Here is a 60,948-nt window from a genome sequence, read left to right as displayed (position 1 = left end):
GTAACACTCGGCTTACCTCAGTTCAAGTGGGTCATACATAGGAAGCGGAATCAGCCGAGCAAGCCCGATGTTTTTTCAGTTGACCGGACTACCGTCTAGACAATGTTCTTAGCGCATAGTTATCCGCGCATACTAACAGGGGTACCAGTTAACCTACTTCAGGTGCCCAAAATGTTACTGGTTGTTAGGAATGTACGATACAACAAGCCACAAGCTCCTCGCATCGACAGATCGCCTTTATGCCTTCTAAGTAAGAACATAGCGAAATCGTTAAGCGTTGTGAGAGAGTTTGGCCAAATAGTTTGATAGTTAGTTGCAACTGAGAGAACATTTTAACGTTCATGTGCCCTCCTCTTCAATATAATTGAATATACACCTACACCGGGAATATATAACAACGAGAAGACAAAGTATGTATGGCTTGATTGGCTTATGTGTCATTTTCAATGAGGGGAAGGGTATGAACCTACTTAATCAGTTGAGTTTTCGGTGTCCAAAAAAACGTCAACTTCAGACAGTCACAGTCTGGCAAACATTCAAAATCATTTAATCCAGTAATCGGGCGTCCAAACGTCTCACTTTCTCTAAACATGTCATTGTTTCTAGAATCTATGACTAGTAGCAATATTGTATTTATCGTGATCGACATGTATCGATTATTTATCTATTTTTTTTAAGAAACGGAAATCACACAAAAAATTTGAAATGTGGCAACCATGGCGACTAGATTTTTTTATAGTGTGATGTTCAGTTGTGATCATGGTGATAGGCCATAGACTGATATTGTTTGCAATGAGATTGTTCATTCAATGATTGCCCATCAACGATTAACTGCCACTATCTAACAGTTTTTTGTGTGATTGTGAATAATTCATCGAAACAAGAACAAGTATGTATAGAATGAAGTAAGGATTTATCTTCCTTTGCTAATGAAGCAAACAACGGGTCTTGGGCTATTCGCCTACATAGCTACTCTCAATATTTCAGATGAGTGCCAGTTTGTCTGACATCAGCGAGAACACCAAGATGGGGCGAGAGAGTGCGTTGCTCGGCAACTATGAAACCTCCCTGGTGTACTATCAGGGTGTCATCCAGCAGATACAGCGCCTGGTACAGACTATTAAGGATTCAGTGCGAAAAGAGAAATGGCAACAGGTATTGCAACAGCAAAGAGTAAACCGATAAAATATGTCTTCTGTCTGAACATATATATGGGATTTAGTTATTTCTATGTCAATGTTTATTTGAAATAGTCAAAACCAAATTTATGAATTTATGAGTAGTCAAGCTTAAAGTTTGTTTAACTTGTTTAGACTTGTGACCATTATTATGATTAAGTATATCGAGCTAACGCTCAAACTAAGCTGTAATTTTGAATGTGTATCTAATAGCAAAATTCCTATGAGGAGCATTTTGATTCATGAGTAAGAGAAATTCTGCACAATGCAGGGATTACCAGAAACAAAATCCTTCATTCTGTAAGCATAAAAACATAAGAAATAACAATACAGAGTGCATCCATGGGGACACCAAAAATTTGATAATTCAATAGTACAATACAAACTTGATTGCTTCACAATTTTTTAGTTAGTGCTGTCAATTATAGTTCCATTTCAGTTGCGGAATTCCATATCTATTTGTAACTGCAATGTAACAGGTATCCATCGGTCTCAGGTGTGTGCTTCAAACTTTAAAGCATGGCAAGACATCAAGATTTACAAAAGGTTTTCAACAGGGGAAGTTTGAGTGCATCTTCAAGTGAAATTTCAGCAAACAAACATGAGTAAAAGTAAAAATAAATGATATTACATAGTCAATATATAAATAAGATAAAAACACGGAAGGAAGCTGTATTATTGGAAATAACATTGTTGTCCTAATTGTTTTACATTTCTCTGGAACCCCAATTTTACACTGGAATAGTCAAGGATGTCACCATGGTAACAAAAGTATTGTCAGTTAAATTACTATTGGGGACATATTAAGTAAATATGTCCCCAATAGTTGCTCCAGTTATGATCTAGGTGATCTGTACGTGTTCATTGATGCTTTCGTGATAAGCTTCTGGTTTGGCTGCTGAAGACTTGGTTGTATTCTGTATGTGATATTGTTATGTTGTGGCTATCAGCCTGTTGTAACATGTTGTAATTGTCCATGCTGTGATGGTACTGAGCATGACCACTCACTCACTCACTCACTCACTCACTACCCCCCAACAGGTTCGTCAGGAGATCGCCCAGGAGTACGAACAAGTCAAAGACATCAGTAGTACATTGTCAAGTTTTAAGACTGAAAATTCCAACTTTAATGCAAATTATGGAGAATTTTCTCCCCATGATTATCCGAGACATGAAGAACCAACAAGAGATCCTGATGTGTGGCCGCCACCAACTCCAGTTGAACACAGGTTAGCATCAATTAGCTTTCGTTTATTTAAGGCAAAAACACCCCTTTAAAACTTGTGTTTCCAGTAACCAACCGACCCATCAGTTCACTTTCAACCCTGAAATTATCACATCTGTCACATGAATAGTCGACCTGTGACGATCTGGGGTAGAATAGGTCTTCAGCACCCCATGCTTGCCATAAGAGGCGACTAACAGGATTTGGTGGTCAGGCTCTCTGACTTGGTTGATGCATACAGACCACCATCATCTAGCATCTAACAAACAAACATGAATAGTCAATACAGTCATCAGTAGAATGTTAAGTCAAGAAAATTAAGAAATTGTTTTACCTACTGACCAATCTGTGTCATGGTTTTGTTTCCTGAATCAAATATTTTGAATGTTGATGCTTATTTTGGGACTTACCACTGACACTTTAAATTGTTTGTCATTAAGCATAATAAGTATTGCAGATTTATGTTTTCTGAACCTAAACAGTGTATTACGTAGAGTAAAGATAAGCAGTAAAGAATATTGATTCCATGGATGTTCTCATTGTGCAGACCAACGCCTCAAATAAGAGGTCGTGAAAAGGCTGCGCCGAGGAGAGCTGAGCCAAGTCGAGGTCGAGCTGCCCCATCCAGACCGAGTTCAGACCGGCGGAAAGGCCCTTCGTATGGAGGTGTTGACAAGGGGAAGGATCCAGTTAAAGACAAGGGAAGAGAGAAGAAAAACAAGGTAGGCAGAAAGTTCTGGGTTAACAAAACTGTACAAAAACTGTGGGGATAAAGGTCTGTCAAATTTGGAGATGCTTGTGTTTTTGAATTAATGATTTCCACTGATTGATGTGGATGAAAATCCAAGCCCTTGATTTGTTGATGCAAGTAATCTCGGCACCTGAGTACTTTGAGATCAGCTGAATGATATTGCAGTCTTCCTAGCTTGATCAGCTAATACCATGGATACCCATAGAGCAGCATCTGTCTACCTTGGGAAAGATGGACCAAAGTTTTCCCATGACCGTAATCAAAGACAGATCAGTGTGTTGAAAAGCCAGTCATTTAGTGAATGATGAGATAGGGCTGACCTCACACTGAAAGTGAAAACTGTTGTTGGGCTTCTTTTCTGAAGATAAACTCAAATATAAAATTACTTTAATTAATTCAATTTCTATCTCAACAATTCATTTGTCAGCTGTCATTAGTGGTAATTGAGGCTGTACAGAAACTTTCTCAGCAAATGCTCAGTGACAAACTCAAGCGAGGTTTTATGTTTATTTATTTATTTTTCAGCGCGATGAAGAATCTGAAAAGAAATTTGACTCAAGTGGATATGATAAGGATTTGGTGGAGCATCTTGAGAGAGATATTCTACAGAAAAATCCAAATGTCCATTGGTAATACATTTATTGTTCTTTGTAAAAATGGTTCATGGTTTTATGGATTCTGCAGTGTTTAATTGACCCAAAAAGAATTACAGGAATTTGGATATTTGTGATGTTACCATACTTTTTCAGACACAACATATTGCGATTTCCTTCTTCGCTTTCAACATATAACAAAGAACCCCAAATGTACCTCTTACACATCAAAGGCACCTGCCCTTGGTTACCAGTCAGATTTATCAGAACAACCTTTCATCTGACCAATCAAAGCATTGCATACCAGTCCGGGAAAGTGACAGTCGGAATGTGTTTTCTAACCATGCAACCTTGCAAAAGTTAACACAGGGTATTCCGAATGACAGTTATCAGCTGTATGACTCATAATCGTCTGTCTCTTGCTTCAAAGGGATAAACATTTGATTCGGAAGAGACTTTCCATAGCCAGTAGGAAGTACTGCCTTCCTCGGTCGTCTATTAGACATTCAGCAATTTTCTTTTGTTTAATTTTCAAATTTATAATAAATGTTTTTGAAATTGTAGTCTGAAATATAAGTCGCCCACTTTGAAACTAGTGCCGTAAAGCTTTAGAAAGCTTCTTTCTGATTGGCTGATGTTGAGTTCCTGCTAGTCCTTTCATTGCTCGATCAAGTCCTTGAAAGGTTCTAACATGTCCCCAGATGTTTGTTTAATAAGTTTGAGACCGCCTCTGTGGTCTAGTGGTAGAGCGTCCTCTCGAAGAGCGGAAAGTCCGGGGTTCGATCCCCGGACACGTCATTCAAAAAAATGTTAAATGATCATACTTGTTGTTACCCTGCCTGGTGTTCGACAGTTGGTGGCTAAAACAAGGACTGTTCAGCTCGGAGTCAGTATAAATAAATACTGTTCAGTCACACACACACACACACACACACACACACACACACACACACACACACACACACACACACACACACACACACACACACACACATCGCTATAAAAGTTCAATAATCTTGGTCGCTCAGTAAACCTTATTTCACCTCCCCTTGATGAGATTGAGTAAGTGGTTTGCCTGGTTCACAGTCAATGACAGGCCGTCATCATTCAACTGAATATTTGCTGATTAGGTTCAACAAAGAAACAATAGGCTCTGAGTGTGCAGTTATTACCAGTGATTTAGTGGTTGGCATTATTATACAAGGTTTCTGACTTCTGTTTACAGGGGCGACATCGCAGACTTGGTTGAGGCGAAGAAGTTGCTTGAAGAAGCAGTTGTTTTGCCTCTGATTGTGCCTGATTTCTTCAAGGGGATTCGGAGGCCATGGAAGGTATTAGTTAGAGATACACTCTGCATGTGGTGACAGTGTGGCACTTTAGTAGGTTGGACTGGGTGCTTTATACGTTTCTGCATGGAACTCTGTAGCACTTTGTTGTGGGACAATGGTTGTCATGGTATGCCAACCTCATGTTATAGTTAGTGGTGTAATGATCCCGTGTAGTCTGTCATACAGACCTTGAAAGTCAATAATGTTTGGCAAGTCTAGATTACTGTAGTATCAGTATCTGAAAATGAAGAAAGCCTCTGGGCTCCTTTTTGTTATTTTTTATAACTATAATTTAACAATTGCCACTAAGGTATTGTGATACTTAAGTTTTTCTAAGGTGGAGGGAGCAGATACCCTTTTGCCTGCCAGAAACCCTGAATCCCTGTTTGCCCCAATTGTCAGCACCATACATGTGCTTGTGGGTTTCACCAAAGTCTTCAGGACCTTGTGGAAATGCATTATGGTGAAGTCAATTTTGTTGTAATTTGTTCCAAGTGAAACCTTATTTTGCCATAACCACATGTAACAATGTATCGAGTATAGTGAAGTAGGCCCTCAGTGTTTTGTGTGGTGGTGTTTCCCTTGGTGTTGTGGTCATGTGACCAGCCTCTCATCCAATGGAAAAGCTGTATTTTGTGTAACTCTCACATTAACAATATGATAATGCCATTAACCCTGGTCTGCCGGTAACATATCCTACTGCAGCATTAGACAATATTTTCTCACTATTTCAACTAAATTGTTGCCCATCAACTCTTATCTGCAGGGTGTATTAATGGTGGGCCCTCCAGGCACAGGGAAGACGATGTTAGCAAAGGCAGTCGCGACTGAGTGTGGCACTACTTTCTTTAATGTATCCACCTCCAGCCTCACGTCAAAGTACCGAGGTGAATCAGAGAAGCTAGTCAGGCTGCTGTTTGAGATGGTAAGAAGACTATTGTAACTCATTGTGCATGCCTTTTTCTTTTCTCCTTGCTGCCAGGGCGTTCTGATGGTTGGCCCGCCTGGTACTGGGAAAACTATGCTAGCTAAAGCAGTGGCCAGTGAATGTGGGACTACATTCTTTAATGTTTCATCATCAAGTCTTACCTCCAAGTATCATGGAGAGTCTGAAAAGTTAGTGCGACTACTTTTCGAAATGGTAGGTATTATGATTGTGTGATTGCACTGAGTTATCTCCCCTGGTCAGATGCCTGCATGCTGAGTGTTTGAGTGCAGTGTTCACCAGAGGTCAAAAGGACTTGTGGTCTCCTAATTTGCCCAAAACACTTTGTCCTCAAGGGTAAATATTTCGATTATTAGCCGATTGTGTTTCCGTATCTTTGGCTAGCGTCAAACTATTTTCATTCCTAATATATGATAATAATGATATGGAGACACACAAGGGTGATACTCTCTTTACTATATAATGTCAATCTTGAAAAAATCGGCATATTTTCAGTCAATGAAATAACTGTGGTAACTTAAGAAACGCCCATTTGTCATGTAGTGCCAAATGATATTTGTCTATGTTTGTCTATTGAAACACCCAAATCAGGAAACCCCTATCCAAACGTATTGGGAACGTCAGTCAATAATTTATCGATCAGATAATGCATTAAACTCTCCTATCCAGAGTTTGGCACTCAATGATAAACAGTGTACTAAATCGCAGTTCCTAAAGTTACTTCATCGACTAATTAGTCAGATCACAATTCACCTGGTGATAATCACCGATATTACCATTCAACTGGTGATAAGCACTGATGTCACCATTCAACTGGTGATAATCACTGACATCACCACTGTTGTTTCAAAAACTGCATGATGCATAACCCCTGGGCATGTCAGTATCATATGACCTGTTGCCTTGAACAGACGCTGCTCTGTCAAGTAGCTTTACATTTACATGTAATAAGAAGTTCAGGATTACAGGCCCCACAAAACGGCCTTGAATTTGTCAGTTCAGCTTTGAAAAGGCAGTACAATTTCAAAATTTGCCTTGAAAGGGCCTTGAATTTTGCAACCATGGTTAACTTTGTTTGAAGTGAATAATTTGTGAATATGTTCCAATTAGTTTTGTCTCTTATGATGTATGATGTGTCTGCAACTCAAATGATATATAATATCGAAACTGGAGTAAGGACTTGAATATTTTTATTTTGTATTTTATTTGCCTTGACACAGCCTTGAATTTTGCAGTTGAGTATGGACTGTTTATGGTATGAAATGGTACAGGAACAGAAACAAAAGAAATCTTATGTTTACACTGCTGTATGGCCCATGACCATTTTCTCAGCAACAGTTCCCCTGATCAGTTGCTAACACCCAAAACTTAGTAAAGTATTGAACACATGAAATAATAAATTCATGTTGTACCATATTATACCTGTGAAGATCCGGGTTAGAATAGGTCTTCAGCAACCTATGCTTGTAGTAAACGGCGCCATCATATAGCTGGAATATTGCTGAGTGAGGTGTTAAACAAAAAATAAACATGTAACGAATGTTACTTGGGATAACACTTCCTTAGTAAAGTACCTCCTCATACCTTTTTGGGTTGAGTCCCATCCGTGATTCAGACCCACACTGCCAGAGTGAGGCACTTAATCACCAGCACACAAAGTAAACGATCTGACCTACTCAGCTACCGAGGCTTCCGCAAAAGATAAAAGTCTATCAACTGGTGTTGTGCTGGCGATTAGGTGCCTCACTCTGGCAGTGTGGATTTGAGTCACGGATGGAACTCAACCCACAAAGTACGAGAATCTGTACTTTACTAAGAAAGTGTTATCCCAAATATAACATTTGTTACATTTGACCACTTACTAAATGGCTTTGTGTGTTCATAACAAATGGGTTTTTTTAAACCATGTGTTGATCTTCCACTGGTTGATGAATATTGTTTGCATCATTGGAAGTATTTCCAACTGCACAATGCAAACAGTGTATCATCTAGGTTATCTCAGTACCAGGCAGGTTATATCAGTGTACAAGCTAGGTTATCTCAGTGTACCAGGCAGGTAATCTTAGTGTACCAGCTAGGTTATCTCAGTGTACAAGGCAGGTTATCTCAGTGTACCAGGCAGGTTATCTCAGTTTACCAGCTAAGTTATCTCAGTGTACCAGGCAGGTTATCTCAGTTTACCAGCTAAGTTATCTCAGTGTACCAGGCAGGTTATCCGTTTATTCTCTACTGTCACAGGCTCGGTTCTATGCTCCAAGTACCATCTTCATTGATGAAATTGATTCAATCTGCTCCAAACGAGGCTCTGACTCTGAGCATGAAGCTAGTCGGAGAGTCAAGTCAGAACTGTTGGTGCAGATGGATGGTGAGTAAAGTCATAATGGGTGGTGAGACAGGTTACAATTGATATTCTGACAGATGAGAATGGATGGTGAGACAGGTGAGAATGGATTCATTGGATTGTGAAACAGTTGAAAATGGATGGGTAGACAGGTGAGAATGAATGGTGAAAACTGAAAAAAGAGTGTGAGACAGGTGAGAACATATGTGAGACAGGTGATAATGGATTGTGCGAAGGTGAGAATGGATTGTGAGATGGGTGAGAATGGATTGTGAGAGGGTGGGAATGGATTGTGAGAGGGTGAGAATGGATTGTGAGAGGGTGGGAATGGATTGTGAGATTGGTGAGAATGGATTGTGAGACAGGTCAGGTTAAAAGGCGAAAATAGTTTGTAATCCTGGTTATTATACCCTCGACAAAATGTCAAACGACCATCCGAAAACTTTGTCCGCACGATTTCTCTTAAACTATTCAGTGGATTCATCTCAAACTCAGTACATATAATCTGTGTCATATGGAGGGGTGCAGTCAAAAGAAAAAAATTGTTTTTATTAATTTTCCATTTTTTTATGAATTTTTCAAACCCTAACCTTATCCTAGCTATCTAATTTGTAACTACTGACACACTAGGCGGGTCGGGGGTATTAGTGAGCCACGCTCACTTTTGCACTTGTTTATCATACTGTGTAGTTTGATAGTTGGAATTGAATTTGGTGATTAAATGTTTAGTGAAAACAAACTTCAGTTTGTGAGTGTACAACTTGTCATGAAGGACATGTGCCAAAGTTGTGTCACTTGCTAGTGCCAGATTCAATTTGCTCTGCTTATCATTGAAACAATGCCAATGCAAGGTTTACTTTGAACTCGTCAGCACCATACCTATGTATGGGGGTTGTCAGCTCCATACTTGTGCGTGTGGGTTTCGCCATACCTCTGTATTCTCACACATAAAACTGACACATTGTGATATAACTGAGGTACTCCCCAGCCCCACTCACTTGCTCACTGAATTGTACTTTCTCAGGTGTTGGTGGTGTTTGTGGTGAGGATCCCTCCAAGACGGTGATGGTACTAGCCGCAACCAACTTCCCCTGGGACCTGGACGAAGCATTGAGGAGGAGGCTGGAGAAGAGGATATACATTCCACTTCCTACAGGTCAGTCCACCATTTCCTCACAGTATCACATGCTCTGCAACTTTAATACCATGGGCGTGAAGAACCAGGTTGGAATAGGTCTTCAGCAACCCATGTTTGCCGTAAATGGCGACTATGCTTGTCATAAGAGGCGACTAACAGGATCGGGTAGTCAGGCTTGCTGACTTGGATGATGCATGTCATCGTGTCCCAATTGCGTAGATCGATGCTCATAGTGTCAATCACTGGATTGTCTGGTCCAGGCTCGATTATTTACAGATCGCCGTCATGTTGCTGGAATATTGGTGAGTACGGCATTAAACAACAAACAAACAAAACCATGGGCATGTGTCTTCCAGAACCTATCAGTGTAGAATATTAGTGACAGTTTCAGGATATCAGTATTCTGTATCCACAGGTAACTTCACATTAGGCACTAAACAGTAGGCACGACTGATTTGTCAGTGATTATTGCAGACTCTTATTGTCCAGTGATTCTGTGTCATTGATGTACTGATGTGAATGTTGGGTGATGTTTGCAGCTGAAGGTCGTGTCGAGCTGTTGAAGATTAACCTGAGGGAGGTAGAGGTGGCTGAGGATGCTAATTTGCCCGGCGTAGCTGCAAAACTGGACGGCTACTCTGGTGCTGACATTACGAATGTGTGCAGGTAATTAAATTCACTGTATGGAATACAAGGCAACTGGCGTGTTGTTAGAGCCAGATAGAATGGGGTTGGTGGCCACTGGCTTGTGAGAGCCAGATAGAATGGGGGTTGGTGGCCGCTGGCTTGTGAGAGCCAGATAGAATGGGGTTGTTGGCCGCTGGCGTGTTGTTAGAGCCAGATAGAATGGGGTTGGTGGCCGCTGGCTTGTTGTTAGAGCCAGATAGAATGGGGGTTGGTGGCCGCTGGCTTGTTGTTAAAACCAGATAGAATGGGGTTGGTGGCGGCTGGCTTGTTGTGAGAGCCAGATAGAATGGGGTTGGTGGCCGCTGGCTTGTTGTTAGAGCCAGATAGAATGGGGATTGGTGGCGGCTGGCTTGTTAAAGCAAGATAGAATGGGGTAGGTGGCCACTGGCTTGTTGTGAGAGCCAAATAGAATGGGGGTTGGTGGCCACTGGCTTGTTGTGAGAGCCAGATAGAATGGGGGTTGGTGGCCGCTGGCTTGTTGTGAGAGCCAGATAGAATTGGGTTGGTGGCCGCTGGCTTGTTGTGAGAGCCAGATAGAATGGGGTTGGTGGCCGCTGGCTTGTTGTTAGAGCCAGATAGAATGGGGTTGGTGACCGCTGGCTTGTTGTTAGAGCCAGAGAGAATAGGGGTAGTGGCTGTTGTTAGAGCCAGAGAGAATAGGGGTAGTGGCTGTTGTTAGAGCCATGTTTGTGATGGTTTAATTGCTATGTCAGTAAGATTGTCCCAAGGTGAGTTTGTGAATATCAGTCTCCATGTTAGCCACAGATACGTCTCTTCATCGATCTTACGCTGTACAGTCAGTGTTCAAAATTAACCAAAGTCCACTAGTCTGAGAATAGTGAAAGTCAGGAGAGACTAGTGGCATTTCCTTCAGGACTACAACATTTACCATCAGGTAGTTGGTATCTCTGCACCTCATCTTTCTTGTGGATTGGTGAAAACATTCATTGCTAACCTTGACAATGCAAAACAATATACGTTTTGATAATTATTACTTGATTTTGTCAATTTAGAGATGCTGCGATGATGTCATTCCGAAGAAGAATTGATGGACTGCGACCAGAACAGATTCGAAACATTCCGAAAGATGAGCTGATCCAGCCGACTACAATGGAAGACTTCGAGAACGCAATTCTGAGAGTCAACAAGAGTGTTTCTAAAGAAGACCTGGAGCGATACGAAAAGTGGATGAAAGAATTTGGATCTGTGTAAAATAGAAGTCTTCAGTGGTTGACTGTCTTAAGGCTGTATCAACAACAACCACTGTTTACTTGTATACTCACCATCAAAAGAAACGCAAACTGTAGGAACTTGTGGAGAAGTATGTGAGTTAAGAAGAGATGTTTCCAACGTGTACCAATTATTGACAGAAATAACAGTCAGTCAAATGTTACCAGAGAGTGTCGGTATTCTTATCACAATATGCTGCTTGTGATTTCCAGACTTTACAAGCTCATGCTGCACGAGACAAATGATGCATATTGGACGCATGGATGTATGACGTCATATGTGCTGTGTTTATGAGCATCAGTTCACACAACAGACAGTTTGTTTGTGCATCGAAACAATCTAATAAGTCTTGAATATGAGTAATTTTTCATATATTAACCAACATGTCTGGTATTGGTGTTTCTTTTGGTAGTGAGTATAGGTACCATGTAAAATAATATGGAAACAGATATATGTGTTATTTTTGTGTTAATGGTAAAAGTGTCTGCTGGCACACTGAAGATTGATGTTTGACTTCACATACTGTACAGTTTTTGAAGCAGACACTAGTGTACCTCTATAGAAGTGCATTAAGACACAAGTGTCAAATGTACATTCCCAGTCAAGATCTGTCACACAGGAGTTTTGGTCATGACACATTCTTGTGATCTGCCATGTTTGTAATCTTGCAATGCTCAAAGGTTTGTGTCTGTTTATTGATACCTACATATAATATGGTATCTTCGTATCATTCATCATTCACACAAAATGGGTTTTACTTTGAAAAGTCAAGCAACATCCATTCTTTCTTTAAGAAATGATATTCATTAAGGAGACAATTGATGATGGAGATGTTTGAATTCATTGGCATGAAGCAAGAGCATGCTTTCAGTCGGTTGTATAGTTTGTTCCATAGTTTCTGGTTATGGATTTGGTTCAGGGTGAACATGGTGTAAAACCCTATCCACAATTATTCAGTTTATTATGATAATAGGAATCCATTTGATTGTGATACATACCGGGGACCAGTTTCCAATCAAACCTTGATTCCTGTGACATGATACACTCATGAGGGAGACAAATTCTTTTCTCATTGAAAAGAGATGGAGATGGTTACATCTTTTCAAAAACACAACTTCTTTTATGAATGGGTCCAGAGTATTCATCATAATAACATGGAGTGTTTGTTTGTTGTTTAATGCCTCACTCACCAATATTCCAGGTATATGATGGTGTTCTGTAAACAATCGAGTCTGGAACAGACAATCCAGTGATTGATAAAATTAGCACATCAATCAAGTCAGCACACCTGAACACCCGATACCATTAGAATGCTTCTTACAGCAAGCATGGGTTGCTGAAGACTTAATTCTAACCCGGATCTATATGTATAGGCTGTGTGATTGAGCTTGACAAGTCTGATCACACAGGTCACATTTCAGGTATTTCTAGCAGAAGTACAGTGCTTCAAAGAAAGCATGTTGCTATATGTCTTAGCCCCTAAGCCATGGTGAGCATATGGCCCTTGGTCTGTCGGCACCTGTGCTTGCCGGTTTCATCAAAGCTGTAAATGTCTACCACGTGTGTACTTACACATGTAGCTGACACACTTTGCTACTTCTGAAATATTGATCAAAGCAGCCTTAAACCCAATTACTCACCATAGGAATGCCTTATCTGTTTATGCACAAAATTACGCCAATATATATTTGAAGACGAAGAAATGGCAGTTGTGAAATTACTCTTTTGTGAGAATGCTTGATGTAAATATTGTTAAATCTTTCTGGATACTTTCAGCAGATATGGCATTAAAACCTTGTCTTGATGACAAAACAAGACATGTTTATATGAAATATATTATATTTGTATATTGGCTAGTTTCTTTATGAATCCTCACAAATATTATGGTCATTGACTGATAATACTGCTGTATCTGATAAAATAAACACTGTCACAGAACCTAGAATTCTCATGTTGTACTGTTGCCGTTTGAGGGAGATTATAAAGTTTTTCAGCTACAGCTACAGAACCAGATATTTGTTTTATTTAAAACTATGAGCCTAGTTTACGAAGGAGGTTAAGTGAGGGAGTGCCAAGTACCCGGAGGATGGGTTTACGAAGGAGGTTTAGTGAGGGAGTGCCAAGTACCCGGAGGATGGGTTTACGAAGGAGGTTTAGTGAGGGAGTGCCAAGTACCTGGAGGATGGGTTTACGGGGGAGGTTTAGTGAGGGAGTGCCGAGTACCCAGAGGATGGGTTTACGGGGGAGGTTTAGTGAGGGAGTGCCAAGTACCTGGAGGATGGGTTTACGGGGGAGGTTTAGTGAGGGAGTGCCAAGTACCCGGAGGATGGGTTTACGGGGGAGGTTTAGTGAGGGAGTGCCGAGTACCTGGAGAATGGGTTTACGGGGGAGGTTTAGTGAGGGAGTGCCAAGTACCCGGAGGATGGGTTTACGGGGGAGGTTTAGTGAGGGAGTGCCAAGTACCTGGAGGATGGGTTTACGAAGGAGGTTAAGTGAGGGAGTGCCGAGTACCCAGAGGATGGGTTTACGAAGGAGGTTTAGTGAGGGAGTGCCAAGTACCCAGAGGATGGGTTTACGATGGAGGTTAAGTGAGGGAGTGCCGAGTACCTGGAGAATGGGTTTACGAAGGAGGTTTAGTGAGGGAGTGCCAAGTACCCAGAGGATGGGTTTACGAAGGAGGTTAAGTGAGGGAGTGCCGAGTACCCGGAGGATGGGTTTACGAGGGAGGTTAAGTGAGGGAGTGCCGAGTACCTGGAGAGTGGGTTTACGAAGGAGGTTAAGTGAGGGAGTGCCATGTACCCGGAGGATGGGTTTACGGGGGAGGTTAAGTGAGGGAGTGCCGAGTACCTGGAGGATTGGTTTATGAGGGAGGTTAAGTGAGGGAGTGCCAAGTACCCGGAGGATGGGTTTACGGGGGAGGTTAAGTGAGGGAGTGCCAAGTACCTGGAGGATTGGTTTACGAGGGAGGTTAAGTGAGGGAGTGCCGAGTACCTGGAGGATGGGTTTACGGGGGAGGTTAAGTGAGGGAGATCCGAGTACCTGGAGAATGGGTTTACGAAGGAGGTTAAGTGAGGGAGTGCCAAGTACCCGGAGGATGGGTTTACGGGGGAGGTTAAGTGAGGGAGTGCCGAGTACCTGGAGGATTGGTTTACGAGGGAGGTTAAGTGAGGGAGTGCCGAGTACCTGGAGGATTGGTTTACGAGGGAGGTTAAGTGAGGGAGGTTAAGTGAGGGAGTGCCGAGTACCTGGAGGATTGGTTTACGAGGGAGGTTAAGTGAGGGAGTGCCGAGTACCCGGAGGATGGGTTTACGGGGGAGGTTAAGTGAGGGAGTGCCGAGTACCTGGAGAATGGGTTTACGAAGGAGGTTAAGTGAGGGAGTGCCAAGTACCCGGAGGATGGGTTTATGAGGGAGGTTAAGTGAGGGAGTGCCGAGTACCCGGAGGATGGGTTTACGGGGGAGGTTAAGTGAGGGAGTGCCGAGTACCTGGAGGATTGGTTTACGAGGGAGGTTAAGTGAGGGAGTGCCGAGTACCTGGAGAATGGGTTTACGAAGGAGGTTAAGTGAGGGAGTGCCGAGTACCTGGAGGATGGGTTTACGGGGGAGGTTAAGTGAGGGAGTGCCAAGTACCCGGAGGATGGGTTTATGAGGGAGGTTAAGTGAGGGAGTGCCGAGTACCCGGAGGATGGGTTTACGGGGGAGGTTAAGTGAGGGAGTGCCGAGTACCTGGAGGATGGGTTTACGGGGGAGGTTAAGTGAGGGAGTGCCGAGTACCTGGAGAATGGGTTTACGGGGGAGGTTAAGTGAGGGAGTGCCGAGTACCTGGAGGATTGGTTTACGAGGGAGGTTAAGTGAGGGAGTGCCGAGTACCTGGAGGATTGGTTTACGAGGGAGGTTAAGTGAGGGAGTGCCGAGTACCCCGGAGGATTGGTTTATGAAGGAGGTTAAGTGAAGGAGCGTCGAGTACCCGGAGGATTGGTTTACGAAGGAGGGACTGCCGAGTACCCAGAAAATTGGTTTACGAAGGAGGTTAAGTGAGGGAGTGCCGAGTACCACTGCTTAATACTATGTAATTCGGTACTCACTCTCCCATGCTGTAATAGGACATCTCATCTCTCTGTCTCAACAGAATGCGCTCTTCTTGCTTGAAAACCTCCAGCTTCGTGTTGTTTCACAGACTTACACTCCGGTTTAGGCAACCGGGTGTGTGTGTCCAGCTGTTCTAACTTTACATCATGTTAGTTGTACACTCATGGACTATGACTATTAAGTAACTAGATCCTCACCCGGGAACAACAGAGACCCAAGTATGGAACATGGCGGTTTAGTTTGCCCTACTCTGACCACTATTAGTTGTTTGTTGTTAACGCCGCACTCAACATTATTCCAGCTATATGACGCCGGGCAGTAAATTAATCGAGTCTGGACCAGACAATCCAGTGAGTAACATCATGAGCATGCATCCAGGCAATAGGGATGGGATGACAAGTCAAGTCATCGAGCCTGACAACCCGATCCCGTTAGTCGCCTTATACGGCAAGCATGGGTTGGTGAAGACTAATTCTAACGGGGATCTTCACTGTGCGAACCAGAATTAGAACATACTGTACGAACCAAACATAGCACACAATTAGGATCTTCAAGCCACAGGATTTAACAAATATAATGTGGAGGATGCGTTGTGGGTTCCCTCCTTTCAGAGAAAGATTGTATGTCTTGGAGCATGACTGGAAAATAATAAGTCGAGAAAGGTTGGTTGGTTGGTGTGTTGTTTAACGCTGCACTCGGCAATATTCCAGCTATATGACCGCAGTTGGTAAATAATCGAGCCTGGACCAGACAATTCAGTGATTGACATCATGAACATCGATCCACGCAATTGGGAACGATGAAGACCTATAATCTACCCCGGATCTTCACGGGTCAAGTCGAGAAAGGCTTTATAGACCAGTAGAAATTGAAACAGACTCAAATCTTTGTTCACCCTCCCCAGAAGGGTGTTACTGGTCACCAAGAAAAAAACAAAGAAAATCAAGGTTGGGGGAATATATTTTACTTGCATGATATTTGGGGTGAGGTCAGTTGTTTCACACAAATGTCAGCAGGATGTAGCCACATATAGTACATGTAAAAATAGTTTATCTTCATTTCTTCGTCTCTATTTTCATTTCTCGGAAAACCTACCTTGATCATTATTTATTAGGAAAGAGTTAGTGATGGTGATACAAAGTTGTGATTGATATTAATTATGATCTTTATAGTGTTAGTACATGTATCAATATCATCTCAATGGTATTAATGTCTCTTTCTTGTTGACCGCCTCCTTGTTCAACTGGTAGAGCGTCCTCCCGGAGATCCCCGGCCACATCATACCAAGAGGCGTTAAAAGATGGTACTTGTTGTTACCCTGACTGGCGCTCTACCCTGAGATGGCATTATAAATAGGCATCAGTCCGGACTAGTACAAACAGCCATACCCGCACGTGCATGCACGTCGCTATATAAGTGCATTAATCTTAGACACCACGTTAAACCCAATTTCACCTCACCACTTCATTCTTGTTGAGAGGGGGCAGGGGTGGCCAAGTCGTCTAAGGCTGTGCAGAGTTGCGTCCCTTGGGTACGCCAGAAACCTATGATTGTGGATTCGAATCCCGGTTTGCCCCGATTATGTTTCTAGGTTTGTCAGCACCATACCCGTGCTCGTGGGTTTCACCAAAGTGGTAAATGTCTGAGACCTGCATCACTTCGGGCTTTCCTCCCACATTAAGCTGACACGCCGCGATATAACTGGAATACTGTTAAAAGCGGCGTTAAACCAAACTCACTCACTCACTTGTTAATAGCGTCAGGATTAACGCGTAACGTCTGTGACCTGCATCACTTGGGGCTTTCCTCCCTCATCAAGCTGACACATCGTGTTTTAACTGAAATACTTCTCAAAGCGGCCTTAAAACCAACTTACTCACCCTCTCATTTGTCTGAACGTGTCACTGAAACTGACTGATTGTTGTTTCCGACATGGTCTCTAACTCAGTACATGTATCTGTATAACAAATATGTACGTGAATGACTAATTGCTTGATTTTTAATCTGTTGTGATTCTTTTCTCAACAGAGATTATAGAAGGCTCTGTTCAAAAGGTTTAAGTACCATAAAATGATTGCCCCACTGTAAACTTTCTATAATAATCGATGTAACTATCATCAACTAGTGTTTTAAGCCAACTCATTGCTGAGCATTTTTAATATCGGCTGGTATGGGGCAACCACTGGTAACTAAAGTGATGACGTGAATCCTGCTGGGATGTCGTGCAGGAAGCTGAAGCACCTAAGTCCACACGATCACCAGCGAGGTGACCCAGCTTTGGTTACTGGTGGTTTAAATATTCCGTGTTTTAAACAGTTGTACAAAATATTGTTCTAAATATAATTTTGTATTCATGACTCACTTAAATTTATGTTCTCGTCGCTAGATGCCTGAAATAATGCCGATGCGACGTTAAATTTTAACTCACTCACTTTCGCTCGGTTGAATGTCAATTTCATGTTCAGCTTATTATTGATGTTCGCTACAAACAACTTAATAGGCAAGCTGTTACCATGCATAGTATTAAACGCCCAAGCTGTTACTGAATGTTTTGCTTGCGTACTGTGAGTTCCTAGAGCACGTACTCACAGCATAGAAGCAACAGACACGAGATAGCGTGAGTACCCCCTCCCGTGTTTGACACTGTTCAAGTCTTATCACGACAGGGGTCCCCTAGAAAGGGTTTCACCAGAGACCATAAAATATTATATGGTCTCTGGTTTCACATAGTAATTTTTCCCATGTTGGCATTACAGCCCTGTGTGGGCCAAAGCTTTATCTACCTGGTTTCCAGAACTCGAGAAATAACAGTACTGTCAGTATTGAAACATTCGTCACCATTCGTCCCTTTCCGTAACCTCTGCGATTTCGTCCCCACTCGCCCCTTTCCGTTACCTGCAAGATTTCCGGCTGATCCTGGTTGGTGGCGAAAGAAGGTGAGAATCACGTGAAGTTGCAGATTCGGCCACACAGCGTTCGCTGGTTCCCGGCGCAAGCCTGATTACACGCAAGCCCATGGCCGGAAGCAGCAACTTTTAGTCCGTTTGTTGCAATATCGTGCCGATGAAATGCAAAATAGATATAAATACCAAAGCAACTCGTCACAATAATTTCAGATATTATGAAGTAGAGAAAAAGTTGTTTAGCCAACTCTCATGTACTTGATGGTGTATTGTTACAAGGGGATCTGCACTGTAAACTGAACAGCCCAACATTCGCACGTGAATCATGCGAGTGGTGATTGCGGCCGGTTGCAACGCCGAGTTCCCTTCTTAGGCGAGGTTAGCATATCCTCGTACCTCTATGACAGTCTCAGCAGCATTTTGGTAAGGGAATCCATACAGCAGGAATGTTTGCTGGGATTTACTGCTACTGTATTGGTTCAAGTGCGGACCACGAGCATCGATCCAGGCAATTGCGACCGATGACATGTTTCAACAATGTCAGCGAGCCTGACCACCCGATCCGTTTGTCGCCTCTTACCACGAGCATTGTCGCCTTTGGGTAGCCAAGTCGTCTAAGGCGCCGCGATTCGCTGTGCAGAGTTGCGTCCCTTGGGCAAGCCAGAAACCTATGATTGTGGGTTCAAATCCCGGTTCGCCCCGATTATGTTTCAAGGTTAGTCAGCACCATACCCGTGCTCGTGGGTTTCACCAAAGTGGTAAACGTCTGAGACCTGCATCACTTCGGGCTTTCCACCCACATTAAGCTGACACGCCATGATATCAATGGAATACTGTTAAAAGCGGCGTTATGCCCAACTCACTCACTCACTTCTACGGCAAGCATGGGTTGCTGAAGACCTATTCTACCCCGGATCTTCACGAGTCAATGTACATTGAACGTCACTCAATATTCTTTCTTAATGTACTACAGATATCGTCTCAATCTTATCTTACTTATATTTCCTTAACTCTTATTTTATACTTCAGTTGTTAATTCAAATCAGATATTCACTGACAAAACACTTTGAAATATTGCGGAGGTGAAAATTAACGTACACGGGTATATCATAATTCATACTCAGCGCGTTTCGCTGCCTATTCCAATGGTTACATTTGTAGACTAAACAACTAACATACTGATGTGTTAGAAGGTACACATTTCCTGATATAATGCGACAGGATATTTTAAGGAACTGAAGGTATTCAAAATAATGTTTTTAAACTAATATCCCATATGTGTGCTGATATATGTACAGAACTAATCGTCCCGTGAAGATCCGGGGAAGCATAGGTCTCCAGATACCCATGCTTGCCGTAACAGGCGACTAACAGGTGGTCAGACTCGGTGACTTTGTTGATGCATGTCATCGTGTCCCAAAATTGCATGTATATAATCGGGCTGGACCAGAAAATGCAGTGATTAATATCATGAGCATTGATCAACGTAATTTGGATACGATGACATGCATCACCTAAGTCAGTAACATTCGTGACTAGACCCCTGAAGATCCGGGATAGAATAGGTCTTCAGCAATCCATGCTTGCCGTAAAAGGTGACTTTGCTTGTCGTAAGATGCGACTAACAGGATCGGGTGGTCAGGCTCGCTGACTTGGTTGATGCATGTCATCGATCCCAATTGCTTGGATCGATGCTCATGATGTCAGTCACTGGATTGTCTGTTCCAGACTCGATAATTTACAGACCGCCGTCATAAAGCTGGAATATTGCTGAGAGCGGCGTTAAACATCAAACAAACAAACAAACATTCGTGACCAACTCGTCCCATTCCGAGACAAGCCAAATGAAGTTTGTTGTAGTTACCGGAAACATGCGATTTGTGACATGCGAGTGGTGACGATTGAGTCAGCGAGCCTGACCACCCGAATCCGTTTGTCACCTTTTGCGACCTGCATGGGTTGCTGTAGGCCATTTCTAACACTGATCTTCAGGGGTCTGATTTTAATGAGTGAGTGAGTGAGTATTGTTTTACGCCGCTTTTAGCAATATTCCAGCAATATCACGGCGGGGGACACCAGAAATGGGCTTCACACGTTGTACCCATGTCGGGAATCGAACCCGGGTTTTTCGGCGTAACGAGCGAACGCTTTAAACACTAGGCTACCCGACCGCCCTGATTTTAATGAGATTGCGTTCTACTGACATATTTTGTTTTGTATAGACGACAACAATGGATGACGGCGTGATTGTTCGACGTGCATCAATGGAGGACTACAATGCTGTTATGGACATAAACAAACATGTCTACTCCGGCCTGGACTACATACCGTCTCAGTATCTGGACATGGCACAGGACCCAGACTTCGTCCTGTATGTGTGTGAGCAGGAAGGCAAAGTGGTGAGTAGGTTTTGATAATTTCAGACATGGGTGGCCCACAACTCGCTTTGTAGAGTTGCGTCCCTTAGGGTTACCAACCACTTGTGATTGTTGGATCGAATTCCAGATTTGCACTGATCATGTTTCTAGGCTTGACAGCTCAACCCATAAAACAAGGACAGGTCGGCTCGGAATCAGTATACTGTGTCTGAGGGGTATTCATGTTGAACTGCGGCATGCTATTTCAGTGAGCTTGCACTATAAATCGTCATATAGCTGGAATATTGCTCAGTGCAGTGTTAAACAACAAACAAACAAACAATCTTCTACACAACCATTACCAGTGACGTGAACACATGCACTTGTTTTGATAATTCAATATACAGATGTCGAGAGACAATATTTGCTTTTAAACATAATCATATTATTACTCGACGATGGAAACCACACTACTCATGTCCATGTATTCTTCACCCCAGATAGCGTTTGAGGCCGTTTGTGAGGTCAACGGAGGTCACACGCTGATGATGAGGTCAGCTCGTGTGCACAAGGACTATCAAGGTCGAGGCCTTCTTTTGAAATTGCGGAAGCAAATTGAAATGGACTTCTCAAGAAATCCATTGGTTCACAGCATTGCCTCCAGTTTAGCAGCAACCGTCAAATACAGGGAGAATGCCTCTTTTCTGGCCAAGAACACACTTATGTTTGAACGGGTAAGAACATATGCTACTATACTTAGAGTTGCAAAGTAATCCCCCATACACATTTCACAGATTTTATGAATGAAAAAATTTATAATGTCAATGCCAGAGAATATCCACTCTCGATAATCCACCGAAACAGATTCCATAGGGTGTGAAAGGCAAAATAGCGGTGGAAATTATATGAATGGATCACTGAAATTCAGTAATCACACCAGGTGGTCACGGAAAAAGTAAGCATTTCCTGCCCAATCGTTAGCACAAACCACTCACGCAGTTTGCAAAAATCTTTTATGTTACTATCAGAGATCCACTTAAATGGTGACCCAGTCGTTTGAGGCGCCGCGATTCACTGTGCAGAGTTGCGTCCCTTGGGCACGCCAGAAACCTATGATCATGGGTTTGAATCCAGGTTCGACCCGATTATGTTTCTAGGTTAGACAGCACCATACCCGTGCTCGTGGGTTTCACAGAAGTGGTAAACATCTGAGACCTGCATCACTTCAGGCTTTCCTCCCACATTAAGCTGACACGCCGTGATATAACTGGAATACTGTTAAAAGCGGCGCCAAACCCAACTCACTCACTCGTGCAAAGGCTCATGACGTTAAGTTATTATCTTAACAAAGAATCTATTTACAGGTCTTGTTCTACCACACATGCAACATACAAGAAGCCATTGAGAAAACAACCGTTAAGAGCAACGCACAGCAGATATCATCTCAAGAGTTTTGTAACCTCTTTGAAAACGAAAAGCTTATGAAATATTTGTTTCCATGGCAACGTGTCGCAATCAACAGCTGGCATCTGAGACTGATTGCCGAAAATAGACGCCATATTGACAGACAGAAACCGGTTATTTTTATCAGCCAAGGTTTAGAGCAGTGTGGGGGGTTTCTCACACTGGGGCTGGTGATTAGGGTCCCTGTGGGTTTATCATTGCATTTGGAAATCTACGGTAGCAGTGACGACACGGAACTGGAGAAACACTTGTACAGCCAGATGTTGGCCGTGACGGGGTTAACCTCGGAGAAGGTGCACCTCATGTCATACTGTGACACTACGTTGGAACCTTCGGTGATATCCAAGCTGTACGCGCGTTTGGAGTTCCATGTGATGGACAACCCTTTTAGGACTTTAAAGTTCTTTGAGGAGGACTTCCACCCTGATGTAGCGGAATCTACTTAAGTTTGATTTGTATCATGCTTCTGTTGTTGATCTCGTGTGATGTTTGTGATCAGAACTGGATTTGGCTAAATTCAGTGAGTGAGTGAGTTGGGTTTAACGCCGCTTTTAACAGTATTCTAGTTACATCGCGGCGTGTCAGCTTAATGTGGGAGGAAAGCCCGAAGTGATGCAGATCTCAGGCGTTTACCACTTCGGTGACACCCACGAGCACGGGTATGGTGCTGACAAACCTAGAAACATAATCTGGGCGAACCTAGATTCGAACTCACAATCATAGGTTTCTGGCGTGCCCAAGGGACGCAACTTTGCACTGCGAATCGCGGCGCCTTAGACGACCGGGCCACCCGTGCCCCCTAAACTCAGTGTCTGACATGAAGGAGTGATGGATTTTAGATGGTATGTATATTTCAATCGTTGCATTACGTTGAGTTCTGAAATCTCCACACAATCGAACAACACCAGCAAGTTACCTAAGCTTTTGAATGGTTGAAAAGATACAATTCCGACACGCTTTGCTGGATCATATCCTAGTAATGTAGTCATTCTATAAGATCCTATGATTGCTCAGGATGTGACTTTAAATTTAAACCCACTTAAACTATGATTGCTCAGGCATACAAGGGCATTGCTTGAGTGAGTGAGGGAGGAATAAGGCGATTCTCACAATACATGTCAAATATCTAATAGTAATATATAGCTTATACAAAAAGAAGTGTTTGTTTTTTGTTTAACGCCGCATTCAGTGATATTCCAGATTCATCACGTCCGCTTGTAAGTAACCGAGTCTGGATCAGACAAATCAGTGTCTGTAAGTTGGTTTGATATTTGCTTAAAGACAACTCGTCAATATTTCAGCTTCATGATCACGGCCTGTAAATAACGAGTCCAGTCAAACCAGTGGTTGATATTATTGGCAACGTCAAACACCGAGGGCGTAGGATGGAACTCAATAAACCAAATCACCGAGAATCAACCAAATCGCCGATCTTGACAACGCTATCCATTTAGAGGCCCCTCAAAACAAGCAGCATTGACTTGGGGAACAGTTCCGACCATGAGTCCCCTAAAGTGCATGGTGATCTGTGCACGCCATCGCACGTTGAAGCTAAATTACACGATCATCGTATCCTATGATAATATGAATCGGGGGAACGGATGGCCTAGTCGTTTAAAGCGCTGCGATTGGATACTGCTTCCCGTAGGCATGCCAGAAACCTATGACTGTGGGTTCGAATCCCGGTTCACCCTGATTCTGGTTCTATAGTTTTCTGTCAGCACCGTGCCTGTGTTTGTGGGGTTCACCAAGTGACAGATGTCTAAGAGCTGCATCACCTCGGGTTCATGTTTCTCCCACATCAAACTGACATGCCGTGTTATAACTGAGTGAGTGAGTGAGTATGGGTTTACGTCGTTTTATCAATATTCCAGCAATATCACGGCGGGGACACGAGAAATGGGCTTCACACATTGTACCCATGTGGGGAATCGAACCCGTGCCATCGGCGTGATGAGCGAACGCTTTAACCACTGGGCTACCTCGTGTTATAACTGAAACACTGTTCCCGGAATTCTTTACCTTGAATGGAAGAGGCACTTAATGGATATTGTAGCACATGACCGAATAGGATGCTGTGTACTCTTGAAACAACACGGGCCTTTTATAGCCACTTTCCTTGCTAAATGAGTGAGTTTTAACGCCGCTTTAAACAGTATTCCATTTGTATCACGTCTCAGCCGTTTACCACTTTGATGAAACCCACGAGCATGGGTTCGGTGCTGACAAACCTAGAAACATCCGTGCGAACCTGGATTCGAACCTACGTTTACAGGTTTCTGGCGTGCCTAAGGGACACAACTCAGCACAGCGAATTCGGCGCCTTTGACCACTGGGCCACCGGTGTCCCCTCCCTTGCGTAGAACACGTACTCGTCCACTGGTTGAAATATGCTACACTTTATGATGATGCTACATTAGTAATCCAATAAGTATTTATATTACCTAGGTATACGGGGATATTAGATTAACACCCAGGATACTGAAATGCAAACACATGTGATGAAAACGAACATGACATTTCCATAAAATAGGATAATATTAACATTTCATTGGGGGTAAATAGATAAGCTTAGAAAGAGTATTTACACTGTGCTATATTTGTAAATATGAAACGTCAACGCCAGAGAACAATCAGTTTCGATTAACTGCCGTAACAGATTCCAATTGTCGTAAAAGGCAAAATAGCCATTAAAATCACATAAATGGATCACTGAAAATCAGTGATGACACCGTGTTCGCGAAAAGGGTAAACATGTCCTGCTCTACTGGTAGCACCCGTCACTCTCACAGAGTGCATGAAGACGGAAGTGTTCGCTCACAACACAAGTTCGTCTACGAGTCCACAACCCAGGTCCTCAACAGATGTCGTTAGCCCCCAACTGCCCAGTTCTCTCAGGCTTGCGTATATATATTATATTCAATAAACGCACTTTGCTGACCATATTCATAAACTGGTTATTCAATCATGTGGTACCTCGTCCACAAACACAATGTTTCTTGTACAGTGGTCGTCAGGATCTTACTCTTGACCTTGTCTTGTAGTTCTTAGAATATACGTGACTTCCCACCACTTTTAATGAGAGAGTGAGTTGGGTTTAACGCCGCTTTTAACAGTATTCCAGTTATATCACGGCGTGTCAGCTTAATGTGAGAGGATAGCGAAGTGATGCAGGTGTTAGACGTTTACCCAAACGGATATGCTGCTGACAAACATAATTTCTAAAGAACCCAATTTCTAACTTTAAGAAATATACAGAAAAGTGAAGGATGTTTTGTCATAAATTCACAGAAACGTGTACAATTAAATACTTGTCAGAAAAGCGTTGGTCCTCTTTATCAGATGTTTGTAGTGACCTGACCATTTATTTGTATTATGAGCCAAACCCCCCCCCCCCTACACACACACACACACACACACACACATACACACTTTTAATAAATAACGGCCAAACGATGTTCCCGGCCCGTGCATATTTGTCCTATGGCCCCGTTATACCCCACCCCGACCCCCCACGTGTTTGGGCGTGGGTGCAAACGTGCCTTCCAGTGTAGAGACCGGCCAGGCGATTATTCCCCGTCATATATTATTGTATAGTTATTATCTGTTGTGTAACAGAGCTCGAGGTAACATTAAAATGTAACATATTGACTTTACAGTATTGTCATACACGGTGTAATGGTTGGCCGGTGCATCCGCCATCACAGCAACTGTGTGTACATATCACGTGATAATGGCGTTGTCGAGATTTGATTGATTGTTTATGAACTTTAATCTCCCCACGAATGTTCTTTCCGCAATTTCATTGATTTTTCGTGTGTATCGCGTTTATATTGTGATGTCCACCAAAGTGCTATGAAACACTCTATTATGATGTTTACAATACTTCCCCAATACACATGCATTCTGTTGTGTGTATTGACGTGTGTCAACACAAAATGTACATTTCACACTGTCGGGGGTCATGTGACGTCATCACATCCCATGACCCTGATCGCTTCTACACCACAACTTTTTTTTATAACGTGTCATATTCACAATGAAACATCTGCTGTATATATATATATATATATATATATATATATATATATATAACGGTAAATATTAGATGCATAAAGATTATCACGCAAGTGTGTTTTGGGGTGGTAAATAGCCCGTTGGGGAGTAATCAAGGCTCGCTAAATACATAATATTACCCATAAGATTAGAATGATTAGTGTGCAATAACTTTCAGATATAACTGATGTTGATTGGTGAGCTGAGGCCACAATACGTCACAGTGTTTCATTTTTAAAGGAGTAGCAGGATAGCCCAGTGGGTATCGCTAAAAGCGGCGTAAATCAATACTCTCTCACTCATTATTTTGAAAATACGATATGACGTCATCAATTGTTCATGACGTGACAAATTGATAACATGACGTCATCTTAACAATAGGCTGCCTGCAGTGAAGATTATCTGTATTTATTGCCTCAGATCAGATAATCCGTAATTCTTCGTAGCTACTGTTTTTACCATCCAAAAGCAAGCGTGATAATCTCTTTTTTCATATAATGTCATTCTTAATTTGATTTGAATCATATCGTCGGAAAACACATCCGCACCTAACCATTGCAAGTTTGCCTGGCATGTGCGCATTAAAGTATTACTTTACACGCGCTGTGATGACTCAGTCGGACACAGTCAGGCACAGCAGGTTGTATATAACACGCGAAAAAGTGAAAAACATGTGCACCACGGACAACTGCAAATGCACGTACGGGTAAGGGTATAAAACGATTGCAACGGCAAGTCAGACATCCACAGTGATAAAAAATCACAGTCGAACAACGTGAACGAGCCTTTGGTATGGTACAGATGGGAGCCACCCACGCCCATATTGCACGAACCTTCGGTTGCTCCCGCGTTGCCGTTATTACAGACAGACAGGGCGGACCGCTGACAGGCCAAGAACAGGCAGACCCAGGGTGACCACGCCCCATGATGACCGGTACTTGCGTACCTTGCACCTCCGAAATCGCTTCCTGACAGTGACGTCATCGGCGACAAATGCCTTAGGTCACAGGGTTAGTCGACAGACAGTGGCCAGGAGCCCCAGGGCTCATGGAATCACGGCTTTTAGACCATACAGAGGACAGCTATTGACAGCGCAACATCGTAGTCTGCGATTGAGATGGACCCGGACTGTACGACGTTGGCAATGACGTGACTGGCAGAGGGTTGTCTTCACTGACGAAAGTCGATTCTGTATGTTTAGGGCTGATGGAAGACAACGCGTTTACCGCCGAAGTGGTGAACGAACGGCGGCGTGTTGCGTGCAGGAGGTCGTACCATATGGTGGAAGGAGTGTCATGGTGTTGGGAGGGATCTGTGGACAGGGGAGGACACCGCTGGTCATCGTTGATAACATTCTTCGTCCAGTTGTCCTACCATTCCTCCAACAGCAGCCACGTGGTGCCATTTATCAGCATGACAACGCTAGAGCCCATACAGCCCGAACTGTCACTAACTTCTTCGCAGCCAACAACGTCAACGGCCTGCCGTGGCCTGCACGCTCACCCGACATGTCCCCCATAGAACACCTCTGGGACTTGATGGATCGTCGTGTTCGACAACGCGACCACACTCTGCAGCCAACCGGCAAGAACTGATCTTGCCCCTCAAGACGAATGGCGTCAAATCCCACGTGACCTCGTCAGACGACTGACTCTTTCTGTGCGTCGAAGAGTTTTTGCGTGTATTGAGGCATTTGGTGGTCACACACGCTACTAATGACTTGTTATTGAACGTGAGCGATTGTTTATGTACTCTGCCTATTGTCCATGATTCTGAAAGCTCGAGTTTTGTACCACACCCAACTTTGAGGGGCTGTGACGTCAATCTCAGTCGCGGTATGATTGTCATTTTCAGTGTTGATTATGTTGATATATTATTCTTCTCAATACACTTTACTTCATGCATGTATGTTTTGTTGTTTTTGAGCAAGAGTGATTTCAAACTCTGGTAAAGTTTCTTTTGGACGAATCGGGAACACATTACAACCGGTATTAAGGTAGACGTTATGGCCGCTCAGTCATAGTGATGCCACCCCAGACGATATAGCTGATCCTCCGCCACATCTGGCTTGACGCCCGATCATTTCGACGTCCCCAGACACGACCACGCCTATTCAGGAAGTGCGAAGTGAATCGGGACTCACAACATGACACGATTATTCCAGTTTCGACGTTGAATGTGTTCACCATTGACGTCCGTAAGCAATGTGACGGTTCCTAAGGGACGACACAACACGTGGTCATGGGGCATGAAGATGAGCTTGAATGTAGACGATTTCTAATCGTCTGACCCGTATCTCATACTTCAGTAGACTATGAAAGTTTGCAGCATTTTGATGCGCCGTTTGAGCTCGATTTCGTGGAGCCTGGTTTCGGACCAATCAATCATGTACTGTTGTTGACCTGAACGGGGCCGACCGTCAACATTTTGGGTTTGTAAGTACCTTTTTCATAGTCCATACAAACTGTGAAACATTGAGCGCCTTGACCTTTCGACACTGACTTCTGACAGTTTCCATCATGCCAGACGCCGCAGTTCTTACACAATCAAAGAATGAAATCAAGTAAATCCCAACTGTACGATAAGCAGAATTGATAAGATTGACAGAAATAATGGTCCACAGGGAAAAATAACCTTCCTTGAAATATCAAAATCAAGAATGACCTCCTATACGCACGTGTGTGGCGCTACTGCGTGAAGCTCGTGCAAACTATAGGATGTGTCTGGTGTTAAGATTACAGTGAGTGAGTGAGTGAGTGAGTTAGGTTTAACGCCGCTTTTAACATTATTCCAGTTATATCGCGGCGTGTCAGCTTAATGTGGGAGGAAAGCCCGAAGTGATGCAGGTCTCAGACGTTTACCACTTCGGTGAAACCAACGAGCACGGGTATGGTGCTGACAAACCTAGAAACATAATCGGGGCGAATCGGGATTCGCGCCCACAATCATAGGTTTCTGGCGTGTCCAAGGGACGTAACTCTGCACAGCGAATCGCAGCGCCTTAGACGTTAAGTTTACAGACATAGACATGACTTGCATAGGATGTGTACCGTCAACACTTATCTTTGTTCAAATATTAGGTATTAAAAATATATTTCCCCTACTTTAAAGTTCCGTCTGACACTTATTGTTTAGACAGTGGCTTAACTACCATATAGGCAAAATTAATCATTTTTAAGCGTAACCTTTCAAAGCACAAAAATACCTTTCTCTGTGATCGTATTTCGTGGCAATACATTGGTCCGCCGAATCCAAATCGATGCTCCCTTAGATGTTCAAAATATACGTTTGATAAACAACAAATTGTATAATCGATTATTTGGGATCCTGCTGTCATGTTTGTATGAAACAGGGCGGGCTTATTCCAACAGCTGAAGAGCGGTTAGAATGGGACCGACGGCCATATCCTCACGCTTTTTAGACTTTTACAAAAGTTTTACAAATTCAAGTGTTAAATATTTCAAATGCGTCAAAATAAACGTAATCTCGGAACCCGACAGGTTAGCCCGCCACACTTTTAGCTACAAGCACTTGACATATAATTTATGAACTATGCATCGACATACAACTACTCAAGCAAGTTAAAGGGCACACACAACCGCCTCCGTGGTCTACTTGTAGAGCGTCCGCCCGGAGAACGGAAGGTCTGGGGTTCGATACCAAAAGACGTTAAACGATGGTACTTGTTGTTACCCTGCCTGGCGCTCGGCACTAAGGGGCTAAAACAAGGACCTGTCGGCTCCGAGTCAGTATACTGTGTCTGAGTGGGGTATTCATGTTAAACTGAGGCATGATATCTCAGTGGACTAGCACTATAAATCGGCATCAGTCCGGACTAGTACAAGCACACACACACACACACACACACACACACACGTGTCACTATATAAGTGCAGTAATCTTGGACGCGACGTTAAACCCTATTTCACCTCTCCTAAAGAACACACACAACTGAAAGGCTGTCTGTTGCAATACCCACCTGCCATGACAGAATCACATTAGCCACATGAAAACACCTGTTCTGTAAGTTCTGGCGAGTAGTATGTTCAGATCAAGTAAGTGTCAGACTATCCTGTCACACGCCTCAGGCAAACAAGCGACAGACTACAGGTTGTGCACGCTGTTACGTGTCGATTCCCAAATTGAAACAATATGTTAACACAAAAAGAACGTAAAAGAACAAAGAGTGAAACCAACCAACAACAATCATAAAATAAGCTAGGTTTACAAATCAACACAAATTACTGCACAGCAATTACAATGGCAGTACACAATGGAGTGGTAGTACAATATTCAATGGCGATATATAATACGATGGCAGTTGACAGTATCAATCACAAAAATACAGTGCTAAATCAGACCTAGGGTATTCGTATTCGAATATTATTCAATACAAATAACTGAGGACAGTAAACTACGGTTATAACGAACTCAAAGGGACCACTAATTTTAGTTCGTAACTGTAGTTCGTTATAAGCATATATACAGCATATATATAAGCAAATGGCCAGGACCAAAAATATGTTCGTTATATCCGTCAGTTCGTTATAAGCGTGTTCGTTATAAACGTAGTTTACTGTATTCGCAAGTATTCAGTATTCATAACATCTCATGAATACAAGTATTTTTATTGTACTCGAAACCTCGCTTGAAAACCCCTGTATTCATGAATACTTTCTAAATACATTTTGAATACCTTTGTACATATATTAAAAATGCACCTTATTTCAATCACAACTGCTGAGAGCAAAATTCATTGATACTAATATATTCACCCATCGGCAACAGTGTTCAAGCTTCCGAGAAAGGCCCGGGAAGGGTGTCCAGGTTGATAAATGATCTGCTGACATTAAACAGTACTACATTCCTGACTACGAATCATTGTCAAAAGACAATGCAATGAGCTTCTACCGAATCTCAGCATAAACAATGTAATACAGTTACAATCATTGTTTAACAATAAAATACACTTCCTTATAACAGTTTGTTTGTTTGTTGTTTTACGCCGCACTCAGCAATATTCCAGCTATATGATGACTTGGTTGATGCGTGCATCGTATCCAAATTGCGTGGATTGAGGCTCATGATGTCAATCACTGGTCTGTCTGTCCAAGGATCGATTATTAACAGACCGGTGTCATATAGCTGGAATATTACTGTGTGTGGCGTTAAACAAACAAACAAACAAATCATAGCGGTACGGAATTGTAAAAGCCAAATAGAAAACCAGAGACGTATAACCATAAATAACAAAAATCTTGATGACTATACATTAATCAGTTTCAAAATAGTTTTTATCCAAAACTCTATAACAGGTGGGTAGCTATGCCCTGTCAGCACTTAGATTGTGTCCCCGATTTGTCCTAATGTCATGCATCGATTACATACACCACACCAGCTGGTTTGTGCTTCCCAATCATGTGCCTGGCACCTCTTGCAGCACATGCCCATCACGAAGGTGTGTTTCCGGGATGCTATCTGCCTCACGAACATTAACTGGTAAGTGGTATTGTCAGCTTGCGACGACTGTTGCAGGTCCGGGTGGTGGGTATATATATTGATAGCAATTTCGCTTTCAAACTATTCCATTTTGACAAGACCCAGTAAAGGTAAGGCAAATTGACCGTCTATCGACATAGTGATAATGGGCTCAGGATCGACTGCAGGGGTTGGCAGACATATGGGACATGCGTGAGTGAGTGAGTATTGTTTAACGACGCTTTTAGCAATATTCCAGCAATAGCACGGCGGGGTACATCGGAACATGGGCTTCACACATTGTACCCATGTGAGGTATCGAACCCGGGTCTTCGGCGTGACAAGCCAACGCTTTAACCACTAGGCTACCCCATCGGCCCCTGGGACATAATGTGTCACGCCACTCACTCTTAACTACGGTTTATCAACACCATACCTGTGCTACGGGGTTTCACCGAAGCGGCAAACGTCGAAGACCTGCATCACTTCGGGCTTCCCGTCCTGATATAACTGACCTGCTCTTCAAAGCGTCGTTTAGCCAAACTCACTCACTTTCCGTTATGTACACATATAGAGAATCTCACTCGAGTGTCTTTTGATATCAAATATATCAACACGAGTTGATAAAAGTGGAAAAATTCCGAGGCTTGCCGAGGATTTTTGCCACTTTTATCAACGAGTGTTGATATATTTGATATCAAAAGACACGAGGGTGAGATTTTATTTATCATCCGACATCATTCTTTCAACTTGTTCAATTTGTAGACAGTAATTAGCAGTGTCTGAAGTGTAAAAAGTACTGCTAGCAGCTTCAGTAGCAGAGTCATTAGTGATGTCATTTGATTGTGACGTCATGATAACCAGTGGCGTCACAATGGTCTTCAAAGCATTGTGATGTAATTTCATTGCAGCGATATCTACAGTGTAGATATCGCTTGATCTAATCCAAGCGATATCTCCTTTGGGAGCAAGTTTTGGATGATAAAGGCGTTTTAGCGATTCAATTGAAGCCTTATATACGTCACTGGTTCATTGTTGAAAAAAATACGATATGATGTCATCCATTGTTCATGGTGTCACAAATTGTTTACATGACGTCATCTGAACAATAGGCTGCCTTCAGTGACGTTTCTCTGTAGGGTTGACTGTCGTTGTTTTTTCTTCATTTACAAGCTTAAAATGTCAATGCGTAATACATAGAATATCCTAATCGAAACTCGTGATTACGCATTATCTGTCTCGTGAATGAATGCTGTAAGTCTCTTGCCAATGGTTCTGGATTAACACCATTTATTCACTCTTGAGGGGGCACGGGTGACCCAGTCGTCTTAGGCGCAGAGTTACATCCCTTCGGCACAACCTAGAAACCTATGCTTGTGGGTTCGAATCCCGGTTCGCTCCTATTATGTTTCTAGGTTTATCAGCACCATACCCGTGCTCGTGGGTTTCACCGAAGTGGTAAACGTCTGAGACCTGCATCACTTCGGGATTTCTCTCACGTTAAGCTGACACGCCGCGATATAACTGGAATACTGTTAAAAGCGGCGTTAAACACAACTCACTCACTCACTCAATCACTCGCTCACTCACTCACTCACTCACTTATTCACTCGTGACAGATAATCTGTAATGCCTTTTAGCACGTGGGCAATTCTCTGAATGGCATATAGGATATAGAGCGCAGGCATATTCAGTTAACATCGAAACCACAAGACAGATGAAATGTAACTTAGTCTGATGACAGCGTGTGTGTCGAGTGTTCTGGTCCGTTTTTAATCGAAATCATACGTCAAATATTTAAAACATAACTATAAACCTTGAAAGCACCAACACTACGTTGTTGAAATACCTATGACTTGCAGTGTAGAAACAATGGTTTATTTTGCCGAAACTAATATCCAAATGCAGACTTTAACCATACAGTTTGTTACCACAAGTTGGTTCAGGCTTGTTCCGCGTATAACCACTGAGGTGATTAATGACAGTTATACCTGACGTTGCCCTCCGGTATTAAGCTGTGTCGATTATCCATGATTGTGGGGAGAGTTGTCACAGCATACATTGATTTCGAGGGGGTTGGGGAATAGCAGGGTGCCTACACCCCGTTTTTACAGCATACTCAATATTTTAATATTCGGAAATTTCATAAATTTTAAAATTTATTGATTTGGTGATATATTTTTAACTCAATTTCAAGATTACTGAGTATAATTGTCAAATCTTCCACCCCTCCTTCCAAAAAGACTTTATTGGCGCTGTCCAGCTGGTATAATGTTTGGCGATCAGGCCATGGCTTGTGTATTGTTCATGTTTGTCACATTGCGGTCATTTATGACAAAATACCTGATGTTATCCTCAGGGTAGATGTCGATTATCTATGCCTGTGACTGATGAACTCTTTGTGGATCAACACCCTACATTACACACAATATGACCTTCTTGCAGCGTGGCTGTTTGTCTGTAATTTGGCGTTGCGCGTGGAAAGAATTGTCCAGTGAGTGAGTGAGTTCGGGTTAACGCCGCTTTTAACAGTATTTCTGTTATATCATGGCGTGTCAGCTTAATGAGGGAGGAAAGCCCGAAATAATGCAGGTCTCAGACGTTTACCACTTCGGTGAAACCCACGAGCACGGGTATGGTGCTGACAAACCTAGAAACATAATCGGGGCGAATCGGGATTCGAACCCACAATGATAGGTTTCTGGCGTGCCCAAGAGACGCAACTCTGCACAGCGAATCGCGGGGCCTTAGACGACTGGGCCACCCGTGCCCCCAATTGTCCAGTAATAGACCTCGTTTTCGACAGATGTCAAATGAATTTATAAGTCAATCGATGACACACGCAGGCACATGTTACGATATACAAAAGGTTAATTATCTTGAAGACTTCAAAATAGCTGTGTCTTTTCCCGTGGATGCGACAGTGTGCAGCGCGCTTACTACTCAGTGGATAGAAATGTGGTATTGCCATAAAAGGAAAGAAATAGCGGACTTCAAGTTTGATTAACGAATAGGTAGCTAACTTCAGGTTGAATAAGGAATAGGTGGTTAACTTCATGTTTGAATAACAAATAAGTAGTTAACTTCACGTTGAATAAGGAAACGGTAGCTAACTTCACGTTGAATAAGGAATAGGTAGCTAACTTCGCGTTTGAATAAGGAATAGGTGGCCAACTTCACGTTTGAGTAAGGAATAGGTAGCTAACTTCATGTTTGAATAAGGAATCGGTAGCTAACTTCACGTTGAATAAGGAATAGGTAGCTAACTTCGCGTTTGAATAAGGAATAGGTAGCTAACTTCACGTTGAATAAGGAATAGGTGACTAACTTCACGTTAAATAAGGAATAGGTGGCCAACTTCACGTTTGAGTAAGGAATAGGTAGCTAACTTCATGTTTGAATAAGGAATCGGTAGCTAACTTCACGTTGAATAAGGAATCGGTAGCTAACTTCACGTTGAATAAGGAATAGATAGCTAACTTCACGTTGAATAAGGAATAGGTAGCTAACTTCACGTTTGAGTAAGGAATAGGTGGCTAACTTCACGTTGAATAAGGAATCGATAGCTAACTTCACGTTGAATAAGGAATAGGTAGCTAACTTCAAGGAATATGTTGTTAATTTCACGTGTAGATAAGGAAAAGGGAATACGAAGCTAATTTCTGGGATCCATAATTGATTGTATGTATGTTGACAATCCCAACAAGGATCTACGGCTCTGACAGTACAAGTTGAACTACAGTCCCGTGATTCTGTGTTGCAGATGCGTGGTCTGTTCGTCTTCTTCCTGGTCTTCATTCTAGCGGCGCCGTCGTCGTCATTCATCTTTCGCTTTGGCCGTCGCCGTCGTCGAGGTGTCGTCTTTGTAGGTCGTCCGTACCAGCCGTACCCGGTCCTGTACCGCCGGCGCCGCTTCTGGAGAAGAGGTAATGAGTGAGTGAGTGAGTTGGGTTTAACGCCGCTTTTAACAGTATTCCAGTTATATCACGGAGTGTCAGCTTAATGTGGGAGGAAAGCCTGAAGTGATGCAGGTCTCAGACGTTTACCACTTCGGTGAAACCCACGAGCACGGGTATGGTGCTGACAAACCTAGATACATAATCGGGGCGAATCGGGATTCGAACCCCAAATCATAGGTTTCTGGCGTGCCCAAAGGACGCAACTCTGCACAGTGCATCGCGGCGCCTTAGACGACTGGGCCCCCGTGCGCCCTCAAGGGGTAAGGAAATACATCACATTCATTAGACTTTGCGGTACCCGCTGGTGGGTTTGAAACCAGGTCTGTGCCTAGGTCTGTCAGTATCCATCTTCCCCAGGAAAGCGTGTCCGCTAGACTATATCAAAGCCTAGTATCCACCCTTGCCACATCAAGGCTACTTTTCTTGACTCGACCCTTCCTTGTTTCACAGGGGGCACCACATAACGACCCGGGTAACACTTGTGTGTTAAGATACATAATCTATCTTTTTGTATTATGTTAATGAAAGTAAAAATATACTTAAAGAAGAAGAAACAAAAAAGAAAACAATTATTTATTGTGATGTCAAGGACAATTACGTCGGGTTACATTGCAGTGGGTGGAAAGCATCCGGCCCCGTGAACCTTAGAGACATGAGTTCTCATTAAATTACTATACTGAAATAATAAAACAGCATTTAAGATCACGTAATAAAACATCGTCATGTGAATGAATCCCACCCTCCGTGACGTCAAACATTAATGCGATTTCATAGGAACAAGAATTGTTTTACTGTGCAGCCATTGCTCCTGTTTTCATTATTGTCTTCCTCATACAATAATTGTTTTACAAATAGTTCACCTTGGGTAGTGTTTCCGTAACGAGTCAAAGGTGCAGCTTATGTTGAACATGTTGTTTATAAAACGGATGTGTTTCTATGTGACAGATGTGGTTGACGAGGACCAGGACGAGGCCATGAAGCAATACGAAAACAGAAACTTCATTGCGGAACGAAACGCCGATTTTCCTGGTAAGGGCACTAGGTCTAAGAAGGTTCTCACGGTGCTGGTCAAATATCAAGAAATTAACTTAATTAATAAGATGTTTTGTGTGTTTGTTGTTTGACGACGACCTCAGCAATATTCAAGCTATATGACAGTGGCTAGTGCGTAATAGAATCTGGACCAGACAATCCAGTGATTGATATGATAATTGTCAAACCTGATTATTCGCCGAAACAGAATTTATTTGGCGTAAAAGGCAAAATAGCTTTAATTTATATGAATGGAGCAACGAAAATCAGTGACGACGCCAGGTGTTCGAGAAAAAGGTAAACATGTCCTGCCCTACCGGTAGCACCCGCCATTAGCACAATTTGCATAAAAAGTAAGTATTTATTTATTGCATGACGTCGCACAGCGGAACTTCTGCGATGCGACGGCGGTTGAAAACAAACCAGACAATCAAGTGATCGATGGACAATAAAATCCAGTGACACGCTAGTGCATTTACTGATTTAGTTGAAACTAAATAATGATCTCCCGATCCAGTGAGGTGCCTTAACGTTTGTTTTTGTTTGTTTGTTGTTTAACGCCGCACTCAGCAATATTCCGGCTATATGACGGCGGTCTGTAAAATAATCGAGTCTGGACCAGACAATCCAGTGATTGACATCATGAGCATCGCACGCAATTGGAATCGATGACATGTATCAACCAAGTCAGCGAGCCTGACCATCCGATCCCGAGTGTCGCCTTTCACGACAAGCATAGTCGCCTTTTACGGCAAGTATGGGTTGCTGATGACCTATTCTACCCCGGAATCTTCACGGGTCAGGTGCCTTAACTCCAACCCCAGACTCCCTTGGGGATCGGTAAACAATGGCTCAACATTGGAGGAGAGGTGAGGTGAAATAAGGTTTAACGTTGCATCCAAGATTATTGCACTTATATAGCGACGTGCATGCATGCGTACGTGCACGCGCGCTCGCGTGTGTGTATGTCTGCTTGTTCTAGTCCGGACTAGTGCCGATTTTATAGTGCTAGCCCACTGAGATATCATGCCGCAGTTTAACAACTCAGACACAGTATACTGACTCTAAGCCGATCAGTCCTTTTTTTAGCACCTTGATGCCGAGCATCAGGCAGGGTAACAACAAATACCATCTTTTAACGTCTTTCGGTTTTGACGCGGCCGGGGATCGAACCCCAGACCTAACACTTTTGGGGCGGATGCTCTATCACTAGACGGTCGGCACAACATGTAATAACTTGCAGAAATGTTATTCATTCACAAATCTCCTCCTTTTCAGACGCAGATGAATAAGGCGGAGAACACACACAGAAGTCTGTATTCAACAGCCATTGTTTCCGTCACAGTGAAATAAAATACATAAAACAGATCTAAGTGTAATTTATGAAAGGTTTAAGCTATATACACGCATTGCATTAATGTAAAAGCGAATAATTGTAAAATATGTACAGTGGATTTCGAGAAAAATTATACTTTGTGTCATGAGTCCAACGCATCAGCAAACAAAAATTGCACTTGTTTAACCTTTCCTCCATCGTATCCTGTCCATGGTTACACCCAACCTGTCATGATAAACACGTGCATGACGTGCGGTTGTAAACAAGTAGAGTAAAGCGGCGTTCTCTGTGGCTCGTTGTCCGTGACAAATAGCAAACAAACTCAATTTAATGGTCATTATCACTATCAGACAATCTGTGAAAAACAATCTATCACAGCTAAAAAAGGAAGTGGGTAAGTATACAGTGTGAGCTAGATTACAGCTGTATGACACTGTCCTGCTTGGACAAGACAACCAGTAGTTGTCGGGGTACAATGGCATGATATTAACCGGCATCCACATGGTAACCAATGGACCCTAAGTTTAATCGACAGGCACATGTGAAGTTTCTAACTGACATTCAAGTTCATTTCCCACTTATCCACTGACTGTGTAATAAAAGCGTCAAATCCATGGCCATATCCAACAGGAATCTCTGCATAAATCTATTGAACGATTCCGACTAAATCATGAGCATGTGTTTATGAATCACTATCAAATAATAATGAGACCAGATGTTCGCGAAAAGGTGAGCGTATCCTGCCTTACTGGTGGCATTCGTCAAAAACACATGCAAAGACAAGTAATTTGTTCACCCGAGAAAACACTGGAACATATGGTACAAGTCAAAATAGGGCATTTTCAAAGGTCATAATTTTTGTCCCTGATTCCCCAAATTTGGAAATGTCCTCCACATGTCTACTATAAAACATTTTGAAAGCTTTACTGAGGCCTTAAATGTTAAAACCCTGATCAAACAACTTTTGAGCAAGACGCTCTTTGAAATCTTCGTGGAAAGAACACGCTCGATTATGTCTCAAAATTTGCGAAATATACACGCGAAAGGGTGGAGCTGCTTGAACATGGCTCGACATGACGGAAAAGTTGACTTTTGGAAAGTTGAAGTCATCCCTCTTGTCCTACATTCTTGTGGCGAGGTCCTCGGCACATTGGATGTTTATGCAAGTCTAAATATGGAACAGATTACACGGTTTCCTTGGTCTCCTTCATGCCAAATTCAGTATGTAGATATAGGACAAAACACTTTCCATATCCAATAGAAATCTCTGCGTAAATCGATTTTGCGATTCCGACTATCATTAGCGTGTTTTTATGAATCACCATCAGATAGTAATGGTACCAGGTGGTCGCGAGAAGGGGAGAGTATCCTGCCCCACCGGGGGCACCCGTCACACGTCAAGCTCAGGATGAACATGCGCCCAGGGGACTACTTCACCGCTATTGGGTAATATCAGACCGTTGAACTTCTTGGCCATCTTCTTTGTTTTGACTTTTCCAATCCGAGCGAAATTCCGATCCATATGCATAAAGAGGCAGATCAACAAGAGAACAAGAGGGGAGAACAATTGGCGATGCCTACTTATCCCTAAATCTGACATATCAATACATATAATACATACATAATCAATACATATTATCAATCAGATCAGAGACTGCTTGGAGGTGTGATGGTCCACAACCTGTAATACGGAATAGCAATTGTTACTATAACATATATTCATCCAGTGCATCACGTATCGTCCTTATCCAATTATGACAGGGCGCATCACGCGCATGTATGTAACCGTTTGTAGAGAAGAATTGATATGCTATGTTACAGGTTACAGACCACCTCACCTTCTCAGCCTTATATGACAATGTGTTGTTGAGACATTCCCCAGTGCCTGTGTTTAATGTCCCCTCCCCCTCCCCCCTGCTTGTACTGCATACACATGTCCTGGCTAACATGACGTCTATATTGGTCGTGAACAGATATTGTCGAACAGTCTGTGACCAGATGTAATGATCTCTAATGAATATAGTTGCTAAAACCCGTAGTGAAATATGTACCCTATAGTGAGCAGTGATTTCCTTGTCACCCGTTCTCGTGGTTGTGTTGTGTGTGTGCATTTCCTTGTAGTCACAAGAGAGTGGGACCCTGGTCTCCGATAAATGTATGTTCCCCAGAATTTAGTTATGAAATTTAAACCTATATATTTCCTTCAATTCAGTTTATAAACGTCACCACTATCTTCCGTGATTAGCAAGGAAATTCCCCGGAGATACGAGGTGCGTTGAATAAGTTTTGCAGCTTGAATATAAGACCAAGTCGCAGAATATCTTTTGTACTTTTATTTTTCAATACAATCTCCATTCACTCCAAGACTTTAGATACAGATGCATGAGTTTCTTTGAAAACCTGAAGAAAGCCGCTTCATCATCAACTGATTGAGATGACCACAATACACCAAAACCATGTGAGAACAACACCGATCGATTATATGACACAGAATTGTCAAAACATAAAGGCATACTGTAGTGTTTTCCGGTATATATCCTACCAGCATGTATCTCTATTACTTTCAGCCGGGGTAGAATAGGTCTCCAGCAACCCATGGTTGCCGTAAAAGGTGACTATGCTTGTCGTGAAAGGCGACTAACAGGATCGGGTGGTCAGGCTTGTTGACTTGGTTGATGCATGTCATCAATCCCAATTGCTTGGATCGATGCTCATGATGTCAGTCACTGGATTGTCTGGCCCAGATTCGATTATTTACAGACCGCCGTCATATAGCTGGAATATTGCTGAGTGCGGCGTTAAACAACAAACCAACCAACCAACTTTCAGCCCATAATTTACAGCTGTACACAGAGCGTTTGCATACAAAGGGTAACAATCACATTCACCATAAACAATAACCATTGGTGTAGGGAGTCGAACATTATAATTAGATATTTGTTAAATGCCATTAAATTTACATGTTCGTCCTTGTCATATGTTTGTAAATCCAAAACTTCAGGACTAAATAATAGAATTTGGTTGCAAGATTTAAGTATGTGACGTTGCTTCTGTGAACAAGATATTGCGTCAGATACCAGAATGACACCAACAGGAACTAGAAGTCGTAAGATTACTAAGATATCCGGGAACAGCTGTAATCAGTATTTTCCATTTCTTTAGTGAGTGAGTGAGTCTGGTTTTACGCCGCTTTTAGCAATATTCCAGCAATATCACGGCGGGGGACACCAGAAATGGGCTTCACACATTGTACCCATGTCGGGAATCGAACCCGGGTCTTCGGCGTGACGAGCGAACGCTTTAACCACTGGGCTACCCGACCGTCCATTTTTTTAAATGTTCGATAGACAATTCAATTATGAAGAATAAAAAAAACAATGAATTTAGTATGCAGCTTTGAAACTGTACTGTGCAGTAAATGTTATTAAGTATCCTCCGTTTAAACCCGCTGAATACAAACTAAGCCAAAGCTTCGTGCAACTTACAAATCGAGGTCAAATGTTATGTTTGTCTAAAATCAATGAAGGCAAGTTTCTTTTTTCTTCTTGATAAACATTTCTGAATTGTTTACAAAACACAAATATAACTACAGAGGCATATCCTTGTCTGATACCAGCTTGAGTCTGTGGTATCTTTTCCCATATTTATTAAGAATACTGGTGTATATTTTTCCAGATACTTTCTTATAAAGAGAACTATTGTTGCCTTTGCCCACGAATCGGGAAATACACGAGAGTCGAAACACTATTAAACAATTCTACCAGAAAAGATATAGTGATAATTACAGAATGCTTTAAAATGTCAATTACGTTACAATATTCTCCAGGAGACTTTTAAGTTTTTTTAAATTATGCAATGCCACATTAATTTCTGCTAATACATGATACAAGTTGTTGTTTTGTTTGACGCCACACTCAATATTTCTGCTACATTCCGGCGGTCTGTAAATAATCGATTCTGGGACAGAAAATGAATCGGCCGACACCATAAGCATCGATCTACTCAATTTGAATACCGCGACAACCGTTACGGAAGCACTACCCAGGGTGAACTATTTTTGTAAAGCAAGGATTTATGACACTTACTTATCGTATCAGGAAGACATTAATGAAACCAGGAACAATGGCTGCACCAGAGTAAAACAATTCCTGTTCTTATGAAATCGTATTAAGGTTTGACGTCACGGAAAATATATGACGAAATTGTATCAGTCAAGTCAAAGAAGTTTATTGTACAAAAGGCCACCGGCCCATATACAAGAAAGAGTTACGCATGTAGATACAATCATATATGTTACATATTGGGATATACACGTTGTTTGATTAATTCATTTCTTTTGGCTAATGCATGCTTAATATAAAGAGAGAGATTTAATATATTTGATTCGTATGCAGTCATGCTGCACCAGTATGTAATCACATTGTCAAAGGCTATTTAACCAATAATGGGAACATACGTCAAAAACAATAAATGTGCCATAAACATAAATATAAGTGAAACTTGATAATATTGTCGCTAGTGTTTGTTTGTTGTTGAACGCCGCACTCAGCAATAGTCCAGCTATATGACGGCGGTCTGTAAATAATCGAGTCTGGACCAGACAATCCAGTGATTGACATGCGCATCGATCCATGCAATTCTGATACGATGATATGCATCAACTCAGCGAGCCTGACCATCCGATCCCGTTAGTCGCCTGTTACGATAAGCATGGGTGGCTGAAGACTTATTCTAACACGAATCGTCACTGGTCTTACAAGTATACACAGATGATCATCGTCTAATGTCAACAGGTCATGAACAATATCGTAATTCGTATTTATATGGGCATCAACATTAGTAGATACATTCTTAAAATGATTAAACCAGGAATCAGTGTCGATATTGGAATGATTATCAGATCGTCCTGAAATACTTCTCAGTTGTCTGGCTGTGTCTTTAACTGGTAGTTGAATCTTTGTTCCTTCCACGGTGAGTGAGTGGACCAATGTGAGATTCGAGCCTGTTTATATTGCACATAAACGTTTCCACCATCAGTATCTGTATAGGTTGTTCTACACCGCGGGTGAGTGAGTGAGCTAGTGAGTGAGTTTGTCACGGCTTGTCAGGTTAGTTTTGGAGAAAGTTCAGAGGTGAAATAGGTCATTTTATTATTATCTAAAAGCACTTGCGATTGCAAACCAAGAATCATAATCGGGGCGATTCTTACTTAATCAAAACCACGATCTTTAGATACTGACGCGACAAAGAGACGCAACACTACACAAAGTATTGACAACCCTTGACAATATCCCACACCCCTGATAATAGGACCCAGTCACAATGACTAACAGGAAACGTTGCGATCTGTTGTTCTGCAGGTGACGCCGTTACTGTGGGAAGTTTGCTCTGTTCATTTTATAGTCAAGGATTCACGAATGTTTTCTATTAGACGCAAATCGACCCTAAGTACAGAGTTACATAAATCTTTCAAATGGGGTGAGGTAAATATATCACAATGACTTATATTATAGTTATATTGATTTCAACATGCCAAAATTTCATACACTCTGTGAAGGTTCACACAAAGTCAAAGTCAATTATAAAATAATAGTTCATACATGACAGAAGTGTTCGTCGAGGACCAGAACGAGGATGTAGTTATTTTGGTTGATACGGAAACAAGATCTGAATATGTTTCCTGGTGATAGTCATGTGATCCTTTTAAGTAGGGCACATTCAAACTATGCAATAATACAACGTTATCGCACGAAATAAAAACTACAGGTGTAAGATAGTTAAAACGGACACGTGACCACACTCTGCAAATTAACTCCATAAACACCGATATCAAAATATATAATTACTTTCTTTGTAAACGTTACAATATTACCGGTATGTTGTCAATGAAACAAAATGACTTCTCATGACATTCAGAATTTTACTGGGCAATAAGCTCAAATAACACTCATGTGTGGAAGTATATATGGACAAATAGTGGAATGTATTAACAGAAGCTGGTTTCAATGTCTCGAGAACTGGTATTATGAAGTATTTTTCTTATCTCGAAATGACTACAGAATCCAAACGGTATTTGATATCTTCATTTTATTTCCTTCATCGCGAAACAGGAATATATCGCATAAGTCAAAATAGCGATTTTCATCTGACATCGTTTCTCTCACTGATGCGTCACATTTGGAAATGTCCACAACATTTCTATCAAACATGTGCTAAGCAAGAGTAGTATGGCGCTCTTTGAAATGAAAATGAAACCTCATAACATGGCATACAAATGTAAACACATAATCTATTTACAACGACATCTTCTCTCATCATTGTGAGGTGCTAGCATTGAGAACTTTCAAATCTGTAGTAAAATATTAATCATTACAAAGAAGTTAATTCTTAAATGTGTGTTTTACACGTTACAGTAAACAAAAGTGTCAGTTACATTCGTTTGTGATTCTACCTTGTTTTCAGACTTCAACTTATCGAGCTCTTCACACTGTTACGATCCTAAGAGAATGCTTTCCTATGACCTCGTCAGCAATGTTTATGGTTATTGAGGCATTTAGATAATCAGGTCAAAGTCACCGATATTAACCAGTGATTGACATCGGGATCAACAATCCATGTCACTGGGTTACGAGTTTGTATAATGAAGCTCAGCCAGGTTACACATCGAATTTAACGGATCCCCATCTACATCGTCTTGTACGATGACCACGACCTTCTAGTACACCCGCAGGAGATGGCGAGACCCCCGTAGTGACCCAAAGAATATGAGTGAGTGGGCCAAATCTTTGCAGGGTTTAATTGTATGCTGTGGTACATCTCCTGCGTCTCTGTGCACCATCAACATAACTCCACCAGTTCTTGAAATCTTTCAGTCCATAAGCTTTATTCACAGTTCCCCTTTCCAATCCATGTTTTATTCCTCGTTTCTCAAAGCTTGACACAGATGTTCCCAAAAGGTACTGTCATTCTCCATATGTGGGTATTCAATGTACGTGTTGTTCTGAATGTGATACAGTATTTCAGGCGGTACGTCTTTGGTTGCAACATGTTCATACATCACAATGACCAAAACATCCCTCCCAGTAGAAACCCCTTCCATGTTGGCCATGTTCACTTCATACATGCACCAATTGCTCTTCACGAAGTCCTTGGACAACACTAGCACAGCACGGCGACTCTTCTGGATGGCATCAATGATGTTCTCTGCAATAGGATTCCCAGGCATGAAGTCACGGTGATGTATGTTCAGTCTTATGCCCTCTGCTTCCAATTTGGGCATCATCATTGTCAAAACAAACTCCCTGTTTTCATCAGCATAAGATATAAAGGCATCGAATTCAAACAACTGCCTAGATTCTGGCAGCTTCATGACTCGTAATTTTGCAACATAGTAAAGATATCTAAGTTTCCACCTGTAGCGGTAAAGTATTGAACAGCATATCAGACTAACAACGAAAAATGTCGCGAACAAAATCCACACCAACCTCCAAACTGCCTGGCTACATGAAACTCTGAAATTTTCGATAAGCACATGCGGTTTCTTCATTTGAATTTGAATGTCTTCGTTATTATAACATTTATAATTGGCAAAGTTTAAGATCCGTACGTTTGATGTTGATAGCCATTCAAGAAATACTATATTCGAGCATCTGCAGAGAAGAGGATTGCCAGTTAAGTCGATGCTGGTGTTAACATTAACATGCCGAGCCGCCAACATGTCGAGTTGATGTCTGAGACCCTGATAGATGTACCAAATTTGATTGTGTGAAAAGTTAATAAATTGCAAATGTTGGTTATATGTTAAATTCAGTTCTATCTCTGGAAGAGCATTGAAAGATAAATTTAATTCTTGAAGATTATGGAGGCCTTGAAATATACTGTAAGGTAAATAATGAAGGAATTGCCTAGATAGGTCGAGATACTTCAGATTCGTCAAACTGCCAAATATTTGACCCTTCTTGTCATGCGTGATGCATCTATCGAGAGAATTTCCTGAAAGGTTTAAGGTTTCTAATGTTGTCAAATTCTCGAAGAAATGATATGACACATTACTGGCTACGTTTTGTGCCAGATCCAAAACTTTCAAATGATTCAAACCAATTATTGGTCCTTGCCAATTGACCATGACGTTAAACGAAAGATCAAGATGTTCTAATTTGTTCTCATCAAAATGGATCTCTGAAAGTGTTATAGAGGATTCGGCAAAGGCATAACTTACAAACGTTAAATTAGGTGGAATTCGAAGGGGTTTTCTTTGGCTGGATGTCAATACCTTTGACCTCAATGGCATACTGATTTCAAATGTTTGTTCAGAGGATGACCAGTTCCTATCTTCATAATCACAAGTCTCGCTACGGCTACAGTGGTAATCCTCAACATCAGAGAGGTCATCAGCAATGGGTATGACTTCAGACAGGTCTCGCACATGTCCACCCAGAAAAATATGCTTCAGACCCGTCATGTTGTGAATGGATAATACGTACTGGGCATATTCAAAATTATTAAGGCGAACACTGACATATTGCAATGATTTAGGAAGAAGATTTAGAGTTCGACTTCCAAAACTAACTATGCTGTTTCCATCTGCCTCGAGTGTTTCCAGGGAAGTGTTCTCAAGATGCCTCAAATGTCGATCTAGCACTGTCACACAGAGTGTATTGCGAGGAACAATGTTGTTAATAAACAGTTCTGTTATGGTTGAGCTTCCAAGACCCTGCGTTGCATTTTCTAATCCATCAAATCCGAGTCTCCAATTCCATGAGAGGTCAAGTGTTGTAATGTTCTGCAGACGAGAGAGTGAACCAGGTTCTATTGACTGTACATTACAGAAGGACACATTCAGATGAATTAGGGAAGTTAAATTCGAAAATGTATCCAAAGATATAATCTGTAGATTATTATGAGATATAATTAAATATCTCAGCATTGGAAAGCCATTAAAAAGCACGCCGACTCCTTCTTGTCCAAGATGGTTGTATGAGAAGTCCAGAGTCGTCAGATTGGGAAACATTTGGAAATATGTTTCTGGGAAGGATGAAATGTTGTTATGTGACAGATCTAAGACACATGTTAAGTTTGGTAAATGCTGTGGGACGTCAGTCAAACTTCTGCTGGAGCAGTTAACGTAGTAGCACTGATTCGTCCATGTCTCATTGCAGACATCAGGCTCTGAATCGAGAGTTGCAGTGGATGACTGCATGCTCGTAGTGCTGTTAACACACAGGGCAAATGCAATGAAGAAGCTTGAGGTTGGCATTTTTCTTTCCTGAAAGTAGATTGACATGAATAAAATATACGAGAAACGATGTACTTGAATTTATCATTACGCGTCATGAAAAGTAGCCGTTATGAAAAACCGAATTCACCTCATCCTATAAAATACCTATTTTACAGCCTAGTATGAGTATAACACCGTGTCATCTTACCACATGAAAGAACACGAACCAAAGCCACATTCCACAATTCCATGTGTTTCCGCATCTCGACTTACTACACCTGATGCCCTTGAGGGAACCGTGTTAGAACTGATGTTCAGCAATCTATGCTTGTCGTAAGGGATGGGTGGTCAGGCTCGCTGACTTTGTTGATGCATGTCATCGTATCACAATTGCGTGCATTGATGCTCTTGGTGTCAATTACTGGATTGTCTGGTCCAGACTCGATTATTTACAGACCGCGCTCATAGATCGGGGATATTAGTGAGTGCGGCGTTAAACAACAGACTAAGCCTGTCACCAACAGTTCCCTATTTTCAAGTTGCGGTAGGGGTAGTGGGTGGTCGTGTAAGGCAACGCAATTTGCTGTGCAGAGTTGCGTTCCTTGGGCACGCCGAAAGGCTGTGATTGAGGGTACGAATCTCGTTTCGCCCCGATTTTGTTTCTAGGTTTGTTAGCACCGTACCCATGCTTGTGGGTTTCACCGTAGTGGTAAACGTATGAGACCTGCATCACTTTCCTCATACAAAAAGCTGACACGCCGTGATACAACGGAAATACCGTTCCCAGCGGCGTTGAAACCAACTCACTCACTCACTCACTCACTCTAACTACGGTACCGTATGTGTGACTTTGACTGCTACACAGAGCTTCGATGGGGACTTTTGACCTCCATCGCTGAGCTCAATAAAATATCTTTACCGGTCCGATTTCCACTCCCTAAAGAAATATATTGTTGCATATCTATAATATACCAAGGGAAAACTTAGTTTTAAACAAAGTAAATTGATATGATGTCATCGGTTCCCAGACTTGTCTACAAAATACCGGAAACAATGCACACAAACACATCCGAATTTGTATGCGAGCTATTTCCAATGTACTGAAAGTGAAGCTTATTTCCCTATATGTTTCATTGTCCCGTGATCAGGCGTTTCCATCTGGATAGAGGAGTTCGGAGGTGAATCATGCTGCATTTGTCGTTAGATCACGCCTCATGCCCTTGACCTTGAAGAAGCGTATAAAGTGCGACGGTATTTGGATAGGGGATATTTCAGGAAAACGCTTCCTTGTTGACCGTGTATCTTGTTTATCTGCCTTAGCAATCTTTAAGTAAACCTTTGTGAAACCGAATGATGATAAAACACCCGTGTTGACCAGAGACTTACCTTGAGTTGACAACACGTCTATCCACGGCGGATGCGTACACAAAGTGCACAAGTCGTCGCCGATCTATTGGCACGATAATTTCACTTTCCGTTTCCTCCTTTGCCGAAAAAGTCGAGGATTGGAAAGCCCAATCATATTCAAACACAAAAGCAGCTGGGTCAAACTCTAGTAGGGGTTGTATTTCTGTCTAAAACTTCCTGGTAAATAAAATATTGCGACTCGCGTTATCAAGCTCTTCGGGTTGATTTGTTAATTTCAACAAAATAAACTTCTATGGTGTAACACAATGTAACACAATTTAGTCTTGACGTGAACACCGTATTTCCTTGACAAGAAGCTCGGGCGTATATTTTTTCAAACACTCTTTACTCCCGGCGTTTTATCACACGGATAATAATAATGGGGGGAATTCCGTACAAAAGAACCAGTCGGCGTTTTTTTCGATGCTCGGCGTTTAATCTGGACCCCAGCGTGTATTCAAGTCAACTGCATTTAATCGAGGAAATACGGTATACACGTAAACATTTACTGCCTAGATAATATTACCTACTAAACCTGTATACATCTGTTTGTGAATATTTATTGTTGTTAAAACACGCACTTAGCAATATTCCATCTATATGACGGCGGCCTCATATTTGAGGTACTATTAATACCTTTTTACAACCTCAAATAGTTTGAATAAGATGTGAGGTACTCCAGTCAAATATCATTTTCTCAAATATTGTAAAGTGAACACATTGTCCCTTGCAAACTTATTTTCCTTTAGTCGGAACTGCCTCCGAGAAGTAGTGGCTAAAGTGTTTGTCGATGGAGCGTACGTTCGGTCCGTGGTTCGATACCCGGCCGGATGTAAAATGTCTGTTCTATTCTGTCGCACCACAATGATGAGTTTCACACACCGCACCTGGTTGAGGTGTTGGCATAGTTTTGTATTTGGTTTTATTTTCGACCAGTGAGAACAGGTTTTATGCTTGTCCTAAGTGGCGACTTACGGGATGAGGTGGTCAGACTCGCTGATACATGTCATTGTATCACAACTACGTGGATCGATGCTCATTATGTCAGTCACTGGATTGTCTGGCCCACACTCGATTATTTACAGCTGGAATATTGCATAATGCGGCGTTAAACAACAAACAAACAAATAAACAGTATAGTTGTTTTAGAAATACCAGGAGATGAAGTGCCTCGTCCAGCCTTTACGCCCACAAAATACTTGTTTGCAGAACATGCCTGACGTCATGAAATATGTGTTGTAGCCTTCGAAGTGCAGTGGATAAAGCGTTTCCCGGAAGGCGGAAGGTCGGTGGTTCGATTCCCGGCCTCGTCATAGGGAAAGACGTTAAAAGATGGTATTTGTTGTAATCCTGCCTAGCGCTCGGCAGCGCGACGTTAAACGCCAGTTCGCCTCATCTCATGGGTTCTTGGATTCCAAGAATTTCTCGCTGGGTTTCATGGAAGTGGTAAACTGTCTATCATCTCCATTCTATTATAATAAATACCCCGGACCCATCCATCTCTCTTATCACTAACCTAGCACTGATATTTCTCTCGTTTATTTGTGTAATTTGATTGTACAGCTATTTTAGCGTCATGTAATTCGGGCTAAAACGAAGCTATTCTGGCGAAAGGGTCCGATGGTATGATCAACCACAGAATGAAATACACAGAATATTTTACAATGACATTGAAGAATACTTGTTTCTAATTGCTCAAAATAGGATTAAAATCAGGTATCTAATACCGTTCGAAAACTTGCGCATGAAAATATTCTGTCGATAGCCTACGCATCGACGCTTATAACAAAGGTTCCGGTTACCCATTTGAATTTCATGCGTTTTATGGGAACGTCATCAGAATGTTTTTGTCACTCACCGGCACACTGCACAAGCACTTAGTCCCAACAGATGATCAAATATAATGAAATCTATTTCAGATTACATAATGTTTAAGTAAATCACACTAACCACTGTCACAAATTTCAGCAGTCTCTCATGTCGTTCAGGGACGGCTCGTCTTCAGCTAAAAACGTGCGGTATTCAGCCATACTACAGGTTGTTTCCGTTGGCAATGGTTGCGCCTGGAGGCTCATTTCCTTCAGTAAATATTCAGATTAATGTTGACTACAGATCGAGATTATCCTCTGGGTTCTAGCAATTAGTAAAAAGCACTGTCACCGGGAACAACTGAAGAGTAATCCTTGTTCAGACAGGTCGAGTGAGTATGATCTTACGCCGCTTTTTGCAATATTCCAGCAATATCACGGCGGGGGATACCAGAAATGGGCTTCACACATTGTACCAATGTCGAGAATCGAACCCGGATTTTCGACGTGACGAGCGAACGCTTTAACTACTAGTCTACCCGACCGCCCCTCAGGCAGGTCGAAGTTCGGGTTGAAAGAGATAGTCACTCTCAATACATATTACTGTTGGGAAGTTATTTCTTACAAACTGGTACTTAAATAGTGTAGCTGCAAAATATGAAATGACTTGATTCAGAGCAAGCAGTGCAGATATGCAACATGTTTCGAAGAAATTAATCACATAGGGATGCAGGGTTATTTCATCAACTCTTTTCGACAAAACTATGTGTTTTGTACCCGTTACTTTAAACTAGTCAAGAATATAAGTAATTAGTTTTGAACTTGAATAATGTCTCTTATGTTTGTCACTACCTGTGACCTCTTTCCTTGTGACACGTTCTAATGTAGCTGGCCTCTTTGCCCATGTGTAAATGCGCGTTCCAAGAGAGCCCCGTTTTTGAAAGAGCTCGTGTCGTCATGGTAGAATGGGGATAGACCTAAAGTGTTTTGAAATTTGAAGTAGTTTAATTGTAGATCAGATACTTCTTACTTATACATTTGAATATGTTGACACGCACCATTGATGCGAATATTTACACACTCACAATATGTTTTCAGGCAGCTTTAATACATTATTAATGAAAATGTACGTATCTTTACACGCACCATTAATGAGAATATATTGACAAGTACCATTGATGCTGAAAATAGCCCAATCAGCACTAAAAATAAAACGTCAACGCCAGAGAACAACCAGTCTCGATTATCTGCCCAAACAGACTCCGTTGGGCGTAAAAGGCAAAATACTGATGAAAATTATATGAATAGATCACTGAAAATCAGTGATGACACCAGGTGTTCGCGAAAAGTAAAATAATGTCCTGCACCACCGGTAATTATAGAAACAGAAAAGAGATAAAAATACGCGTGATCCGGTTAAAAAAGATCTGATAGTTTATGACTTTCATATTCTATTCACCAATGGAAACTGAAGGCAACATAAACCTCCTTCTGCCTTCCACGTTGTTGTTGTGAACATACTTTCAGTTTTAACCGGGCGTCTTTCTGTATTGTAAATAAGATATTAAAAAAAACATTAAAAAATAAGCGGAACTCAAAACCGTGCCGTCCCAGTAATTTTACTGCACTCCGTCTACATGTGTATTTTTAAAGGCCTTGTCGCAGTCTTGTTGTTACTTGTAAAATTTTGATTCCTGAAAAACATTTCGTTTATATGAAGGTATGGAGGCAGAGATATTATATACTTCAAATTGACATCTGGCAATTGGGAATATTATACCACATCATTGTCTTAGCCATTAAAAGGGGGCACTGTTGGCCCACTCGTGAAAGGCGCCGCAATTCGCTCTGCAGAGTTGCGTCCCTTGGGCATGCCAGAAACCAGTGGTTGTCGGTTCGATCCCGATTTGCCCCGATAATGTTCCTAGGTTTGCACCAAACCCGTAGGCAATAGTGTCCACCACTCTCTATGAACGGTAATGCTGATGTTGCGTAAGTGAATTGGCTTTCATACCAGCTTCTTCCGGCAATCTTACGGCTGGTGACACCAGACATAGGCGTCGTACCCATGTAAGGAATCGATCCCGGGCCTTCGGCGTGAAGAGCGAATGCATTAACCACTAGGCTACCCACACCGCCCCGTTCACGTTGACAGCAGTAAAGCACAATATATACTACTAACAAGTTATGGACCACCCGATTCGTTCATATCACTATAGTTAATCTGCCATGGCATGACAGATTAACTATAGGAATGTGTAAGAATCGCGTGGTCCTTAACTTGTTTTAACTTTATAGTAATCACTGCACGTACATGACATTTAGTTGTTCAGCTATTTTATTTCCTGGCAAATGGGAGACATTCATCACAGGCAGTTGAGGATCCATGCTTGACCACACCACGTCTTGTGTGGATCTTTGTAGTAGAACCTCCCGAACGTCCGCACTGCCAGGTAGTAAAGATTGGCCCATAGTTTACACGAAAAGTTGCTGCACTCCGCTTTCATGTTTGTTTTGAAGGCCTTATCGCATTCTTCTTGTGACTTGAAATATTTCGATCCCTGAAAAATGTTGATTTTATATGTACGCATGGAGGTAATACAAATATTGTATACTAATTACTTTAATATAACATCTGACAACGGGGCGTATTATACCGCAACGTTGAAGTTGCCGTTATATAACGGTTATAATACAACAGGAAGATGAGAGGGCAGGGTTTATACAATACGATACAAAGCAATATAGTTCGGGAAAATGAGAGTGCAGTGCTTGTAGAACACAATATAAAACAATATTGTTCAGGACGTTCAACGTTATTCAGGAAACTGAAAGATTAGGGTTTACACACTACAAAACAATACAGTTCGAGAGAGCAGGGACGAACGATACTCGTTAATAGTTAAATAGAGATTCTCACCGAGTGTGTTTTGATAACAAATATACCAACACGAGTCGATAAAAGTGAAAAACTCCGAGGTTTGCTGAGGAGTATTAACATGATTAAACCTTTATCGACGAGTGTCGAAATTTTATATCTCAAAAGGCACGAGGGTGTTATTCTATTTATCATCCAAAACTGGCTCCCAAAGGAGATATCGCTTGGATGAGATCAAGCGATATCTACACTGTAGATATCGCTGCAATGAAATTACATCACAATGCTTTGCAGACCATTATGACGTCACTGGTTACCATGACATCACAATCAAATGACATCACTAATGGCTCTGCTACCGAAGCTGTTAGCAGTACTTTTTACACTGAAGACACTGCTAATTACTGTCTACAAATTGAAAAAGTTGGAAGAATGATGTTGGATGATAAATAAAATCTCACCCTCGTGTCTTTTGATATCAAATATATCAACACTCGTTGATAAAAGTGGACAAAAATCCTCGGCAAGCCTCGGAGTTTGTCCACTTTTATCAACTCGTGTTGATATATTTGATATCAAAAGACACTCGGGTGATATTCTCTATTTATCACCCAACATCATTCTTCCAACTTTTCAGTTTGTAAACAGTGATAAGCAGTGTCTAAGTGTAAACAGTACAGCTAACCAGCTTCAGTTGCAGAGTAATAAGTGATGTCATTTGGTGGTGACGTCATGGTAATCAATGACGTCACAATGGCCTGCAAAGCATTGTAATGCAATTTCCTATTGCAGCGATATCTCCTTGGATACTTCCACTGGGGAGATAAAATATAGAGGTTTACAGGGGAAAATGATCTCACCAGTGGAAGTATCTGGCGGCCGACAGATAAAATATAGAGGCATACAGTGAAAAATGATCTCACCAGTGGCGGGTATGGGCCACCGTACCCAAGCAACATTCATATTTGATGTTGAAAGTTATTATTGCATTTACAAATTATATCTCTATTTTCATTGGTTGAAAAGGGGTCACATGACCTCCCTTAAAACACGGTATTGTCTTTAGACCCATCCTGCCGTACAGCGATCTAAAGTGATATTGCCCTGCGCCGTCTTCATCAGTATCAGTTTCTTGGGTCCATGAAACATGATACTGACCTCATGAATGGTCAGTAATTGACAATTAAAGGAGAGTGGTCTCGTATGGCGTCTATACAATATATCTCAGCATTTGGTACATATCAAGTTTGGATCTGTGAAGATCCGGGGTAGAATAGGTCTTCAGCAACCCATGCTTGCCGTAAAAAGCGACTACGCTTGTTGTAAGAAGCGACTAACGGGACCGGGTGGTCAGGCTCGCTGACTTGGTTGATGCATGTCATCGTATCCCAATTGCGTCGATCGATGCTCATGTTGTCCAGACTCGTTTATTAAAACAGCCGTGATATAGCTGGAATATTGCTTAGTGCGGCGTTAAATAACAAACAAACAAACAAACATATCAAGTTTGAAACTATTAATGCGGTCTACCTACACACGCATAGCACACATCGTGCCTGTTACAGGACGATCTGAAGGTGGATTGGTAGGGCACCCACTTGAACAACGTCGTACAGCCGTTGACGTCTCCACCGGCGCATTTGTCGCCACTGGAGACAGGGCTTGTTAGTGCAGCATACACAACAGCCATGGCCGTCAGGCTTTTCATGCTGAAACACAGAATGTTAAAAAATTAGGAGAGCAATGTGACTCGCAAAGTATACATGTTATATATACGTACTGTCACGTGATGAGGTGCGATTGTAACGTGAGTATTGGTATGTACTGCTTTTGTATTTGAATGGATTTCTTAAGTGTTGGTAATCGGCCCATGTGCAGATATATATATGGACATATTAATTTCTTGGGCAATACTAAAACCTGATTGCTGTTCATGGGACCGAAAGCTTGGTTGGTTGATTTGTTGTTTAACGCCACACAGTCCAGTGATTAATAACATGAGCATCGATCCACGTAATTGGGATCAATGACATACATCAACCAAGTCAGCGAGCCTGACCACCCGATCCCGTTAGTCGCCGCTTACGACAAGCATAGTCGCCTTCAATCTAGCGGTAGCGAGAACTAAGATCTGATTTTAAGATTGAGTCGCCTTTTATGGCAAGCATGGGTTGCTGAAGACCTATTCTACCCCGGATCACCGTTTTACTTCCGTCGAACATATGACAGGCATTGAAAGCATATAAGCAACTTGGTAAGCTAACATGAGGTGGGCATCACTAAAGAAAAAAAGCAAGCTTTGCAAGACTTTCGCTCTATATCGCACGTCACCATTATGACGTCAAATCGCCCATTGTGACGCAAAAGATATGACGTCATAATCGTATACAGAAAATCGCCAATATTCCAAGCTCGCTGTTGTCTTCAAAACGTAAATACATTCCCTTTGTTGATTTCTATCGTGTTTTCTGAATGAATATGTATTGCCACACATCCATCGAATATTGTAGTAATATTATTGTGCATTTTCTAACCTGTAATTATAGATATAATTATTTAGATATACCTACTGACTGACCTTATGACTGAAAATGGTACTATTCTATGAATATTAGCTTCCGCGATGATGTGGCCGTCAGACCAGCTGTTTCAATCAGAGGGGGTTTATTGTGATTTAATAGCATCTGATTGACCAATCTGAATTAAGTAAAATCCAAATTCATGGTAGAATTGTTTGAGGACCCGTAGAAAGAATGTTCTAGGGGAAAATGCCAAGACAGTCTTGTATTTCAACGTCGATAAAATATGTTTCCAGATTTGCGGGTGTAAATAAATCAGGTATCAACATCCACATAGTGAGTTAGTGCGAGGGTTTAACGCCGCTTTGAACAGTATCACGGTATCGGCTTATGTGAACGGGGGGCTCAAAGAGATGCAGGTCCAAGACGTTCACCACTTCAATGAATCTACAATGACATGGATGGTATGGTGCTGACAAATTACGGACCATAATCAGTACGAATATGGAATCGAACCCACGATCAGATTACAGGGCTAACAGGGCGCGTCAAACTCAAATGCATATGCCGTGACCATTAGCAGGTAAGTAAGAGTGCTCCACCTACGATTTAACGAGTTTTGTAGATATGAGTCAGTGAGTGAGCATGCTTCAAGCAGTAGTTCAGTCATATCACGGCGTGTCTGGTTCATGTGGGAGGAACGCCCGGAGTGTGCAGACCTTAGACGTTTGACACTTTGGTGAAACCCACGAGCACGGGTATGGTGCTGACAAATAATATAAATATAATCAATACTAATCTGGTATTCGAACCCACGATCATAGGTTTCTGGTACCCCGAAGGGCCGCAGCTCTTTACAACGAACTGTGGGGCCTCAGATGACTGTACTGACCGCTATGGTCAACTTTGGTACACATGCATTAATGACTGTGTACAAACAACAACCTTTACCTGATAAGTACATACGAGTATTAATGCTTACTTAATAAGTAAAGGTTTTAAATAATTCCAAAACACGTTTGTTACCTTGCCATATTAAGATTTTAATAACGAAAATATCTTTTTTAACAATTCCATGACTGAATAAAACGAAAGTGAAGCAAACATTCAGGCTGATTATCGGCAACTGACGTCACCGCGATGCCGCAGATGTTATTTGTAGTCAATTGGAAAATATTTATGGCGTAAGGAATTTGTTTATGAGTAGTTTATGCCCGTTTCAGTTACTTCTCTCAGTTGTTTATACGCGTTTGTTTACTTGCTGGTTAACGCCGCACTGGTCCTGCTATATCAACTCTGGGCCACATCAACCAGTGATTGGTGTAATGTGCAACGTCTCACGACATCTGGGCATGATAACACGTCAATCACACAGACGTGCAAGATCGTCACTCTCTTCAAAGTGTCGTTAAACCCCATTTCACCTCAACTCACCCGATAAGCCTAAGAAATATTGGTATAACGATAATACACCATGGAATATAAGCGTTAAATTTTCATTCGTTTATGATATTTAGAGGATATTACATGGCAGTTTTCATATCATACCCCCATATCATCCCGAGATCCCATATCAGCCCGAGTTCCCATGTCAGCCCCAGCGCTGATACGGGGGAAACGGGGTAGAATAGGTCTTCAGCAACCCATGCTTGCCGTTAAAGGTGACTATGCTTGTCGTAACGGGATCGGGTGGTCAGGCTCGCTGACTTGGTTGATGCATGTCATCGATCCCAATTGCGTGGATCGATGCTCATGATATCAATCACTGGATTGTCTGGTCCAGATTCGATTATTTACAGACCGACGTCATATAGCTGAAATATTGCTGAGTGCGGCGTTAAACAACAAATCAACCAGATACGAGGGTCTCAAGTTGATGTGGGGTATGGTATGAAAACTGCCATATAATAAACATTTTATCGTCTTCCTCTATTACGAATCTTCAATTACGTTGGTTAATCTGTACAACGTGACAAAACAATACGTTTTAACTTAGACACCGAAATCATGTGACTGACACTGACCTCGAATAAAGACTCGTCACATGATCAGTATAGACCTGGCACGTGATGAATATTGACTCGTCTGCAGGAACACAAGATGGCGTCTGGTATACGAAAACTTCACGGTTCGCAGTTAAGTTATTTTTATGAACATAGGACAGATTAAAAACTTCATAAACTTTAAAGTGAATTTCGGTATAACAAAACGAATGATTATTCTTGATAAGGTCAGTGTACGGAAACAAGGACTCTCGTCCTCCGGTCCTGTTATCGCATATTGACCTCGTCAAGAGTTATTATTTGAATAAAATACCAAAACATCGAATTGTGAAAAAGTATCTATTTGTAATTTTACCTTGTTATTAAGACATTGTCACGGGCCAAGATCGACGAGCAGACGACGCACAAAGGGACGTAACTCCAATATTTTACCACCGAGCTGATATCGATCGCACTTTCAAAAGCCATGTCACCGCTGCAGGGTGTTATAGGGGTCTGGTTATGACAGCTCCTGTTATATAACCGCCTCTATGTTGCTTCTATCGCACGTGCGAAATGCCTCATGTCATCGATAGGTAAATGATAATGTTCCCGAGCGATATATGGCGCGATGAACCCTGAGTTCAAACCATGGACCTGAGCCGGAATTCGAAGGTCGGGGTTGACATTGGACCTCGGCACATGCACACGGTACGTGACACCATATACCCCGGGTGACCGGTTGACAACGATATTATCATTTCTCCCGTTTATCTCGAATGTCTTCACCAGGACGGCAAGAGAAACGTTTCACGCTAGCAGACGACGTAAACACATGCACTACAAGATGTCCACAGATCTTTAGGGTATGCGGTGTGGTGTATCCGGTATGTGAGCCTATATACCACGAACAGACATTCATTCATGGGGAATATATGCCAGCGAGTTAGCAAAAGTCGTTACGCTTTTATTGAGTAAAAAATACATAACGGGCAGACGACGCAAACGAACCGAGTTACTTCTCTTTACCCAATAATATATTCGGATAAACATCGGTTCATTTCGGAATCTCAGGGGTTACGAGCGGGATAACGAGATGTGTTCCGACTGATTTCTTAGCGGGCTGCAAGAATTTTGTACCCCGCGTGTGAGCAGGCTACCTGGAAAATAATTGCCAGCTCCTTAACCAATCAGAAGCTGGTATATCAATGTACGGTAAGATACATGTACGGGCATTCTCGGTTAAGTTCGCTAACTTGCATTTGATAATAAGAACGGGATTTCCCAGTGGACTCTTATACCTTATCAGTCAGCGGGGTAAATGGAAAAAATGCCCTTTTTGTAGTTAATCATAAAGGTGAGACCTTCATGTAAGGTGTGATAATACTAATTCATGTATGGTAGTTCTATATACGTAGTGGATCCCTTGCTGTGGTTACACCAGACGATAAAATATGGTACTTGTTGTTAACCTGCCTCTCGCCCGACATTAAGGGGATGAAAGAATGACTGGTCGGCTTGGAGTTTTGGAGTATACTGTTTGAGTCGGGTATCAATGTTTACTTATGGTATGGTATCTTAGTGGGATAGCAAGTTAAAACTAGCATTTGTTAGGACGCACGCACACACGCACGCACACGCACACGCACTGACTCTTACCTTTAATTTTACAGCTACAAGTAACACAGGTTTAGAAACTGTAGCACCTCCCGATAGTGCGTGGCCTTAAAAAAAGACATGCCTGGCGTTATGATGAATATAGACAGTGCGTTTGATGAAAATAGAAAGTGCGTTATGATAATATATGGAAAGTGCGTTATGATGAATATAGAAAGTGCGTTATGATAATATATGGAAAGTGCGTTATGATGAATATAGAAAGTGCGTTATGATGAATATAGAAAGTGCGTTATGGTGAATATAAAAAGTGCGTTATGATAATATATGGAAAGTACGTTATGATGAATATAGAAAGTGCGTTGTGATGAATATAGAAAGTGCGTTATGATGAATATAGAAAGTGCGTTATGATGAATATAGAAAGTGCGTTATGATGAATATAGAAAGTGCGTTGTGATGAATATAGAAAGTGCGTTATGATGAATATAGAAAGTGCGTTATGATGAATATAGAAAGTGCGTTATGGTGAATATAAAAAGTGCGTTATGATAATATATGGAAAGTACGTTATGATGAATATAGAAAGTGCGTTGTGATGAATATAGAAAGTGCGTTATGATGAATATAGAAAGTGCGTTATGATGAATATAGAAAGTGCGTTATGATGAATATAGAAAGTGCGTTGTGATGAATATAGAAAGTGCGTTATGATGAATATAGAAAGTGCGTTGTGATGAATATAGAAAGTGCGTTATGATGAATATAGAAAGTGCGTTATGATGAATATAGAAAGTGCGTTATGATGAATATAACAAGAGGAACAAGTAAATCACATGGACGTTTTCGTGACTGATCTGGCGTCAAACAAGGATGTGTGCGTGTGTGTGGGTGTGCGTGTGTGTGACATTGCAGTTTATAAAGGACATCCTGCATGCATGTGACCAGGATATACCGTATATGCATGTAGCAGTTGCCACAACAAATGTTTTACTAAATGTTTTTTAAAGAAATAATATATATGTGATTAATAATACCAACTGATGATATTTGGGCAGCACTATGTCTACGTTGTTTAACGCAATGACGTCACTTGTTGATAAAAGACAGTGATCTTCCAGGGTTATAACAGGAGCGAGTGAGTATGGTTTTACGAAGCTTTCAGCAATAATCCTACAACGTCACGGCGAGCACACCAGTGATTGGCATCACACATTGTACCAAAGTGGGGGAATCGAACTTGGGCCTTCGGCATGACGAACGAACTCTAAACCTTAGGCCACCCACCCGAAACACGTGGACTAAGAGGAGAGGTCGCAGCATGCCGGCTTTGGGAAAGTTTGGATGAAACTAGATGTCGAGGAACATAATGATGTCAGATTGTGTTGTGTAATGTTGCAGTCATTATCCGAGTTGAGCTAAGTTGAGTT

At 41.9% G+C, this 60,948-nt stretch overlaps 4 protein-coding genes and 1 long non-coding RNA gene across 6 annotated transcripts; 3 read left to right on the top strand and 2 right to left on the bottom strand.

Moving 5' to 3' along the window:
* The first annotated feature begins 257 nt into the window (after window positions 1–257).
* On the top strand, window positions 258–13,344 carry LOC139474748 (katanin p60 ATPase-containing subunit A1-like). 2 transcript variants are annotated; one of them, XM_071257865.1, is made up of 11 exons: window positions 258–410; window positions 988–1,155; window positions 2,220–2,407; window positions 2,951–3,125; window positions 3,680–3,783; window positions 4,973–5,078; window positions 6,058–6,216; window positions 8,260–8,386; window positions 9,387–9,518; window positions 10,040–10,166; window positions 11,201–13,344. In XM_071257865.1, the coding sequence occupies exons 2-11, from the start codon at window positions 988–990 to the stop codon at window positions 11,397–11,399; spliced, it is 1,485 nt and encodes a 494-aa protein (XP_071113966.1). In that variant the 5' UTR covers window positions 258–410; the 3' UTR covers window positions 11,400–13,344. The 2 variants fall into 2 exon arrangements, with proteins under 2 accessions (XP_071113966.1, XP_071113965.1); XM_071257864.1 differs by lacking the exon at window positions 6,058–6,216 and adding an exon at window positions 5,842–6,000.
* Window positions 7,853–8,150, top strand: LOC139473856 (uncharacterized). Its single transcript, XR_011653970.1, has 3 exons — window positions 7,853–8,013; window positions 8,056–8,077; window positions 8,122–8,150. It is a non-coding gene; the product is annotated as an uncharacterized lncRNA (long non-coding RNA).
* Window positions 13,345–18,410: 5,066 nt separating the features above from the next.
* LOC139474263 (histidine N-acetyltransferase-like) lies at window positions 18,411–22,675 on the top strand. Its single transcript, XM_071257195.1, has 4 exons — window positions 18,411–18,441; window positions 20,631–20,807; window positions 21,266–21,499; window positions 22,130–22,675. The coding sequence occupies exons 2-4, from the start codon at window positions 20,640–20,642 to the stop codon at window positions 22,673–22,675; spliced, it is 948 nt and encodes a 315-aa protein (XP_071113296.1). The 5' UTR covers window positions 18,411–18,441; window positions 20,631–20,639.
* A 22,187-nt stretch (window positions 22,676–44,862) lies between these two features.
* Window positions 44,863–47,346, bottom strand: LOC139475080 (toll-like receptor 4). Its single transcript, XM_071258325.1, has one exon. It carries the CDS (start codon window positions 47,344–47,346, stop codon window positions 45,004–45,006), a length of 2,343 nt encoding a protein of 780 aa, XP_071114426.1. The 3' UTR covers window positions 44,863–45,003.
* A 5,510-nt stretch (window positions 47,347–52,856) lies between these two features.
* Window positions 52,857–58,569, bottom strand: LOC139475821 (uncharacterized). Its single transcript, XM_071259025.1, has 3 exons — window positions 58,278–58,569; window positions 54,935–55,109; window positions 52,857–53,083 (listed from the first exon to the last, which is right to left on the bottom strand). Exons 1-3 carry the CDS (start codon window positions 58,388–58,390, stop codon window positions 52,889–52,891), a joined length of 483 nt encoding a protein of 160 aa, XP_071115126.1. The 5' UTR covers window positions 58,391–58,569; the 3' UTR covers window positions 52,857–52,888.
* Between the last annotated feature and the right edge of the window lie 2,379 nt (window positions 58,570–60,948).

Source organism: Haliotis cracherodii, unplaced genomic scaffold (assembly GCF_022045235.1).
Source record: "Haliotis cracherodii isolate W230 unplaced genomic scaffold, xgHalCrac1.p SCAF_3, whole genome shotgun sequence".
NCBI lineage: Eukaryota > Metazoa > Mollusca > Gastropoda > Lepetellida > Haliotidae > Haliotis > Haliotis cracherodii.
Note: the sequence above shows the minus strand (reverse complement) of the source record. Positions and strands in the feature narration are given on the sequence as shown.

What these genes read in the sequence shown, in the direction of transcription:
- LOC139474748 (XM_071257865.1), top strand. Translation starts at nt 988, where the DNA reads ATGAGTGCCAGTTTGTCTGACATCAGCGAGAACACCAAGATGGGGCGA. An exon ending in TGCGACTACTTTTCGAAATG is followed by an intron (nt 6,217 to 8,259) that starts GTAGGTATTATG and finishes CTACTGTCACAG; the next exon opens with GCTCGGTTCTATGCTCCAAG. An exon ending in GACATTACGAATGTGTGCAG is followed by an intron (nt 10,167 to 11,200) that starts GTAATTAAATTC and finishes TTGTCAATTTAG; the next exon opens with AGATGCTGCGATGATGTCAT.
- LOC139474263 (XM_071257195.1), top strand. Translation starts at nt 20,640, where the DNA reads ATGGATGACGGCGTGATTGTTCGACGTGCATCAATGGAGGACTACAAT. An exon ending in GTGAGCAGGAAGGCAAAGTG is followed by an intron (nt 20,808 to 21,265) that starts GTGAGTAGGTTT and finishes TCTTCACCCCAG; the next exon opens with ATAGCGTTTGAGGCCGTTTG. An exon ending in ACACACTTATGTTTGAACGG is followed by an intron (nt 21,500 to 22,129) that starts GTAAGAACATAT and finishes ATCTATTTACAG; the next exon opens with GTCTTGTTCTACCACACATG.
- LOC139475080 (XM_071258325.1), bottom strand. Translation starts at nt 47,346, where the DNA reads ATGCCAACCTCAAGCTTCTTCATTGCATTTGCCCTGTGTGTTAACAGC.
- LOC139475821 (XM_071259025.1), bottom strand. Translation starts at nt 58,390, where the DNA reads ATGGCTTTTGAAAGTGCGATCGATATCAGCTCGGTGGTAAAATATTGG. An exon ending in GACAATGTCTTAATAACAAG is followed by an intron (nt 55,110 to 58,277) that starts GTAAAATTACAA and finishes TCTGTGTTTCAG; the next exon opens with CATGAAAAGCCTGACGGCCA. An exon ending in ACGATGTGTGCTATGCGTGT is followed by an intron (nt 53,084 to 54,934) that starts GTAGGTAGACCG and finishes AACATTTTTCAG; the next exon opens with GGATCGAAATATTTCAAGTC.